This window comes from Cyprinodon tularosa, unplaced genomic scaffold (genome assembly GCF_016077235.1).
Source record: "Cyprinodon tularosa strain WSP-4 unplaced genomic scaffold, ASM1607723v1 ctg443, whole genome shotgun sequence".
Taxonomy (NCBI): Eukaryota; Metazoa; Chordata; class Actinopteri; order Cyprinodontiformes; family Cyprinodontidae; genus Cyprinodon; species Cyprinodon tularosa.
The window spans coordinates 1-72,089 of NW_024039167.1; the positions used below are offsets into that span (position 1 = coordinate 1).

Here is a 72,089-nt window from a genome sequence, read left to right on the forward strand (position 1 = left end):
TTTTGAGGATCTGTCAACTTTAGGTCAAATTTTGAAAAGCAAAACCTACAGATTTATCCACCTGTTTATTAATGCATCAAAACTAATACCACCATATCACTAATACCACACTTGTAAATCTGCTTTTCTCTCCAAAATCTTATGAAATAAATGTTCTGACATCACCTTATAAATTTTACAGCAAAAAAAAAAAAAAAAAGATCTTATCAATGTAACAGTGACTCAGATATTGCAGCAATGATTTGAAATTATGTTGGGTAATCTCATATTATGCTATGTGGTCTGTGCATGCTCCGGTTAATGAATATTAACTCACTCTGGCATGCAGGTTGCGTAAAATGGAAACTGTTACTGATAGCTGGACTAAAACTCTGATCAATTAATACTATGTGACTATTTTGAAGCATTTATAGAGGAGTGATTTTTCTTAGAGGGTCAGCTGATGACAGAAAAAGAAGTAAACTTAGTAAATTTCACTCCTTTGATGCCAATACATGTGGACAATTCAGAACAGTAGTGCTTCCAATGTGACTGACATACTTCAAAGATATGACAGGAATGTATGATAACAAATATTCCTCTCAGTTACACCAACATAAGACCTTTTTCAAAATGCCAGCACACATGGCAGCATAGGAAATAATGCAACTACACTGGGAGAACTACTACTATTTTTTTTGTCTATAATCAGATAGATCAACATCATATATTCATGCCGTAATGTTAGTTTTTTTTAACTTAATGAGGATTTTTCAAATTCCCATTAAGTAAAAAAAAATGTGATGTATAAATGGAGGTAATAGTCATTTTATTTTATTTTATTTTATATATGACTGAGAATGGTAGTCCTAAAAAAAGGGGGAAAAATTGGATCTTAAAGATAAAAACTGTCAATGGCCAGGCATTTCTAAGGAAAATGTATGTGTCCTTTCCAGTTTTCCCCCCCTATTTGCATCCATGTTTGTAGAGCCATCCGTTCCATGTCATACCGCTGATGATCTTTTCCGCTTTGCTGGCTAAACACCACACCAGGCGATGGAGAGCGAGTGTTCAGAAGTGCAGAACAGAGACACTGATGGGACCAGATTAATTAACACACAAACACAGAGACACAAACACATATAGAAGTTTAGATGTTTTCTTGATGCTACACACGACTGGACATCTCCCCACCCTGTTCAGGCTCTGGGTTATTTTTGAAGTCAGTCAACCATCATCTTAATCTGGTCTCTTCATTTCGCCCGGTGCTTCGGAGAGGAAAGCTGTGTGGGAGCCGTGTGCGCATATGAAATTGCTTACATTATATGCTGCAATGTTTTTCCAATGGGCTGGAACATATTAAGCTGAAAATGAATAGCGGGTCTTCTCGACACCATGTTGCGTGGTGCCTAAGCCTTCACTTCCTCTTCTTTGGGTGCTCCATCATGACGACAGCTGTCACTTTTATTGCGTGTGTATGTGTCTGCCTGTGTGTATGTACTGTGTTTGGACCATATGCTTGAGACTATCTGTATTTATGCCAGTGTTCCTGGCTGTCGTGTGCGACGGCCCTCTATAAAAGGTCATGTGTTGAGACAAAAGATCACATCTTTTTGACTCCTGCTGGAAGAGAAGTCATGCACATCTATTTGTTTTATTACATTCATACAAATCAAGAAGATGCATAAATGATGCTCATACAGCTGATTATCATAAATATGACATCTTTTATATAGCCCAGAAGGTGAAGTGTGTGTGTCCAAGTCGGCGTGTTCCTGTGCATATGTGTGTCCGTGTGCATGCTTGCATATAAATGTGCATGTGTGTCTGCACGCGTGTGTGTCAGACGGTGGCTCATTGGTATGCTGAGTGTCTCCCGTTCCCCTGTGGTGCTGGGTGGGATAGGAAGCATCTGTCACCTCTGCAGAGATCCAGTATGCTGCCGACTTAACCCTTAAAGTGCTGCATCACCTGAGGGGTGCTAAAAGAGAGAGAGAGAGAGAGAAAGTGAGAGAGAGCGAGAGAGAGAGAGAGAAAGTGAGAGAGAGAGTGCTATCTTTCCATTGGTAGACTGAGCCAGTGTGGGAGGGTCTACTGTCAGGATTTTTGGCTGTATTAATATATTTATGGGTGGAGCAGATTGAGGATTATGACCTGTCCCAGCTGGAGGTGGAGCCTTGTTGCCGCAGCAACCAAACACCTTGACAAGCAATTAAATGGTAAAGAATATTGCTGACAAACTGCTCTCTCTCCTTTGCTTTGTTTCTTTGCCTTTATTCATCTTTTTTTTCATGTGCACTGGTTTTTGTTGAGATAAAAAATCTAAAACATAACAGCGAAATAAGACTACCAATACATCACAAGTTTTAGGTTCTTCTTGTGGGCTTTGCTGAACACCAGGTTTGCATCAAGGATATGCTTTATGCCCAGACTCTAAAAGAATGTGCAAAAACACTACAGATAAAGAGCAAGTCCTAAAATCATTAGATGTCCCTTGCAATAGTTGTTTGTCCAACTTTAAAATTGTTTCAAGTAGAGGCCACTAATAAATTGATAAAATGCAAATAAAAAAAACATCCAGTAAACTCGAAGTCTGCCCTAAAGTCTCCACATAGTGAGATATTGCCTTAACAACCTCTAAAGAAGGTGCCCAGGAGGTTTTCCGGTCAGAAAGTCAAACTTCTTCATTGACTATGGGGTTGTGATGCGTAAGAGCATTTGTTCAACTTGTTGACCTGTCTCTAAAGGTGCAGTGATGAATCCCACTTCAGCACCTTGTATGCTGGATCAAGATTCTCATGGATTACCTCAGAAATTACCTTTTATTACATCAGATTAAGCCCCAATCTGTCCATGCAACTCCCATTCAAGTCCAATATACCTCAGGAATGAGACACTGCGGTCTCTAAAGTTTTTAAGATCCTCGCTTGCATTAAAAATGGTGAATATAAATGCATTCCATCATGCTTTATCCCAGCTGGGGTCATAAGGGGTGCTGGTGCCTATCTTCAGCTGTCTACAGGAAAGAGTTTGGGTACACAGGGAAAACAAGCAACCATTCACACACAGAGTCACACCTAAGGAGAATCTAGAGAATCCATTTAAAGGAATAGTACACCCAAAACATGATTAGCCTTCATTTTCTACTCACCCCCATGCTGAACAACACTCTGGAGTACTTTTTTGATATCTCAAATGCATCTGGAGATCTGGGAGGCTTCTTGCTGTCTGCTGACATTCAAATAATGGAGGTCTATGGTGACCGAGACAGAAAGGTCCATAAAAGTCCAGAAAAAACGTGTCAATATTCCTCCATACTGCTCGTCCAATGTATTCCAAGTGTCCTGAGTGGGTAGCATCCAGAATTTACTCGAAACAAAGTCATTTAGAATGTTTTTAGAGCATAAACAGTAGTGTATAGGATTTCCTGAAAGCGCGCGCCGGCGCGTTCATGACGCTACGGAAGCCGGCAGACCAAACCAGATGAAAGTGCGCATTCAGCATCTGCTCTTCCAATAATGCAAGTGTAGAAGAAGAAATGTGCCGTTTACCTGTGCAAAGAAAGAAACAAAGAAAGAAAAATGTCTGAGGACTTCAGTGTTGAGGAAGAGCATGAGTTCTTTGCCGAGCTGAATGCGCTGGTTTGGTCTGCCGGCTTCCGTAGCGTCGTGATCGCGCACGTGCGCGCTTTCAGGAAATCCTATACACTACTGTTTAGGCTCTAAAAACATTCTAAATGACTTTGTTTCGAGTAAATTCTGGATGCTACCCACTCAACACTTGGAATACATTGGACGAGCAGTATGGAGGAATATTGACACGTTTTTTCTGGACTTTTATGGACCTTTCTGTCTCGGGCTCAATAGACCTCCATTATTTGAATGTCAGCAGACAGCAAGAAGCCTCCCAGATCTCCAGATGCATTTGAGATATCAAAAAAGTACTCCAGAGTGTTGTTCAGCATGGGTGTGAGTAGAAAATGAAGGCTAATCATGTTTTGGGTGTACTATTCCTTTAACCTCATGTTTTTGGGCTGTGGGAGGAAGCTGGAGCACCGGAGTGAGACCATGCAAGCTTCATGCAGAAAGACTTTGGGCCGGGAATCAAACCCAAAACGTTCTTGTTGCAAGGCAGCAGTGCTACCCACTGCCTCATTCTCCTCTCAACAACCACTGTTGCTTCTGTCAATGAGCCCATCCAACAGGATCAGGAACAATCTAAACCCAGGCCTCTCACTAATCAAACAGCTCTTTATAGTGGAGTCCAACTCCAACTGACATCGAGCCCAAATGTGTCCCAGTAATATCGAAAGTGTTCTTGTGTTGTTTCTACAAGCTGCCTCTCTGCTTCTTACTTCTGCAGCATCCCCTGAGAAAACCAGCCTTAAGTCTTTTCCAGATGCAGAAAGCAAAGTAGAGCTGACAGCCAAGTTTACAACCTATAAGAACTTTAATCACAGCCATCCTTCAGAAAAATATTTATTAAAGCTATGCTGTAACGGGGAACATGTATGTTGACAATATCTTCCCAACAAATGAGTAGTTCAACAAACAATTCTAAGATCAAAATCTTTTTAAATAACTCACAAATTAATTGAATAATATCACACAAAAAACTTGATGGCCGTGATGTGTTGACGTCCGTATGTTGCGCTCAATGGTATTTCTTAATTTTGCAGGCCAACCTGGCTCTGGTGTACCCACACTATGCTAAACAGAGCCGAGGTGATTTTGACTTGCCTGGCGAGACTTTTGACCCGGGTCTACAGCGTCAGTGAGCTGTTCCCACTGGCACTAAAAGCCGACCTTTTCCCGGGTTTAAAAGGGTTTTTGGGCCAGAAAGGGATAATAGACACACAATCCTGCACACTCTCACCTAAGACAAATTAGAGATGCAGATTAACCTACCTTTTTACTGACTGTGGGAGGAAGCCAAGGTACCTGGAGAGAAACCAGGCATTCATAGGGGAGGCATGCAAACTCCATTCAGAAAGGGGCCAGGAATCAAACCCAGGCCTTGAGCCACCATGTACCTAAAGAATCGGAATTGAAAAACATGAGCTAGCATAAGAGCAAGCAGCTGTTATTTAGTTAAAGTTAATTAAACTAGAGGTTAGCTAACTTGTTTGTTTTTTCTGTATAAACCTTTGTAATGCACAAAAAAGTTGATTTAGATGCACCGTTATTAATCAAATGTAATGAGTTACTTGCAACAGTCCTTTATTCTTTGTACTCTGAAAAAAATCTAATCACATGATCCGTCTTGCTTAATATTGCTATTGACATGATATGATGCAATTCAGCAATATGACATAAAATGTTTTCTCAGCATGATAAATAAACCGCTATTATCTTACATTCAGCCTGATATTTTATCATCAGTAGAGTTTGGAGCATCCACTTTTAGATTGTTTGCTCTAAAATCAAATACAAGTTAAATAAACCTGGCAAACTATAGTTCCTGTTCACTAAGAAATGTCAAGACGTTGAGATGCTTGTCTAAACATATTTTTTTTAAATGTCTGGTTTATAACTGTTTATCTTTAAAGTTTTTGCTTTATTCAGCATCTGGATAATGTTAAAAGAATAGAAAAAAAAATGATGTATTGAGTTTTTATTCCTACAAGTGCATGTGTGTGTGTGAGAGAGTGTGATTCTGTCCTTTGGGTGTCATTGACGTCCAGTATAAATCAGCCGGCTGTATGAGCGTCGAGCTGCAGTAAATTAGCTAGATTTTAATTGTGTCTGTAATAGATGACTATAATTAGTCAAGGCTCTTCTTCAACCTTTACTGCCCTGATATAATCATCTTCCATCCAAACTATACATCTTTTTCACATCTCCATCTCTCCATTCTTCATCCTCACATTGCCTGAAGGGACAGAGGAGATCTTCTCAAAGGGTTCCCCCGACCAGAGAAAGTCCCCCTCATCTATTTCAGGATTGTTTGAAACCACAAAAAGAGTTGAGTCATCTTCAATTCATATTTAGGTTTGTTAACCTTCTACACAGAAGTTTGCACATAAGATTTGGATTTAGGACTTTTTTTTATTTTTATATAACCAAAAAACAAGCCAATTTTCATTTTAACCTCCACGAAGGAGGTTATGTTATTAGGAGAGTTTGAGTGTGTCTTTGGCTGGGACCGAATGCTCACCCTAACCCCTAGATCCCTCAATCACTATATAGAGTAAGGACTATTTAGTGACTTTATAGTGAAATCAGTTAGCTTACTGTCTGGATAGATGATCACTACTTTTCACTCTCAATTGGTCACGTGACTCTGCCTTCCCGAATGGTGCCTGCGCTATCTTTGTTATCTGCAGTTATCTCCTTTACTGACAGTCGGCCGCTGTGACAGCAAATCCCATAATGCTTTGCGAGGGGAGCTCTCCTCGTTAAGCATTCCAGGATATATCCGATCGTCTAGTGACCATGGGTGATCACTATTTTTCAAGGTGCATTGTGGGAAATTTCTAGTCCACTACTTTTTAATCCACTTGACGTTCAGACACTCATTTAAAATGGCGTAAGCACCATATAGTGCCCTATATAGTGATTAGGGTGGATATTTAGACACTGCCTTTGTTTGTTTTTCTGTCTGTCTGTCTGTCTGTCTGTCTGTCTGTGTACACTCAAAAAAAGGGATTCAAGCCCCTCTTTGAGGTGACACCATTTCTTACCATTCAAAATACCAAAAGTAATTGGTTTAATAATGATTTTGTAATATTTAATTGATGTAACACAATATGTATGAACATTTTATGGGTCATGCAATGTAACCTAAAATTCTTGAGTTCACTATAAGATAGAAAACTTTTAACCAGTCTGACTTAATGATCTGAATGAATTGTCTCTGTAAAGTGCCTTGAGATGAAATGGCGTTATATAAATTGAAATGTAATTGAATTATAAGGCAGCCTTGTGAACTTATAAGTAAAGTCTTTCAGAATAATTTTATTGTAAATTTGGTGTATGTAAACATTTCCTTTTAAATTATTATATATTTTTTAATGTGTTGAACAGAATCAATAAAATGATACCATGCAGATATACAGGTGCTGGTCATAAAATTAGAATATCATGAAAAAGTAGATTGATTTCAGTAATTCCATTTAAAAAGTGAAACTTGTATATTATATTCATACATTACATACAAACTCATATATTTCAGATGTTTATTTTGTTTAATTTTGATGATTACAAATGACAACAAATGAAAATCTCAAATTCATCATATCAGAAAATTAGAATATTGTGAAAAGGTTCAAAATTGATGGCCCCTGGTGCCACACTCTAATCAGCTAATTAACTCAAACCACCTGCAAAAGCCTTTAAATGGTCTTTCAGTCTAGTTCTATAGGCTACACAATCATGGGGAAGACTGCTGACTTGACAGTTGTCCAAAAGACGACCATCGACACCTTGCACAAGGAGGGCAAGACACAAAAGGTCATCGCTAAAGAGGCTGGCTGTTCACAGAGCTCAGTTTCCAAGCACATTAATAGAGAGGCGAAGGGAAGGAAAAGATGTGGTCGAAAAAAGTGTACAAGCAAGAGAGATAACCGCACCCTGGAGAGGATTGTGAAACAAAACCCCTTCAAAAATGTGGGGGAGATTCACAAAGAGTGGACTGCAGCTGGAGTGAGTGCTTCAAGAACCACCACACACAGACGTATGAAAGACATGGGTTTCTGCTGTCGCATTCCTTGTGTCAAGCCACTCTTGAACCACAGACAGCGTCAGAAGCGTCTAAAGAGAAACAGGACTGGACTGCTGGTGAGTGGTCCAAAGTCATGTTCTCTGATGAAAGTAAATTTTGCATTTCCTTTGGAAATCAAGGTCCCAGAGTCTGGAGGAAAAGAAGAGAGGCACTTCATCCACGTTGCTTGAAGTCCAGTGTAAAGTTTCCACAGTCAGTGATGGTTTGGGGTGCCATGTCATCTGCTGGTGTTGGTCCATTGTGTTTTCTGAGGTCCACGGTCAACGCAGCCACATACCAGGAAGTTTTAGAGCACTTCATGCTTCCTGCAGCTGACCAACTTTTTGGAGATGCAGATTTCATTTTCCAACAGGACTTGGCACCTGCACACAGTGCCAAAGCTACCAGTACCTGGTTGAAGGACCATGGTATCCCTGTTCTTAATTGGCCAGCAAACTCTCCTGACCTTAACCCCATAGAAAATCTATGGGGTATTGTGAAGAAGAAGATGCAATACACCAGACCCAACAATTCAGAAGAGCTAAAAGCCACTATTAGAGCAACCTGGGCTATCATAACACCTGAGCAGTGCCACAGACTGATCGACTCCATGCCACGCCGCATTGCTGCAGTAATACAGGCCAAAGGAGGCCCAACTAAATACTGAGTGCTGTACATGCTCATACTTTTCATGTTCATACTTTTCAGTTGGCCAACATTTCTATAAATCCTTTGTTTTTATTGGTCTTCAGTAATATTCTAATTTTCTGATATGATGAATTTGAGATTTTCATTTGTTGTCATTTGTAATCATCAAAATTAAACAAAATAAACATCTGAAATATATGAGTTTGTATGTAATGTATGAATATAATATACAAGTTTCACTTTTTAAATGGAATTACTGAAATCAATCTACTTTTTCATGATATTCTAATTTTATGACCAGCACCTGTATGTGGATTTGTTCAGCTAGCAAAAGTTCATTTTTTTCAGAGTCATTTTTATGAGTGTACAGGATAACTTAAGACAGATTTTAATGACATTTTTACCAAAGGTACAAATTTGCAAGGAACAATCCCTTAAATTTTGGTGATGATCCAGATCAACATCTGGATCCAGGATTTTTTTTTTTTTAAGATTCTGTGCATACAGGTATTAACTTATGGTGGAAGTCGAAATATGTAGGGGGAAAGGAGCTTCTTCGCAGAGGTCTGCACTCTTTGAGCATTTTCTAGATTTTAATGTAATTCGGAGATATATGTTAATTTTCTGAAATAAGAAATGTTTGACTCAATCTGACAACAGAGAATTGTTTTTATTCTCCTATCTTACCTCTTACAAAAAAGTAGTATTTGTTATAAAATTGTATTTCATCTTTAAAAATGTTGATTCTACACAGAATGTAACACATGTTATTTAGTAAGTTATTGACCTTGACTATATCAGCTAGCTACACTGAAAATAACCAACTCATAAGATTTACTTAAAAATATATTGTAAGTATTTGCAAACAAATGATTTAAGTAAAATTTTATGCTGTAATATAGTGTGTGGGATTGCATTCGAGTCAATGAGTCGATGCAATCAACTGGTTTTCCTTAGATAGAAAACTTTTGATCAATTTGACTGTATTATCTGGTTGAACTGTAAAGTGCCTTGAGATGACATGTGTTGTGAATTGGCGCTATAGAAATAAACTGAACTGAAATTGAATTGAATTGAATATCAAGCAGCAAAACACTCATTTGCCAGTATCAAGTGAATTTACTTTCCATAAGTTGCAGTTGTGAAGATATTAAGTAACATTTACTTAATTACATCCAAGTTGTAACTTAGATTTATTTAAACAAATTAAGTAAAGAGTACTTGTTTTTCATAGGCACAAACAGCGTTTTACAAAAAAATTCAAGGCAATAGAGAGACAAACAACCATGCATGCACACCTAAGGAAATTTAGAGAAGCCAATTAACAGTCATGTTTTTGGACTGTGGGAGAAAGCCAGAGTACCCAGAGAGAACCCATGCATGCACAGGGAGAAGATGCAAACTGCATGCAGAAAGACCCCAGGCCAGGAATTGAATCCAGAAACTTCTGGCTGCAAAGCAGCAGTGCTATCTACTCCACCCCTGAGCAGCCCTCTAAGTTGAATCGTACTTTTTAAATATCCAATAAAAAAAGTTTACCACCCTCTGAAACTGATATTTTCGACATTTGTTGCAGAAACATATTCATATGTAAGATCAAAAATATTTAACTTACACAAACATCCTCAAAACAACTTAGGGTGAGGGTCAGAACAGAAACAGCCACTTAAGCTTTGAGAAGGGGCATAAAGATTATGTATTCCTCTATTTAAATGGAAAAAGTAAGTGCAAATATGACATTAATAGTAATAGTGCATTATGTTGTACCGCATCGGAATTTGTACCGAAAAAAAGATAAGGTTGGTACGACTTGAAAACAACAAATACACAGTATTACGTATACACCACATCCACCACAGATCTGGTAATATAGTCACTACTCAAATATGCAATAAAAATCTTACAAACCTACACACTGGAACAGTGCAATTTCCACATTTAAGCCAGTCGTCCAGACTAGTGGACTTTTAAGAATGCAATTACAACATTCATGAAACAAAATCAATGCAATAAAAAAATGTACTGCAAAAACTATTTAACAATTAAAATCTCTACTAGATATTCGAATAAAGGTATCTGTTATTTTTTGCGAAATACCATATACCTTATTCGGCAAAAATTTTAAAAGATTCATGACAGGCAACCTTCCACTAAGATTAACTGGAGCCCATTGCTTATTCTTGGCATTTGATGCCACGTTTTCCTACACTTCGATGATAAAGCCATGAATGCATTTAGGAAATCAATTTCAACTTCAGGGTGTTTACTTTTTGGGACAATTTAAATCCATCCAACTCCAGGAAAAGTTTTTGGAAGACTTCAAAAGTGTAGCGCAAAGTGGGAGGGTATGCCAAGTTCAGGGCATACAGTATATCAGTCCCATGAGCAGCGTGCAAGCTTTTGCAGTACTGTTGCACCCTGCCAAAATAACTGTCATCGGGACTACCTCTTGCTCTTTGGGTGATTCTATAACGTCTGGACTCCGAGCAAAATCATTTCTGCTGTGAGCTACAGTGCGTATGCACCATGTGTGCGTTTCAAAACGGTACATTTTTAGAGTAAAGTTTATGTAGTATTTTTAGGTTTATGTACAAATGACTGTACTATTAAACAGTTATATAGTATAAGGAAGTCTAAGTAAAACGTACTCTTTCCCCAAAATTCATGTATTACATTAAAAAAAGGTTTCCTTTTACTTCAGAAACTCTAGTTTTTATTGAAGCTTGAAAATACAGAGAAGAAATTATGATGAATACTCTAAAAGAGGTTACTGCACCAGAAAGTCACTTTTTTCAGTGTATGCCGCTAATGCTAGACAATAATGACAGGTCATAATGGTACATGCAGTCATACCATAATCTATAGGTGCGACCATGGCATTGTTTTGCAAGTCTCAGGTAAATCTTTATCCTCCTGTCACACGCTAGAACTCTAAAAATTTTAGGTTATAAAGTTTTAACACGTAAGGTAGGTATCTGCACAAAGAAATGTAAGTATTTAAGAGAAAACTAGCTAAAGCCAGAAGAGCACTATCGGCATTGTACTACTAAGGCAAATCAGTGAATGGTGCAGAGATGATCCCACAGAGGTGAAGAGTTTGGATGGAGAGGGAAAAAGAGCAGGTTGTAAAGCATAAAAGCAGAAGAAAGAAAATTGGTGTTTATCTGTAGCACTAACAGAGGAGCTAAAAGGTTCTGGTTTAAAATCCACAATAAAATGAGCAACTTCTGAAACATAGATTTTAAACACAATCCCAACTTTAAAGTCCTCCGTTTTTCTCTTTTTTGTTTAGGTCAGCACATGCCTGCAAAGTAGGGAAAGGTCTCTGTTGAATCAAATGTGCAAACACAGCAGTCTTTAGTAGGTTTAGTGTTTAGGGGTATCAAGATGGATCCACTAAAAGTGAACAGCTTCAAACCTCCCTAATCTGGGTGCAGGTTTTAAATGTTGTCGGTTTTGTGGCCGCTTTGACTCCATAGGGCCTGCTAATCAAAAGAAATGTTGTCCCATTGACCCATTTAGCTCATTGTGACGTATTTCGTTTAGCTGAGCATAGCTGGAGGGATAATGATTCCCCTCAAACACTTTAACAACCGTATCTAGCAAATGTTGTTATCTTTTTAAAAAACAAAATACAGCTGTGGAAATTTTTATTTTATCTGACTATGTAGTGTAACGTTATTTAATACTTAGACAAACTTTATTGTCATTTTGTGTATACAGAGTGTATACAAAAACAAAATTCAACAGCGAATGAGTAGCTTTCAACAGTGAAATGAACATTTCCATTTATAAAGTGCAGCAACGAACAGAGTGTTAACAGTGTGGGCGAAAAGGAAAACCAATTTAAAGACATGGTGCAAAAGTCATTGATATGGAAAGGTTCAGTGCAGTGCAAAATAAACAAATATGGTGTGAAATGCAGGAAACATTGGGTTGTATTTAAAGGGATTATGAAAAAAATCACCCATGTAGTGCAAATATGATGTTTACAAGTATGATGCAGTGTTGTGATTAGAGTCTTCATTAGAGTTTAAAAAGCTCAACAGTGTTATGGGAGTGGGGAAAAGGCTGTTGCAGAACCTGCTGGTCCTGTAGCAAATGCTGTGAAGGTTCTTCCCAGAAACTAGCAGGGAGAACAGTCCATGTGAGGGCTCGCTGATGATGATTACTTTCTGGGGGAAGGATATTTAGTTAGAGAAATTAACTTTATATGACAGAATCAGCGCCATCGACCCATACCCACCAACTGCATGGATGGACAATCTCACCGTATTGCCTCTGGCTGAATGATGTTACATCCACGACAGGTAACTGAAAAACAGAGCGTGATCCAAGTCTTAGCTAGCTGCACCAAAGGCCAGTGGGGAAGTGGCGGCCTAGTGGTTAGGGCATAGGGCTTTGAATCCTGAGGTTGTGAGTTCCCCCCACTCCCACAGACTGCCACTCTGGGTATCTGAGCAAAGACCCTTAGCCCCACACTGCTCCACTGGCGCTGCACAATGGCAGCCCACTGCTCCCCAAGGGGATGGGTTAAATGCAGAGAATTCATTTTGTTGCTCTGTACTTGTGACAGTAGAATGACAATAAATTTGGATTCTATTCTAAAACAACCATGTAGCTGGCTTTGGTCATTATAAACAGAAGAAACAGTTGTTTCTTTATGGCAAATTGTATTTGCATAGCTGGGGGTGTAACGTTACTTAAGCCAACACTAATCAGTATTAATGAAAGACATTATTTAATTTGCATGGTAAGAAGTTAGACTTGCCCTTGTTTCTTTGCTTTTAACCAGAGCTGTTTAGGGTTCTGCTTTAAACCTCAGCTACCATCATTTTTTGTTTGCCAGTGTCAGCAGGTATGGCATAAAAATTCTAATTGTCTGTACTCTGTAGATTTTGCCAAATGACAACAAAACAATATGCTAATTCTTAAGCTCCATGTGTAGTGTCCTTTGCTGGCTTGTATTTATAGTCTCCAGTTGTCGGTTTGGTTTGCTTCCATCTAACTCTGACGTAACTGTGACTTGGACAGAAAAAGGGTGTATACACCCAAGCCGGTTTCATATGGACGTGACCTAAATGCTACCCTATTAACAGAAATAAGGCTTTACAACACATTTACATCATGTGCTACAAACTGTTTCATAGTTTTGAGAAATTCTGTGTGCAATTCTTCTGTCAATTGTTCTTCTAACATGATTAAAAAACATGGAGTCCTCTGATCAAATTATTAAAAAAGAGAGTTAAATATGATAAGGATGTCAAGTTTGTTTTAGAATTAGTTGTTAAGACTTAGACCTGTAAGTGCATGCATGGTTTGAGTATCAGGGCCTTCCTCTGATACTCTATAATGCACCTAATCACTAACAAGTGTGAGTGACAGAGGGGCTGGAACAATAGAATCTGACATACCTGATGGCCTTCACCTGATAAGGCAGGACAAAACTGAAAAATGTTGCTGCAGGGAGATCCATGCACTGATTAGGCCTGCATTCGATTCCTCCGACCGCCGATTCATCAGTGTCCACCAGCACCCGTTTAGAGGGTTCTCCGGTGTCAGCATGGTCACATTGCTGCCGGGACCTCGCCAATCTCTGTCGTGCAGCATCAGTGTCCAAGGGAGCAGCAGCTCACCCTTGGCCCTTTCAAAACACAAACATACACAGCAGAAATGTTCAGCAGAGACATGCCCCCAATCACAGCAACAAATCTGATAGAGTGTGTATACTAACCCTTCCTGATGTTCGGACCACACGTAGGTTCAAATGAGACTAAACACATACACATAACCCAACTCTAGTCCATTCTGAGATATGACCCCCACATGGAGTTCCTTGGTCACCAATCAGGACCACTTTGTCAAAGCACAGGTAACCGTGACGACTCTAATCCCTCGGCAATCGGCCGATCATTCATCACCGCCTTGGGAAGGAGAACAGGAGGAGGGGTAGAGCAGGAGAAGCGGGGAAAGGAGGGGCGGGGAGGGGGTTGACACAGACAGGGGTAGTGGTGCAGACAAATGGCCACCAAAATTCCGTATTAATCAGCAACTGATTTGCTGCCCCTTTAAAGCCAATACCACTTAAAGACTTGAGATAGAAGATAGGGAGGAGCGCAGAGGATGGGAGAATAGTAGAAAGTAGGATCTAAAGATTAAACAACCCCAGAGAAGAAACGGTATGAAAAACAAATAAAGGAGGGAACAAGAAATGGAAGAAAATAAAAGTGGGAAAGTACCCTATTGGAGTCTAGTGTTGCAATAGGGGTTCATGTTGTGACATAGTAAAACGCTGGCTTTGATTCTCTACACATACACAGAAACACACACTAGTAACCCCCCTGTTGATTTGTCACTGGAGTTGATCAATAGCTGTGATGGAAACAGAATCAGCTCAGATGGATTAAACGTCCCAGTGGCTCTGACGTTATTTTCCCATTAAGAGAAGGCTAATCATTACCTCGCACGCACACAACAACAAACACTCACAAACACACACAAGTTACATACATTCATACAAATCCATAGAGCAATGCACACATCCCTGCTTTGCAATGCACTCTCATATCAGTCCAAGCAGCCTTATCAACATGAAAATGACTTTGCACACATAACGGTCCTTGTGTCTGACAACACACAAACACGCACAGATACACACTACGGATCCCCAATTAAGAAAAGCCAAATCCAAACGGCTAACAGTGTGACTGTATCGATCTGAGCCGGCTTCCCTCTACAACAACACAGTGTGCTCTGAAAGAAAACACCACACTTATCACATAAACTGACAAGAAAGTAGGACTTAACACACGGTTCCCTTTTCACCAGGCTGCTGCTATAATCCTGATCAGTGATCAGTCTGAATAATGCAGGTCCTTGTATTGCATAATTTATTGATTAAGAACACATGTAAATCTGCTTTGTTGGTAATTAATTTACATTATAAAACATATAACCCAAATATACGGTAATTAACATCAGGTTATCCTGTCAATTTCATTGCTGCATGCATTCTTCTACTACAAATATTTGTGGAATGATGGGCCACTCTTAGGTGCTCATCATATGACACAGTACCATGCTGGATGTACAGTAAGACACCAATGGACTCTAGAGCAATAAATATATGTTATTTTGAGTGACTGATCATGCCTGTCTGTATGGCAATCCAGTGGACAATTTTGGCTTTTCTGCTGCCTGAATAACATCTCTTTCTTGATAATTTTAGGTCTAAAGTATGGTGCCATATTTTTTGAATTACAGCTGTTTGTCAAAGGTTAGACTCTGTATCCTTAAGTCAGTGAAAAAAGTTTTTATGCCTCAACATACCACAACATTTGGATAGTTTCATTAAAAAAAAGAAAATAAATGTGAGATTTTAAGAGAAGAGAATCTGTGAAAAACACATTGGTGTGAATTTCTACAGCACAAATCAAAGAGGGGCAACAGTGGCAGGGGAGGCAGGGCAATGGCGTGACTATTGGTTGCTTAGGGGCCCTGACTTCTTAGGGGCCCCATCACTGACACCTGGGTGTCCCCCTATGCTAATGTGGACTAGGATGTCTCTTTGCAGATGTAACACATGGCAGATTTCAGCATCATGGTGAGCCGTTTAAACACGACATCAATAGCAAAGCAGACAGGGGTACTTTAAATCACTATGTTAATAACTGTCTATAGTTCATTAGATGGTTGGTAAAAAATACACTCATATAATATGTTTCAATGTGTTTCTATGGGTATTGTACTTCATATGGGGCCCACTCAGATAATATTGTTTACGGTCACTACGCCATTGAGGCAGGGGTTTGTCCTTGCCACCAGAGGGTCTTTGGTTTGAACCCCAGCTCTGTTTGTCTCAGTCTTTCTGACCATGACAATTTTACTATCGGAACATGTTGGACTCTTCTGAATTGGAAAGGCACTACATAAGTGCAGGCTATTTACCATAGGAGTTCAGTGGGGTTCATGTCGAGATGAGTCAGGGTGGTATTAGATTTATGCTTAATCTTTACAAAAAAAAAAGACTGAACTGGAACACTGGAAGGCTAATAAATTAACCTTTTATTCCTAATAGTTAGAGAACCACTGGATGATAACTGAATTATGGTGCAGCATCAACAAGGGGTGAGATATGAGTCCAGAACATTACAGGTACAAAATCATGTTCAAACGCTCATGGTAAATGGAGCTCTATACTACAAAAATACTGAACACAGTAATAAAATCATAACAAATAATAATTGAAGATCCTATAAATGATCTATTATAACTTTTATGGTTTTCAAGTACATCATTGATCAAAGACACTGTGGAGGATGTAAAAACAATTTCTGCAGGCAAAACTGTTTTAGTTTTTTTAATGGATATTATATATATTTTTTAACCTAAGGCATCCTTCCTGTACCAATTAACCATAAACCTCTGTGCCAGAAGGCTGTTTAGCAATGTGTTAAGCACAAGACAGTAAATACTGTGCGTGACCAAGGACGCCAAGGTGAAATGATACATTATACGACGTGTGATGAAGGAAACGACACAAGCCAGAAGAGCAGAGAGAAAGAGAAGGAGAGTGATAGCTCTGCAGGGAGGAAGCGTGAGACCATCTGCTGTTGGCTACCTGCTGCCACCCCCTCCACCCCGCTCCTTCTCTCTGCACCTACCTTCCTTTTTTTTCTCCTCATTTCTCCTGCAGTCTATAAAGATACTGAGTCAGTTAGAGGCAGAGAACCCGTGTATCCACACTAGGGACTCCACAAACACACACATGCCCATACACACAATAGAGCGAACAAGCAAGACGTTTCCAGTTAATTTGCGCCTTTAAATTTCATATTTATTTTTTCCGTCAACCGGGTTTGGTCCATTTCTTCTGTTATCTCTCAAGATACTTGCCGCTTTTCACCCGCATCTCTTTGTCACTAAACACGCAGACATGCAACATACACAAAGACTCAACATCCACACAAAAAACATACACACCTACTGTGAGAGGGCCTCTCTAATGGATTCTGAAGATTCCAATTTCCCCTCTGCCACCAAAGACAGAAAACCCTCTGAGCTCAATTACCCCTGTCTCCCACTCACCAGACGAGACCAGACACGAAGACACACACACACACACACACAAATCTTGGATGCTTCATAGGTTGTAATCATGGATACACACACACACTGGTTCTTGCACACCTTAAACCGCTGTGACATGTCGGGAATCACACAATCAGAGACCCATAGTTGGACTGAGAGGAGTATTAGTCTAAGGTAGATTTCACATGATAGAAGCTAACTGGGGAAGGGAGGGGAAGAAAAATTGACGTGGAGGTCAGGGTACAAAAAAGAAAGGAACAGAAGGTTGAACAAAGAAAGAAGGTAAGACAGGAGGATAGGACAAGGTAGAGAAATATGAGAGCAAACGAGGCTGGAGTGGTGAAAGAAGATGTGAAGGAGATACGAGGGCGAAGCGGTGAGGAGGTGCAGGCCTTGGGCTTTTACACAATCCACTCTTCCAGAAACCTTATTAAATTCTACAATTAGCTGAACGTCTTAGGCTATAAATAGGCTCACTTTTCCCATTCCGTTGTGTCAGTCAGGGAGCCAGACTTCGACTGCAGGGGGAAACAAAACAATTTAAATTATAGCGAGGCTCCCTTTTTGTCTGGCCACCCTTTTAACGGGATAATTACTAGACTATTCATTCGCGCTCGGCCAGGGCGATATATCACCTCAGCGCACCGCGGCCCGGCTCTCAGTGATAAACGTCTTTTACCGGAGAGGAGGAGGAGGAGGGTAGATACTGAGGGCTAACGTGTGCCCGTTGATATCAGTTTACTGTCTGCTGCTGGCGTACACCAAAAGCCCTGTCTGCGTTATTGAATAGCCTCCTGCCAGATTCTGGAGAGCACGAGTCCATGCAAACTTGGTTTTCAGAGTGACACAGGCTCTTTCCCCAGGGCCCCAGCTAAGGAGAAATGAACGAAAAGGAAAGATAGGGAGATTGGAGGGGGGAGTGAAAAGGAACTATAGGAAGCGAAAGACATCTATTATTCAGCACAGCCCCGATCCCTGCATACGCGCGCCATTAAAAATAGGAAATCCATAGCGGAGACAAATGGCTTCTAAATGAAGCTCTACAGGAGGAGAACGGAGATAGGGACCCCTGTCACATGCGTTTTAATTGTCTCCCGAGGCGATAAGGGGATTTATCGAATTCATCGTGCCAGTATAAGGGCTTTTAGGAACTATGACGATGAGTGGCTGCAGAAATAACACAGCACGTGTTTGTTTGTTTTTAAAAAACGTTGAGCAAGATGGGAATGGAGAGCAATTAGACAAACACAAAGCTTGAAGAAGCAAGGGCTCAATATGATATAATTAAAGGGAACATTTATATTTTTTAACATGAGCTAGGATTGAAGTTCGTAATAAATCAATGACGATGTTTTGCCGATTATTTTGATATTTGGTTTTTCTTTTAGCTTAATTTGGCCTGTTGCTTATTTGGAAGCTTCATAGGTCATGTTTTCAAAAACAGAAGTCCAACAGTTTTGGAGCTCTTCCTGGCATTAGTGTTCATTAGTTATTCATTTGACTAGCAAAGGTAAAATCCCCCAGCCTGCTGAGGAACACAGAATATTTGCTAAAAAATTTTGGGGGTATTTTGAAAATGTACAAAAAGGACATGAGAGGGAGAAAAAGCATTTCTCAAGAAGAAAGCACTGAGGGTGAAAAGGCCTTAGAACGGTTTGGCTGATGAGAGATGTCATCAGTCACATACTCGGTTTTGATAAAGGGCATGCCCTAATGATCTCTAAAAATGTTGGCATAAGATATGACAGAAAGCTTGTGCAAAGTATTGTCTAGTTTCAATAAAGAGTCTCAGAACTAGTTGTAGGCAAAGAATAATTCTTGAAATTCCCAATTCAGTGGCTTGTGTCAGCAAAATGCAACGGCTGATCATTATTGTCTGCAGCTGGTTAGAATTGATCATTATTTGCTTTGAGTTAATAAAAGCAAACTTTAAATCTAGCCATTAGTGTAACCGTGTACTGTACTGTAGATGCCTGGAAGTGGCGTCCACCATCAAATCAAGGGGTATGTTGTCGTTTTCATTAGATGCGTTACACTTTATCAGTGATTCTGCTGTGAAGGAAAAGGAACTTGTTATGTTTTTCCAAAGCAGGGAACTTAAGAAATCTAAGAACTTAGTAGACTTTCACTATTCTGATCTACAGGAAGATTCCTACAACCATGTTTTAGAGTCTGGTTGAAGCAAATTTATTCTCCTACGCTGACAACAATACTAACTCAGATGCTTGATTAAAATTTTAAAGGAGGAAAAATATGTTCACATAAAAATATTTTTATTTTAATTTAAATTTTGACTCTGGTTTATCTGCACAGAAAAAGGTCCCAACAAGTATAATCTCAAGGCACCAGGAGGCATACAGGTTTAATTTATATAAAGTGACCTATAGTTAGTTCACTGCAGTCATATAAACTGATTTAAAGTCAGTCTCATATGTCCGAAATCAATCATTGCTTCAAAACTTTGCAGTCCAGTTTTGTGCATTAGGGTAATTTTTTGTCAATAAATGGAAAGACCAGACAATTTAATTGACTCGCTGAGTTTGCAGAACCCAAACTCTGAGTAAAAGGTAAAGGTAAAACAGAAAAACCATCAGCAATGCATTTAGAAAACCATAAGCTCTATATACACTACCCTTTTAAAACTGTGCCAAGATCGGTCCAAAAATGGTAACAGAGATAACTGTTGAGTGTAAATGGCACGCACCACTGAACCGGACCGCGCCGGACACAACTGAATCCGTGCTAAACTGGTACTAGTTCATCAGTAGGGCTCAGAGGGGTTCAGTTCTGGCTCAGGTATCAGGTAAAAAGAGTGCATGAGCAAACCGTGGCATATCCTTACAGTCAGCCTCCGTAATCATGAAATTTCAGACATTCATAAAAATGCAAGCTTCCCTACGGTGCCACACAACTTACGTCTGTCGTTGTTTTCTGCATCTGTAACCCCTGATTAGACTATTGTTTGTCGTATCCACTTTCCAAAAGCCAACACTGTCAAGTAAATTCACCAAAGGCTGCCTACTTCACCTGACTCTCTGCAAACTTCCTGAATGTTACGGGCACCACCATGTTGATTTGCTTGTTTAACTCTAGAGAGCAGTAGTACCGCAGATCCTCACTAGAAAGCGTGCTAGCGTGGTGTGTAAATGGTAGTAAGAAACCAAGCTCAGCACTGTTAATAAAACCAAGCTTGGTCTGATCTTGGCACAGATCAGTTTTCATAGGGTAGTGTAAATGGGGCTATTGACAGATGTAAACAGATGATCAGATCCTGAGTTTCCATGACTTAAAAATGACAAGAGGTGTAAAACTATTCAAACTGTGAGCATAGTTAGTTAATTAAACCCTCCTACAGAGCAGCAGAGTGCTAAGTCAATTTCCTGTAAATTGTGGATAATGTTTCAGACCTATTTTTATTTGAAAGTCAGATAAGTATTTAAATGATTATGCAGATTTTTTTCAATTAGATAACAAAACCTTGCTACAATACCAACTGCGTGACACAGGCATTGTAAAAGCAGAAGAGATTAGCAACCCATTCATTTCGATTTATTTTACCAGAAAACACAGCTGTCAGAATGCAGTGACTCCACGGTTCTACAGTTTATTTGAAGAGGTTTATGATAGCAAGGACGAGTTAATAGAAGATGTTCTACAATACCTCTTGTAGCCAAACTTTATTAGCTGTTTATGTTTTGTTCATAATTTTCTGGTTGTTAGCTGTTGACGTTAATGTAGTTTGGTTTCGAGACACGGACCATAACTTCTGTACAGCAAGGATTTTATCTATGATGTTTCTCAATGCTATATCCCACAGGGCTATAGATATATACCATTAATAAATGAACAGAATCTCAGGGTAGACAGGTTTATTCACCTGTATTTATATTCTAGAGTAAAAGCTGTTTGTAGATATCGGGAAATATTCAAGCTATGTTGAAATCCTACTGTTTGGTAATTCCAGTTTTTTTTTCTCTCTATCTCTTCGTCATTCCTTCATTTAGACGTGAAAAGTCATACCCAGTGGTGCAGAGTTGCATTTCTTCAAGCAAGAAAGGAAAACCCTTCAAACATGATGGAAGAATGGATGGAGAGGGAAAGAGAGGTTTTCCTGGAGGCAAACCTGTTAGAGGCTGTAAAGCAGTTTTTAGAGGTGAGACTTCCTCTTCCAGCCACTCTTAAAAGAACAAACAAAAAACAGCCAGAGTACAATTTTTGTTAACCCAGAAAACAAAATGTTTTACAGGCTTTTTCTAAAATGTACTGTAGCAATCTCTCTTTGAAAATGGTTTAAAGGGGATCTAAAATGCAGGCATATTTCTAAATAAAGCCAGTCTCTGGTAAGTCTTTGGTGCCATTCCATGCTTCTATAGAGACTCTATTTAGATAAATTGGCATTTCCCCTGCCGCCACATTTAAAGGATACACCAGTTACCCACAATTCTAATTTGAGTCATGCTGTTTTTATTTGCGCTGTGGAAAAATACACACAAACGCGCACATCACGTGTGCTCTGTTCTTCCAAAGCTCACAGAGGCATGTAGTACGCGTGCTTTTGTTGTTAAGACATTACAAATGACCCCATTAAAGTTGATGACAAAAGTAATTAGCGTTTAATTAGAAAATGAGCACTTTTTATTATTGTTATAATTAACCTCCACTGATGCTACAACTGACCCTCGTTGAGAAGCAGATTACAGCAATGTTAAAAAAAAGAGTGCGTCAGAAAACATCTCAGTTTTACTCTGATTTAATGCAAGATGCCTCAAGTCAGACAGGCCTGATATATTGGGGGTCAGTTCAAAACAGACTCATGGTCTTACATTTGGCAGCTAATAGCTTTCTTTAATCACCAGAGTACCGCAGTGAATATGCACTGTTTTAGGTGACTTATGAGTAACACAATCATTGATGTTTGCTAAATACTAGAATAGAAAGTAAGAGAGGATTTTTAGAGACTTTATTTTACACAGTCCAACATTTACAAACAGTAAGATTACCTTTTATGGAAGCATCAAATTAATTGAGGTACCTGGAGTTACACCTGTAAATGTATCACCTGAAACACTCTGCTTTCCTCTGTGATATTATACGTCATGAAAAGAATTACTGACATTAAGGGATTAATGATTTTTCCAAACAAAATTAAGATATTTTTCAAACCAATGTTATGATTTTAATTAGATTTTCTTTTTAGACTAATCAAAAGCATATAGATGTTTTACCCCAGGATTTCATTTTTTTCTATTAGTTTGAAAGCCTGTTTGTCCAGAGTTCATTATGGCAGGACTGTTATTGTTGTGTGGGAAAAAGCGCTTACTTCTTCATAAATGCATGGATCTTATTTTAAGCCAAAACCTAAAGGGTTGAAGCGTTGCAAAGTCAGTGTCTTATTCTTAAATGTAATGTGACCAAAATGGAGTGCCTCTCTGATTTTTTTGTACAACTGTGGTTAGAATTCAAATGCAACTAAATGCCGGTTTCAGAGACAAGAGAGTCAATAAGTCTGTGTCAGGCTTTGAAAAATTTTCAGATACTCCAAATTTCTAGATTTATCTGTTCAAGCCATTAGATGCAGACTGCCCAGCTATCATACCGCTTAGCTGGAAGTTGCACTTTTTTCTAAAGAAAATATATTGGTACAAAAAAAAAGCACCTAAACAACAGAACAATAGTATAAAGAAAAAGAAAAAAAATGCAAGAAGCTAACAATTCTGAGACAGTGGCGTCGGCTGAAGGAGTTTTTCCTAAAGGAGGGTTGTTGGTTCAAGCCCAGGCTCCGGCTTTCAGTGTCGTTGTATCCTTGGACAAGACACTTCACCAGCATTCCCTGCTGATGGTGGTCAGAGGGCCCCGTGGCATCAGTGTACGGCAGCCTGCCTTCTGTCAGTGAGCCCCAGGGTAGCTGTGGCTACAATGTAGCTTGCCACCATCAGTGTTTGAGTGTGTGCCTGAATGGGTGTTTGACTCAATGTAGTGTAAAGCATTTTGGTGAAGTCCTCTGACTTGAAAAAAGGGCTATCTAAGTACAGGCATATGCCATTTATTTAAAGTAAAACCCTACCAGAAGGCTGTCCACAGGAAAAGAAGCCATTCCGACCAAGGAAATACAAAGATTAGTCATATCTTATAGTCTGATTAAACTATTACTCGGAAAAAGGACCATTGTTAGATTCACTAAAGGGTGGAGCTTATAAGCGTCAGAACACCATCCCAATTTTACAGTCAGGGGTGGCAGGAGGATGTTTATGGCTGTTTCAAAAGCAACTAGTTTATTAACTTAACGAAAAGAAATGCCATTATGAGGAAAGAGAATCTTCTGAAAAAGATAAAACAACATCTAAAGACATAATCCAAGAATATCAAGCTATTTTAGGTGAACAATGACCAAAATGAGTTAAAAATGGAGGACAACAAAGCCATTACTACACTTTGTTTTTTTTTTTTAAAGGTAGGATTTCTGTCTAGAGCTAAAATGAGCAGAGCTTAAGAGGTATCTGTGAACAAGGTGGACTACAAATGGGTGAGGAATAGGCCAAAATTCCAGCAAACTGTTGTTAGAAGCTTAAGTAATGATGATTAAAAATGTTTGACCCACCATGAAAGAGTAAGGAAATCTGTACTCTGCAAACAAATTTTCTGGTCATTCTAGCAGGCCAGTTTACTTTAATTAATTAACTGACTTAATCTAAAACAGGAAAAAAACAAAAAACTTTTTTTTTTATGTTACATTTAAACTTTTGGTTTGGTCTAAGCATTGTTTGTATTCAGATATTGTGCCCATTGTGGCTTGGTTTAGTCTGTGGCAACGCCCCTGCTAAAAGCCTTTTTTGCCCATTAGGGGCATGGATTTAGGCAAATTAGTCATTAAGAGTGAAAAATGTATCTGCAGAGACCAAAAAGGATGTTTTGCCTAAGTGGAAATGTAGATGAGGGCAAAATAAGTGGCTTTGTTTTCTAGAAAGAATGTGTGAGTGTGTAAGCATGCGTGTGAGCCTATAAGTGTGTGAGTGTATGTGTGTGCTGTCCTTTGTGATGGATGAACGACAGTCGGCATGGCAGCTCATCTCCTCTCAGGCGGCTGGGTGACAGAGAGAGATGTTACAGCGTACAGACAGTACAACTGCCACACAGCCAGGCAAGCAGGTGTCTCACAAACACGCACACATAAAAACACACATTTATCCCCAAAGCATGCACCTGTGTGCACCATTAAGACACTCCAGCCTCACCTCCACTTCCAGGGCTTCTTTGTCTCTCTCCTGCCCCCCATTTCACAACCCTTCCACCTCTGTCCACCCTTTCTGTCTACCTGTCTCTCGTCCCCCACCCCATCTTGACTCAGCCCATGTTCCCTGTAAGTGAGCTGTCTCTTTGTGGGCGGTGGCCTCCTCGTCTAGTTCGACGTCTCAGACCTGAGCCTTTCAAATGATCACCACCCCAACCCCCCCCAAAACACTTTTTTCACCACCTCAAAATATTTCCCATCCCAATCAATAGGAATTCTATGAATATTTCACGCACCTTAGGCAGAAACTGGGGAACCGAGGGTAGGAGGTGTGTCCTGGTTCCTGGGGTGTAGTGTGTGTGTGTGTTGGGGAGTGAAGAATGGGTGGAGGGGGAACGAAAGGGGGGGATTATCGCTGTCAGGGCGCCAGTGGTGGAAAGATTGGGGCTTCTCTTCCTGAGTCCGACAGGGCCAATAACTCATTAGAAGGAGAGAAATGTAGAGGTTAGGATGTGACAGGGGTGAGGGAGATGTGAGGAGAGCCTCCCTCGTCTATTCCTAATTTCTGCCTCGCTTTCCCCTTCTCTCTGTCTTCTTTTTCTTTTCCCTATCCTCCTCATATCTCTTTTTTAATAACAAACCACCCCTCGCGCACACACCGATACACCCCCTCTCTTCCCTCTTTCCCTCAGCAGCTCCCTCTAACCCTCTTCTCCTCCTCTCCTCCCTCCTTCCATCTGTCTTTCTTGCTGCAGTGCCCATGCTGCCAGCCAGTATAAATCACATCTCCGGGCTTGGCTGCAATGGGCCTGAAAATAAAAAGGCATAAAAGTGTCGGGATGAGCTACGGGCTGGAGGGGGGGAGAATTCCTTTATGATGGGTCTAAATCCTCCTCCCACACTGCTTCTTGCAAACACACAGAGGCACACAAGCACACGCACATTGCTTGCAGACACATGCACAGTGTGAAGCCTCCCCCCCAACCCTCCAAACAGCAGTACTTTGGATGGCCCTCTTTTTCCCCTACGGACACCTGTACAATCCCCCTAACAAACACCCCCTCTCAGCCACATATCATATTAAGCTCTTTGTTGGCTGTGATCAGAATTGAGACGTCTCCTTGCAGTGGAGCCTGACTAAAACTCTATCCCTGTTTCTTTTATCTATGTCAACCTTCTTTTGTAATTTTTGCAAGCTGAAAGATTGAAAAACTTATTGTGCTTCAAAGGGTATCCATACTCCTTTAATTGTGTGACATAAAACATCATTTTATTTAGATTTATGATTAAAAAAAATCAGACAACTGTGGTATGCATTTGTACTGAGTCTCCCAAGTCAATACTTTTAGCTCTTTGAAATATTGCTCAAGCACAGCCCAACAAGACCAGCTGCTAAATATCACCACAGAGTCTGAATTGCATCAGACTCTGGACTTTGACTAGGCCATTCCCTCATATATCCCTACTAAATTATTCTGCATCCACCATCATTCAAAATTGGGTTGGTGTGTTTACAGTGATGTGAAGTGTTAATTTTCTGTTACACATAGCATACACATAGTACAACATTTGGGTACCCAAAAATTGTACTCAAGTAAGAGTAGAACTACTGCATCATATTTTTACTCACGTAAAAGTAAAAAGTAGCCATCCAACATTACTCAATATTACACCAGAGTAAAAAAAGTACTAACTGATCATGACATTATCTGATTTAATGTTTTAAAAATTATGTAAATCTGCAAGACATGTCATCTGCAAATTTTGAAAATGAGATAAAAAAAAAAAATATATATATATATATATATTGAACACCCAGTAATTAAACAGTAATAAGTGGAAGAAACAACAGATATTTTCCTATAAAATGTCTGATGTCATTATGGATAGTATGAAATGTTTGCAGATTAGAATATGGCAAGATATTTTCTTTTACATGATTCAGTGAACTGTTTGCTGTATTTGCTTTTGACCTCCAAATGACACGGCAGGATCAGCAAATAAAAAATAAAATTTAATCAAAGAATCTGGAGTGCAAAACAGAGGTTTATTAACTATAGCTGTAGTTCTGTATAAGTTTTTGTTTTTGTTTTAAGTAACTTTTATTGATAAAAGTTACTTAAAATAGAGTAGCCAGACATTTTACCCAAGAAAGAGTAGTGATACGTCATATTTTTACTCAAGGAAAAGTAAAAAGATAAACTCCTTAAAGTATGTTTTTCTCCAAAACTTCCTTGAGTAAGTGTAGCTTTCAACATATCATTGCTACTACAGATAGTTTTGGTCTCACATGACAAGAGTGCCTTCCTCCATATATTTTCTATGTCCTGCACATTCCTTTTAGCAAAATTTAAAAAACGACTTTAAGGTTTGTTTATCCATAATGGTATTCTTTTTACCCATGACCATAGATGTTCCCACCTGAGCTGTGGATCTCCACTGCTGCTCCTATGCAATTGATGCTGTCCCAACCAGGCCTGACTCTTTAGGTGGATGGTTGTGTTTGGTTAATTTGCAGAAATACTATTCATTCATAGTAAGGTTTCAGTAATTTTTTTACAACAAAATCCTTCAAACTTCTGCACATTTCAACCCCTGACGTCTGTTTGTCCTTACATTTCATCCCTAATAAGAGGTTCACTAATTTTCTATTAAAACCTCAGCCTAAACAGGATTTCTCCATTTATAATCAGATGACGCACAGTTGGCCTCTGCTTACTAATTAGGTGACTTTGGAGGGCGTTTTTTTGACCTGATTTTCATTTAGGGGTATAAAAGTATAGCTGGCTAAAGTGGCAGCTATACCAATATTATTTGTAAATATATACAGCACATATGTTTCAAAACTTTAATCCTTTTTTGACATTTAACAAGTTTGTGCTACTTTGTGTTGATCTACGATTGATTACATGTGATCTCAAAAGAATATACCACACAGCAGTTCTTTTTGAACTTCTTCATGTAAGAAAATACAAAAAAGTTCCTGGTTACGAACCCGTTTGCAGGGAGCTATACAGCATAATTGAAATGTCACGTGCAACCTTGTACCACTTCATTATATCTTGGTTTAATGTTCGTAAGTAGCATGGAAAAAAGAATAACCAAGGCAGTAGATATTGTTATCCCTGATAGATTTATTGTGGGGATAAAGATCAAAAATGGAACATCAGTCTTAGAGGTAGCCTTCACCAAGTACCTAAAAGCTTTCTTTACTGTCTAAGATGGATTTTACAAAGGTCTTAACCCCAGATCGTAGCACAAAGGAGAGCCACTTCTGTGAGCATAATGGCAATTGAGGGCAATTTATGATCACTCTAGCGCCCATCCATGCATCGTTCTGAGTAAATAAACCAATAAAAAATGATTGAGACGGCCTACAACATATTGAAATGAGCAACATACTGGCAGAGATACATTGTTAAAGTTGTTCCAAATGATTATGGGGGAACATAGATGAAGGTGAGCGATGTGAATGGGAAAGCTCCATCACCTGCTAAAATTAACCTATAGCTCCGAGTTTTACTTTAATCTACGTCCTGATGCGCACTTTGTCAACTCTATTAGATCACACTGAGCGGGGAGCACAGCAAATGTGCACACAGAGGCATGCGCATCCACAGGGCGGTGATGATAATGTTGAGCGCCTCCCTAGGTGGAGCCCATTCAGTCACGGCGGGAGCCATCTCAGACCTAATTATGCTAGCTTTGGCGTTTTAACTGTATTGATCAAAAACATGAAACAAACAAGAAATGCTTATCAAGCTGGAAAAGAAGAGCGATCCTGAGTTGTGTGTTTGTTCACCTATTGTGTGTTGTTCTCCACAGGAGTTAGTGAGAGTGATGGTGGAGGACTGAGAGGTTGTGAGATATTGGCGGCTGTTAAAAAAAAGTGCAATTCTGGGATTTTGAGTTATTAATTACCGCCAGCTTTGCCTCTTCTTCCTTTTTAACAGCCATTAGAAATACAGCCACACAAAGTACTTTGCACATAAACTAACGTGCATGCCTTGGGGTATAGACAAACACACACTTTTTTTTTGCAGAAATTAGCTCACCCATACCAACACTGAGCTTACAAAACCCTGCTCTGATGAGCAAGCTCCCGTCGACCTTGGAACTCTCTGGAAAGACAATGCAAGGGGAGCCATGCTGCGCAAGGGAGGAGGCCGGGGGTGGTGGTGGGAGTTGATAAGATGAAAGGGAAGGGAGGGAGACAATAGATGAGAAGAGAAGGGGATGAAGAGAGAAAAGGTAAGAGGAGCCTTTCGGTGTGGGGTAGGAGGGCCAGCACTCCCTCCCCTTCTTTCCATCTCTGCTCATCTCGAATGCAAATGTGGTTTTCTATACGGTTCCTTTGTGTCTCTTCTAACTGCTCCAGAGAGAAGCAATTACAACTGCTCCATTCACTCAGAGAGAGAAAGACACGCATGGCTAGAGAGGGGTAATTAATAAAGAGATGGAGGGGAGGGAGCAGAGGAGGCCGATCACGTACCTGTGGAGGATCTTCAAGTAGGGTTGGAGAGGGGAATATTGATTTTAAAGGAACCTTTGCCACTGACTCAGTCAGCAACAATAAAGTCGACCCGGCTCATAATTACTGTGTGAAAAGTCAAAGGGGAGAGGTTAGTAGGATTACATCAAGAGGTTTATATGGAAAGCGTGTAATACAACAGAAAGTAAATATGTCACATCCATCTCCCAATCACAGAGCCGAACCTACACAATTTATGGAATCAAAAGATCCCTAAATGAGATCACCCTCCACTCTGAACAGACCGATGCTCTATCTGACTGCTGCCGTCACAGTGGCCAGGCACAGCCGCAAGGTATGGAGGGAGGTTTTTTTATGGCAGTCATTTGGGCCGCTAATATGTCATCTCCATTAGCTGACTTTTAACACTCTCAGATAGATGGCCCGCTGACATTTATCTGTGCACGGGTCATATTTTAGCTGCTAAACGGTGGGTGATGTGTGGAGTAAGTGCTAAACCTCGGTATGTGTACGTTTTAGGCATGCAGTAGCAGTGTTTGGGGAGAGAGATGCATTAACTTTTAATGATAGCATGTGCAATTACACCTTTAGAGGTAATTATCAAAAAGACAGTGGAGTTTTGACCCCAGATCTGCAGACACTTTCACACCACACACAGGCAGTGAGGGCTGCCTTTCGTGGATTTATAGTATGCTTCATTAAAACTTCTTTTTTTTTTTATATATGCCTGGAAAATTACATGTCAAGTCAAAACAAAGCATTCCTGCAAGGCATCCTGGAATATCTGAAATATTAGAAACACGTTACCTTGCTTTTATACATAAAAAATTTGATCTGAGGACTGTTCAAAATGTATTATAGAGCTTAATGATCATATTTTGGAAATCTATAGATTGCTTTAAGGTAATTAATGATTAAATGTAGCTTTAGGTGATTAAATTTAATATATCGATCCTTGAATGTTATTTTTTTAAAGAGAAACATTCTGTCATGACTAATATTTTTTCTGATATGTTTCTACATTTCTCTGGCCTCCTGTCATGGCTAAGGTTAGGGTTAATTCCTACTCTGATTGGTTGAATGGCTCCTCTTGCTGACTCCTTCCCTGGAAGCAATGGCTCCCAGAGAGCTGAGGCAACCAGAGTTGGGTACTAGCATACATCAGTAGTTCTACTCTTACTTGAGTACAATTTATTAGGTACTCTACCCACCTCTAAAGGCAACCAAGGAAGTGGATTGAGGTTTGGTCTGATTTTGTTGTGCTAAACCTTTCCGTTTTTATCAGCCACTGTATTACAGTAGTCAGCTTTTGTATATACAAAAAACAATAAAATAATAAATAATAAAATCTAATATTTAAAGATTTTTCTTAGCAACACACAAATGTGTGATTAAAAACCAGGACCAAAGCTAGAGGGGGGTTAGGGAGGGATCCCACCCCAAAATAACATAAGTTATGTTTTTATGGAATAACATAACTTTATCTTGATCTTAATCGGATCACAGGTTTAATGTGTTAATTTTTTAGTCAGAAAACATCCTCTTAGTTATTCCTATGGTAAGATATATGTGTTTTGGGAAGTAGATTAGCTCTAAAAATGGCAATTTAAAAATATGTATTTAGTAAAATGCATTTATTCTCATAAAATAAAAATGTCAAATGTATAATCATACATTAATGTGTGAAAAATTATCATCCTGAAAATTAGGAAAAATTGATTTAGCTCAGAATCACAACATTGGCGGTTCTATTAAAATTTAATGATTACTTTTAAAACCAATCAGAGACAATAATCAAATTAGTATCCATATTTTATCGGTAACATCCATCCATCTATCCATCTTCTCTCGCTCAGAGTGCCGGTGGGGCCGGAGCCCATATCAGGCAATTCATGGGCAAGAGGCTGGGTACATGACAGGTCGCTGTCTGTCGCAGGTATTGTCAACATGTTTTACTTAAAAAGAATGAAAACATTAAAACTAAAGGTCTGTTTATATTTCTAGGTTAATAATAACCAATTTGGGTCCTAAAAGTTTGGTAGAGAAACAAACAGAGGGACACCTCAGTAGGTATGGTTCCCCAGACTTTGACAATATCTTTCTGCCCAGCTGTTGTAGGCTGGGAAAGTTGTTCTTAAACTTGTGAGTTGCTTCCTGGGAATTGGTTTTGGATTTCTTGGTCTGTTTCATAAAGCAAAGGATTAAATTCTAAACGGGGGAAAACACAATTTTGGATCTTTAAAAAGAAAAAAAAACTAGATATAAACACTTGTAGGACACAGCAACCCACTAATGAGGTTATTTGGGCTTGATAAATCCGATTGATCGGTTTTACACAGACATTAAATAACGTTTCTGAATAGGAGCAGCATATTTTAGAGTCTAAAAATGGAAAAAAGGTTTTGTATTAACATGAGCTCATTTTAATAACAAGTTTAAGGAGACAATCCTTGCATTTGAACAACATACTAATCATAATGCACAGAAAAATATGTTTTATATCAACCGAAAATCACCTGTATAGGTCTTGGTCATATAGAGTGAAATCTAATCTGAGTGGTTCACTATATCTGTATTTTTGTTTGACTCGTACTTATGAATAGATTTTATTTACTACAAATATATATGAATCTTAGGAAATGTTAAAAAATCTCCAAATGCTTCATTTCTATGATAGAGATCACTCTGTGGGAAGAAAATGTTCATTCTTTTGATTGTTTTATATCATGTGTGGATCTCATCTGGTTGAATATTACTATTTTTTATAACAGGTTCAGAGAAAGCTGCAAGCTCCAGACAGAGGCCTACTTTTCTGAGAACTCACCTGAGGCATGAAAGTCAGGCTCTGCAGCATCAGCTGGAAAAAAAACATACTACCAACTACAAAAGAGGCAAGTAATTATCTTACAAAATATAGAGAGACAACAGGAACATAGGAAAAATGTATGAAAAGTAGAATGTGTGGGGAGTCATGCACAGGGCAGGGTGAGAGCTGTGCAGGCTAATTGCTGATATGGATTTTAACTGTTGGCTTCTGTAGGGTCAAGGAGGTGATCCATCCCCATGTGGTGGCATCAGGTGAAAGACTAAATGAGCTAATAATTTACACTTATAAACTTTAACCAATATTGATGATCATCCACGTATATTGAAAAGCATTAGGACGATTCTGACCATAAAGCAGCTGTAAATATGATATACCCTCCTGTCAGTTAGCTCATCGTTACCTCTCCTCCTACACACTGAAGTACCTCCCATTAAAAAGCAGCCAGTGTGTTCTGTACAAGGCTCTTGGTCACCTGTCCAAAAGCACTGAAGTTGACTAATGTGATAGAAAATTAACAATTAAAAATATCACACAGGCCTGGAGCCATCGCAACGTGGACCGTTCACAACCCAGTGGACACCCTAATTGCTTTCAAATACAATTGGGTTTGGGCTTTGTTTGGTGTTTTTGAGGTATGAAGCGCATCAATGCACACTGGAAATTGAGTTATAAATTACCAAGCTGAAATAGACATGTACCGTGAATACTCAATATCCAAATGTTGGTTGGTTTCACTCCCCATTTCTAAACTGCAGATGTGCGCACACACACTCACACACACCAGATGCAAACCCTAGCAGTTGCATTCCATTTTCACTGAAAATTCGAGCCGCTCTGAACCAAAGCATGTGTGTCATAACTGTATGCTTGTAATGGGTTGTACACTGATAAGGTCAGCCTTAACAGCAAACAGATTGAGAGCTCCAAACACAAACCGGTGGGACTGGGAGGAAAATGACAACAGGATGAGCAGAAGAGAGAAAAGGTTCATTCATGCATGGCTTTCACTTGTGGGCTTTCACAACTGTCAGCGTTGCGCGTACATACGCATCAGTGTTTGTCGTGTGAAAAACAGCTCGGCGGCTGGCGTGTGAAGTCTCTGACAGCTTCATTATGGCCTGTGAGCATTGGGAGATGGTGTGCTCCAGGAGAAAGGAGACCAGAGACAGGACAGACAGGGTTTACTGGTGGGCCGTCCTGCAATTGCTTTATTCAGTTTACAAAGGGTGGCAAACACTGTTTTATCTTAGCATAATTTGGAGCTGAAGAGGCATCTTTAAACCGTCTTATACTTAATATCTAAAATGCAACAGTTATATTTCTCTTTTATGCTAAAAAGGAAAAAAAAAACATACTTTTTTGGAAAGAAAATCCATATTAAATTAAGTTAAAGATTTTAAGTACAGATACAGACAACTCTTAAGTCACTAGAAAACATTTGCAGACATTTTTCTTTTTAATAGTAGATCATGCTAAAATAAGGTAAAGTTCAATTAAAAAGAAAAAAATAAACCAGACAAATAGCCCAAGCATGTCTCACATTCAACTTTTCCTCAATCAGATATAATGTGCAAAACAATTATAATTTTTTTCAAAAACTGTTAATACTTACTGCAGTTTAAACGACAGCAGTTTCTCCTCACTACTGGGAAAAGGTCTGGACATAAATTTATAATTATCTCCCACATGGGAGGATGTAAAGGGAACATCTCAGTGTATATATATATATATATATATATATATATATATATATATATATATATATATATATATATATATATATAGCACATTGGGGTCAAAGTCTTTAGAATTAGAGTGCATATTAATCTCAAATTATAGTCCCTTTAGTATTTTCTAAATGCTATTTTACAAGATTGCTATATGGTCTATTTGGCAGTATACATTTCACGCCCTATGCATGCATGTCTTAAATGCCACTACTGTCCGTGCATGTGATCCTTGAGTGATAGAGATGTTGGAGCCGTTTGTAATGCATTTTGTTTTCCTGAAATTTTTTCTGCATTAAATATACAATTGGATTTTGGAAAGGTAAAAAAAAAGGAAAACATATGGTCAAAGATCTGTGATGTGTTCAGCTTGTCTTCCAAAATGTCCTGGGGATGCAAGTGTGTGGCATAAGCTTTTGACACTCAAGTACAATTGTTAAATCAAAATTTGGTGTACTGGAAAATAAATCTAAATAGCTTCCAAGACATTTTCTCAAAAACACATTGAAAAAGAAAAGTTCTGGCTTAAAAAAAAAAAAAAAATCCAGTAGAAAATCTGAGGAGAGATGAAAAGAGGGCATAAAGATTCTGTATGATGTAAAGAGAAAGGAGAAGAGTTCCCTCTGCATGCTGTAACAGAAGGTGATATTAAAGGTTAATTTTCTACGGCAGAAAAAGGGTTTTCAGAATTTTACACCATTAGGTTTGTCAGTAAATATGATTGAGGGTAAATACAGAACAGTCATTTATAGCTAGTTTAACTTTTCCACTCAATTTAAAAAAATGTTAATAAAGTTGATGAGTACCACAGCATATTCCCATTTCCCCACACTGGCCTGAGTGAGTGGGCTTTAATGCTCTTTACAGTACATGGTTCTCATTTCTGACCAGCCCTCTGTACCTCACTTTGTGATGCTGTCTACACTCCCTCTACTGGAGTGTTAGCACAATGCAAAAATATGTCAATGCTGAAGTCTTGACAAGAGAAATTCTCAAAACTGCATGAAAATATTTTTAAAAAAGACATTTATTTATCCTTTGGCAGATCATAAACAAAGAAGTGAATATAAAAAAAAAATTCAAAATGTGCTTGCCAAAACAGGGCAACATTGAGCACAAATAAAATGTATCAGAAATATTTAAGATTTCTCCATGACATTCATTATACATTTTTTTTAAATATAATCAATCCCCCCCGACAAATATAGCACTTCAATAAGTGAGGTCTTTACATCATAGTACAATGAGGCACATTATAAAAAATGATGGCCTAAGCAGGATATTAGAAATAAAATCTATGCACCTTTTGGTGGATACAAAGAGCTGGAAGGTGCATCACAAACAGCAAACAATGATTTATACTCAGAAGGAAGACGTTATGGTTTCAATACAAATTCTAAGAGACCACACCATTATGGATCTCTTTCAGATGAATGATGGAAGAGGACAGGACTTTCTTGAGCCTTGGAGTCTATGCTTAATCCCAGACCCGAAGATGCAGAGCTACACAAAGAGAAAACAGATTAAACATCCAAATGTTAAAATATTGGAAAGGCATTTTAAATAAACACTTGATGGTTGCAGACACGATCTAATTAGTAAAAATGCAATTGAATACCTAGTATAAAAAGAACTGCTCTGACAGTTCTTAAAGCTTGCCTAAAAATAAAAAAAAACTGAACCAAAAGTATAATGAAGGTGGTATAAAATGATAGAAAGTTAGAGCTGTTTAAAGCAGAGCACCATATAAAAACTAACAGGAAATCTGCATCTCCACCCATGTTTTCATGAGCATACATATCCACAGAAGAAAACCATGGTTTAAGAAGATTACCAGCTTTGTAATGTCCCTTGAATGTCATTAAATTTCAGCCAGCTGTGATAGATTAAAAGGTATAGTGGAGGATGTTCTTTTTTCAAGTGGATCATCAAAATAAGTTCTCTTCCTAATTGTCAATCATTGTGGCTATGCGTTTCCTCTTCTAAACATGGCGTGCACGAGGAGAAATTGGTTGCGGTTGTGCATGTTCTAAATGCATTTGATGGGTGTTCCCTCTCGGGAGTGGGTGCAAGGTTGTGAATGTGCTTTTTTTTTTTTTTTTTTTTTTTTTTTTTTTAAGGTGGAGAGGGCAGGTCTTTAAAAAAAATCATCAAAATCTTGCACTGTACCTTAAATCTGCTTTAGTATACATTGCCCTGATAAAAATAAAGCCAAAAATTTTACTTTGTGGGACAACATGTAATGCTTTATGGCAGATCCCTGATGTCCATCGTATAAGTAAGCCATTTGAATAATGGCAGCATCACAATGTAGGCTCCTTTCAACTTCTTGAGTGGAACTTCCTAAATATACAATCAGAGCTACAATGGATGGTTTCATAACAAAGTACATTTATGAACAAAATTCAATTGTGAATCTGGATTAAAATGCATATATACAAATTAATCCAAGCGGTGAGTGTTCGATTTTTTTTTTTTTTTTTTTTTTTTTTTTTTTTTAATTGGACAAAATAAAGTTGTAAGATGTTGTTTAAGTTTCTGGATGTGAAAATCTGTTGAGGAAAAACCAAAACCATACTTTTAACTGCAACAAAGCATAAAATAAGGAAGCTGAATAAAAATGCATAACATTTCATACGTTTAAAGAAAAACCTACATTTCTTTTCCATATTGTATTATTCCTTCTTGTGGAATTGCAAGTACTCTGTTCGATCCCCACAGCTTCCACCCTGGGGCTCTAAACAAAACACTTAACCCCACACTGCTCTGCAGGCGCCACACAATGGCAGCCCACTGCTCCCCAAGGGGGTGGGTTAAGATGCAGAGATGTAATTTCCCCATTGTGTGACAAAGAGATTTAAATTATAAATCCAGGGGGAGTGGTAGTACAACAAATTGTGACAATGTCAAAGTTCAAGGAATTACACCACTTTTACAAGCGAGCACTATAACTCACCTTTCACAATCCGAGTCACAAGAATTCTTGTCATCTGAACCGCTATAAAATCCACCTCTGGACTGTTGAATAGCCTCAGCTACCGTGTACCTGGTCTTACCAAGCGCACACCTTTCAATCTTTGTGATGCTGAGATCCGACTGCAGGAAGAGATGGAGCCGACTGTCTGATAACAGTAGGGGATTCTGAAGTACTCTGAAAAAAAAAAAACACTATTAAAAGAAGTTCGGCTGACATTAAAACCTATGACAGAAGTTTAATGAAACAACTAACTTTTCTAAAAACTCCTGTAGGCCGTTCATTCTCTTGGATACCTGCTCTTTGTTCTTCAAACTAAAAAAGGGGTTCCAAGGTGGCAGTTTGGGCAATTCTCTGCACAAGACATTCAAATAGAAATTCTACATTAATAAATGTAGCAAATATTTTGTACAATAATCCAGAATTTCAACTTACATTATCAGAGCATTTCTCTGCAGACAATTGCGCAGCCAAACAAAGTCACTGTAACGCCTCCTTACACAAGAAGCCTTTTTTCGAAAACACATGCTGTTGGTCTGAAAGACAAATGTTAAATTACTCTGATCAAACATGTTTACAGACAGACGTACAAGATCAATATCCAAGATCACTTACATGTAAACAGATCTCGTAGTCGACATAAGTGTGCCAAAGGTCATCTTTGTGAAGTCTTGGTTCTTGAACACAAATGCTTACAAATTCCTGGAAGAGAAAAATAATCCATCACCTCAAAGCTGAAGATAAAGTTAAAACAAGGGTTTATTTTGTTGACCTTATTGGCCAGTTCAATCCAATATTCCAGGAAAGCCAAAGAAAACTGAAGAATGAAATGGTAAATGTTATATTTGAATACTTACAGATTTTGAGAGATTATCCAGGAAACTGTCCATAACTGGTACAGATTCTGTACAGAATATCAAAGAAATAACATATTATATATGTCAGAGATATTAACTTTGCCTTAAAAAAAAAAAAAAAAAAAAAGACCTTTGCTTTCTGGGCATGAAATCTCTGGAGTCTTAGCTAGCAATAAATGAGGACTCAATGGTGTAAAAAAAAAAAAAAAAAATGGACATAATTCAGGCAAGGGATAAGGGGAACAAAATGTTACTTTAAAGCTGACAAATTACTTGGTAAACCTACTTTAAGGGATAGGGCAGTGTCCAAGTAAACTAAAAAATGTAAGCAGTTAAGATTTCCAACATATGTAATATACATTATTCCTGAGTGAGAAGATCAATGCCTTCATTTTGTTCAAATACAGATTCCTTATCCAAGCTAGGGTGGCCCTTAACCAAGGTAGGCCTCTGACTCAAAGTAAATTGAATTATACCAGAATATATCAAGGCAGGTCAGGTTTAAAATGACCATCAAATTCTCATCATCTAATCATTTTCATAACAAGGGTTTGGAAGGAGTAGAGAGCTATTGATAACCCTCCAAAACAGCTACTAGTAATGGACATATCAAAGCATTCAGTAAGTCAACAACATCCAAGTCAACAATGCAACAGTTATAAATAAATCCAATAATCATGCTTACCCAAACCACTTATACCAATTTCCTCCTAGTACAATTTTTGCACAGTAACACCCATTATCCATTGCCTCTCACCTCAATTTCCAGTACAAACAAATACTGACTTCAGTTTCAATTACTTTAAGCAAAACTGAAAAATTACATTTAAACTGCTGCAAGGTTGCAGACAGGAGTATTCAGATGATAGAAATCTATGTTAAAGTCATCTCACCTTGGTCTAGCCTTTCGTTTCAGCCTGAAAAAACAAAAACAAAACTAAAAGTCATCAAGAGGACAGCGATTAAAAATGTCAACAGTTTATTATTTTAAGAGAGACTCATATAGATTGCACAACGTCTCCCCTCATATGGTCAAGCAGAGTTAGGAAAGGGGATATGGTCAGGCAAATCTAGAGATTTCTGCAAGTTATTGACATGTGTCCTTTGACACATTACATGAGAGATGCCTCCAGCAGAGTTCATCAATAGGACCAAACATTCTAAGTCCATATCTAATCTGTAGATGCACTATGCAAAATGTCACATGAAATTACCTTCCTCTGAGGAAGCAAGACCGTCTACTCATGTCCATGACTCCTAATTGACAAGTCATGGCACATTTCTTGGCGTCAAAGAAGAATAGACCTTTTATTGGACGGTCAATTGTTTTTACAAAAGCATGTCTGGTGAGATGGTTGTCACACATTGGCTGCAGAGAATGTGATTCTCATACCTTCCTTGAATTACTAGCCGACACAAAGATTGCAGTTAAACAGTTTTGCATAAGTGTTTAGCAGGAAATAAAATATTGATTGGCATCAATTTGGGGTCACTTAAAATGAAATTAAAAATATATCACCACATCAACCAGAAGTTTCATTTTGATGCACTTTGAATGGTAATTTACTGACATAACCTTATAATATTAACAACTAAAACCTACTAAACCTAAAATAAAAGACAAATTTTCTCTGTTATGTTCTATGGTAAAGTAAAAGATTACAACTGGAGTTGATAAAGGCCAAATTGGTGCATTTTAAATCTCAGACCGGAAGCTTTTTCATGCTTTTTGGGTAATGTTTGCCTAGTGGTTCGAGCAGTGCATTTTTGCTCTGAGAAGTTTGCAAGTACCCGGTTCGATCCCCACAGCCTGCACCCTGGGTCTCTGGGCAAGACCCTTAACCCCATACGGCTCACCGGGCACCACACAATGGCAGCCCACTGCTCCCCAAGGGCATGGGTTAAGCACGGAGGTAAATTTCTCCCATGTGAAATCAATAAAGTGCAATCATTTCATTCTATGGATTTTAGTACACAGATTTAGTGGAAAATCTAATGGATACTATAGAATCTGTTAAACCAAAGTGCATTCTTCTTGTTTATTAATGGTTCAGTCAAAGTTTAGAATCACATCCAATGATGAATATGAATAAAAACTTGAAAAATCCACCCCAACAGAAATTAAAGGGGGTGCCAGATTAAAACGAAAAGGTTCTGGTAATACAATTTATGTTCCTTTAAAGCAAGAACTTTGATCTGAGGAGAGCATCACACCTCAGCCATGTTACAACAGTAGGTTGGAGAACCAGTGGAGTTTACAAATTACTTTGCACTCTTACCAAGCTACTATTATTAGCAACACAAGCCTTTAACAATCAATTCCTCAGCCAAGAGGACATGCCTCTTGACTTTGAGGTTGATGAGAATGTCTGCTGAAGAGGTCTAAACAGGTTTAAATTTAATGGCAGAGAGAAATGGCAGAGACATTAGGAAGTACATTTACTTAAAATCTGTAGGAGAAATGACACTTGTGAAAAAGTGCTGATATTTATGTCATAATTTAGAACAAGGTAGATCGTTTTATAATAAATTCTACACTTAACTATACTTTAGCACTGATTTCACGACTTGTTTAATGAAAATGCAGTCTAGTTAGGATTTCTGGTCTTTGACACCATTTTTTATGCAATTACTAGTGGTGGGCTATCTGAAGCCAGGCTTCGAGGCTTGTACCGAGTAATAAGGGGGCGTGTCAATGAAGCCCCGCTTCGAGGCCTGTGTTTTCTTGTTGAAAACCACGTGACTGGCAACAAACAAGGCCTCGCATTACATTGGTCACGTGACTGCTTCAGTTTGCGTGTCGGTTTTCAAAATAAAAGCGCGATGAATCCTGTTGCTTTGTGGGTTGTAGTAGGTGGTTTGGTATCAGCAGAACAGTTTTCATCAGCAGTGGTTGTAATGGAGCCGTCAAAAAAGAGAAAAACCTCTCATATGTGGGAGTATTATGAGATGACAGATCACAACCTGAAACTGTGAAAAAAGTCCTATTCCTAAATAAAAACAATTAAACCTAAAATCCAGAAATTTCTATATTTTCTTTTGTTTAATCAGGAGATGCATCAGAATCACACATCAAAACCAGACTAAAAGCCATTAGAAGAGGCAAACTCTATGTGTAACTTAATATTAAGAATCAGAACTAGAACTCCTAGGAAGAGAGGATTTTAAACAAATTCTGTCTTTAAGTAAGCAAGTTTCAAGCTCAAAGTACACAGAGTCTGCAGCAACAGTCACTCAGTTCTCAATACATTAAAGTAACACATATCTTCATTGTCTAATAAGTCCATGACATAAAAGAAAACCTAACACCACCACTGATGGTCAAGGATTAGATTGGCTACAAATCATTTTAATCATTAAAACATGACAATTGAATAGGATTCTCCTCTTACTAAACATGAGTTTGATGAAAACTTTGTGACAATATTGCATTTCCTAATATTTGGAAGTATGATCCAACTGAGTAACAAGGCTGTTACAGTTTCACCAGCAGATGTCACTAGTGAGTGATGAATGAAGCATCGAGTAATGAACTTTTTTCAACACTTTGCGTTGGAAAGCTTCATTGCTTCATGAGGCTTCACTTGCCCATCACTAGCAATTACCACTGCACAAGTCAGAAACCTCAGCTGCTCAATCAGAATTATCTGAAATAAATTCGATAAAGTAATAACCTAAACTCCACAGAGATTATGCATTTATTTAGTAGGTTCCTACCTTTCTTTTCTCTTCAATTACAGAGACTTACTCCGATGTTTGTGAACAGAGAGTGACCGGTTGAGGGCTCTGGCTGGAAGCTCAGCCCCTCCTAGTGTGAAGCTCGACTAATAACCACTAAAAGCTCAGTGGGACCTCCTTCTGTGGGCTAAACATACAGCAACAAAAAATGCTTTCTTTTATTATGCTTTTTTCCCCCCTTTGTTTATTTGCTTTCTAAAACACAGGCATATAGGAGAAATTAGTGAAAACCTCTGCTGAAGGGAGAGGATCACTTGTAGTTTTGCATCCCACCTGTTTGTCCCCCTAATCAGCCGGCTAAGTGGTATCAGCTGGTGGGAGGAACCTGCTTGCTTGGACATTGACCCTACAGAGCTCAGGCAGAAATTTAATACATGTTAATCCGACATGTTTGATTGTTATTAAACCTTTTTTTTTTTTAGAATCAATTAGGTTTTTTTTTTATGATTCTTTCATCACTCTCCAAAATTATTTGTTTTCCTGTCAAGAATGTTTGAAAAACAAAAATCATCCACTACATTTTTATAGCCTGGGTGCCAGTCCGAACTTAGTCCCGCCCACAAGGTTTGAGTTCGGGGAAGTTCGGTCTGGCTCTGCTCCATAGTAGCACGAGTATTAAAGCCCACTGTCAGGCGATCCAATCAAATTGTCAGGGCGGGCTTTATACGATGATGGACAGATGATCAAGAGTAACGTTATCAACCACGTGACCAAAGCGCGCTTGGGTGACAACAATAATGGCTGCCGCTGGAGAGTTTGGGTGAGTAGATTCTGCTATTAGGTCTGTTCTAGAAGATATCGACAGCAAATTAATTTTAAAAGAGGAACAGAGAAACGCGATCAAGGCTCATCTTCTTATTCTAGGCGTGCAACTGCACGCTTTGATTTTTGTGGACAACAACTATGCCTCGCTTTGACATACGTCACGCACTCCGTTGCTCTTATTGGTTGTAGGTCTATCCAATTGAGTACAGAGGCATTTTTTTCCTGGTTCGTTCAAAACACGCCCCATAATCACAGCTCTATGGAGCAGTATCAGACTCATATTCTGACTAGAATTGAGTCGGACTACGTCAGGCTAACATTTTTATATCTGAAAGCAGTAATAAATAAAAATAGAGCAAATACAGCAAATCAAGACGTAAGATATATAACTCTATGTAATGGATCTATAAGAGTTTCACATTCTGAAATCAGTAACAAAAATACTTTTTTTTTTTAAGATATTGTAATGCGTTTAAATGCCCCTTTAAATTAGCAAATACTTGAAATAGACCTTTTGACATTTATGTGCATTCGCTTTTTATTCCAAGACAACCAAAGAGTTTCCGTGGTGGATTTCATACTGGGTTCACTATAGGATCTTGAATTGATTTCATTGTCAGAATTTAGGTAATTGAATTTGAAAATAGGGGTTATGATGCATTAAAAACAAGGTTTTATGCTCAGTCATACTTTTCTTTTAGTTTCAGATGTCTGCACCATATTTGCAAGTCATACCTACAGAGATATTTATAATTTTTCACATGCACCTTGCTAGTACTGTACTTTTTGCCCCTTTGAGTATAGAATTGCTTACATCTGCTTAATTCTTTGTGGAAGATTCAGCATAGAATCAAAAGTATTTACGAGATCCTGGGCATCTTGCTCTAGCAGCTTTATGTAATCACTGCAAAATTTTCTAGTTTGACCACACTCCGTATTTCACTGTTGGGGCTGGTTGGTCTAAAAGCCTTTGGAAGACTATAAACGAAGAAACTTGTTTTCATAATATTTGAGCTTTGTAATGTAAGAGTGTGGTCATAAAGGGATGGGCAGAAACACTGCTCAGATGAGCTGTGATGTTAAATAGAAAATCTTCAGTTTCAGTACCACTAAAGCAAGAAAAAGATTGAAAAATCCAAATTTTTGTGATCTACCATCCAAACGTTGCAGGATAAATATCAAGAATCTTTTTTTCAGATCTGAATTGTCATTTTAATGATCCTATGTAGACGTTGCTCCAGGTTCCTGCGTGGGACTTGTGCTGCTGTAGCCTATCCCAGCACCTTCAAGGTTACGTTTTCTGCATTTGTCCCTCACACTAGCCACTGTCATTTATTCACTCTACCATCTCCCTTATGCAAATTTTCAAGATTTTTTTAAGCCTCTTTAGATCCTATTGGGTGAGTAGATTCTGAAATACTGGGACCAATACTTCCAACACAACCATTTTACCAACCTTTTCATCAGGTCCAGATTAACTTTCTAAATCTTCATAAAGTGGAGGAAGTTATGACCCGTCTAAAAGTTGCTTCAGTTCCAGCATGCTGCCACATTTTAATGGGCCCTTGGGCAAGGTCATCCAATTGCCAATGCATTTGAACATATACACGTTTATGGGATTCCAGCAAATATGGCTTTAGAGTAAATTGTCTTAAGTGGTCAGCAGGACTATTGAAGTAGCATAAATTTTGTTGATTTAAATGCATTTTTTTTCTTCAAATAAAACGTAAAAGTAATTTTGTAGAATTGCTTAGGAACTCTAAACACAACCCCACAAAAACCATATATTAACTCCAAATTCCTTTAATTGACCTTAATGCAACACTAAACAATAGGCATAGCCTTGGAAACCATCAACAACATGCTTAAAGGTCCAAAGTTCAACTCTTAATGCCAGTTAAGATCTCTATAAATAAGATCTACATTTTTTTTTCTGATTCCCTTATTCTTAGGTAGGTAGTAAAAAAAAAAAAGAAAAAAAAAGCTTAAGCTATAAAAATGTACATGAAACATTTGATTTTTATGCAACTTCATATTTACACCCCGTAAACGAAATGTACTTTCATAAACACATTAAGCATTTGCATAAGCACAAACCCAACATCTAGACTTGAACAGGATAGAAAAAAGAAAAAAAAAAGACAGCTTAATATCTTCAAGTAGTCACTCAGAATTAAAACACAGAAGGAGGCATGTAGCTCTATTGAAGACCGTTATTACATCACTGAAAGAATTCTGTCACAGACATTAGCCGCTTCAACAGTTCTCCACCACTGTCTAAATACAAAAGTAGAAAAATGTCCAAAGATGGCTAAAACTAAGAGGCAGGCCAGGGGGAGGATTCCAGGCTTGAGGAACAAAACAAATAAAGGTGGTGCAAATAACAGCAGAGACCAGAGAATCACTGAGCTTCATCCTCTGGACAGGAATGCCATGTCAGTCGCTCCTCATAAAAAGATATGACCACCTGAGGGCACCGTTTGTTAGCCTCGCGTGCCGGGACCAAATCAGCTTCATCTGATCCTTTCCTGAAAGAAATACAAAGGTGTGAAGAGGGGGATAAATAAATAACATTAATATAGCCAACAATGAACGTTGGGACAGACGACTTCATCCTACAGTTAATAAGTCACTATGAAGATGAGCATCATCATGTCAGGGCTCTGGGTTCATGACAATTGACTATTTATCAAAGCCTGTGAGTTCTTTCCAGAAGCTGAAAGTTTTTATCACCACATGAGAATTAATCTGAAATATTCAGTACCCTTTATGGATTAGACTTAGACATCCTTTATTGTCATTGCACAAAAAAACACAGGGTGAATCCTAACGACGAAATGTCGATTACTTGGCTACCAGTGTAACAGAGCTAAAAGCTTATTCCTGCAGAATAAATGTGTTTTCTATGAGCAAGAGCTAGCTATATATTAAGGAGACTTATTTAAGGAGAAAAGGTGTATATGAAGCGTATAAGAAAAGGCCTCAGGAATGCAGATATATCCTGAAATGCTTTACATAGAGAGCTCTCCTCGCAAAGCATTATTGAATTTGCTGTTACAGTGGCCCGCTCCCACTAATAAAGATGGTGCAGGCCCCGCGCAGTGGTGAATTTACGTGACCAAGGGAGCAAAAAGCAGCGATCATCTGTGCAAACAGTAAGTTAACCGAGTTTGTTACAAAGCCAACTATACAGTTCCTGCTCTATATAGTGATTGAGGGATTTAGGGCAGATGTTAGGGGACAGTAAGCTTGTATGAGCAATGGGAACACCAACTTTTAAACAGAGCGTGCACGGGGAGAAATTAGCTTCACCATGCCCTGCATGCGCATTTTTGATCTTTAAAAAAAATAACGAAAATCCTCCACAATAAGCTTTGCCTTGATTTGAAACAGACAACACCTAAATGTATTTCAGCCCCTATTTTTTGTAAAATAACCCAAACATTTACTCTATCTGAAAAACAAAATTAACTTACCATTTCATCAGGAACATCAACTCCCCACTACTATCTGTTGCACCAATTATTCTCTCTGGGTCCAGATTTCTGGCAAAGCCACGCGGGCTTTCAGCCTACAATGAGAGGGAAAATACTTGTAAGAAACTAAGCATTCTCTTTCTACTCCCAAACCTGGAAGAAATCTTTGATAATTTAACATTAAACTGTACTGATTAAATCAGCTAATATCAAATAATTACATCAGTTTTCTTGGAAGAATCTGTCTCTGGCTCTTCTGTGGAGGCCTTTCTCTTTACAGCTGCAGGCTTCTCCTTGATGTTTTTCTGAGCTTCCAGAAAGGCTGAAATGAGTTCAGGGCAGTCCAGGTTCTCTTCGGGCTCCCAGGTGTTATCAGCACTAAGTGAGCAAATAGAGAGGAACATGATATTTTCCTAAACAGGTAGCTAAATATCAGCAAAATTACATGTATCCAAGCTAAGCAAATAAATACAGCAAGACTAGCACATCCTCAAGGAGTGCATTCAAATGTACAGCACAACCCCCATCCCAGGGAAGCACTTCCAGCGAGAGGAGAAGGGGAACTCACTCTGTAAATCCTTTCCACTTCAGATAAAACTCCACTTTCCCATTGACGATGCGCTGGTCGATCACTTTTTCCACAACAAACTCCTCCGGCTCTTCCTGGGTCTGATTTTCCTTCCTAGGTTTGGTGTTCTGCTTTTTGCCCATTTTCTATTCTGAAACACAACAGGCGGGGAATAAAACACATTAGTATAAAACTGGTTAAAACTACAAGGAGCGTGGGTTTTAACTCCAGCCGTTGCTGTAAAATGCGGACAAACAACCTTTTATGAAAGCTGCTATGAACTTAGTTATGCATTAGCTCCTTAGCTATCCAAATCCGTTAGCCTCCATGCTAATATGGCTAAGCTACAAGTTTCCTCCTTCAGCGTTTCTTTGTTTATCCTAAAGTTTAATGTGCATTACCCGGTTTATACATCTGAGCAATGCAAAACTATAATATATAATACGGTAAAATGTTGCAAAAGCTGACGGTATCGTGTATCCGCCAGGAAAGAACTACTACCGAACATATAACAATAGAGACGAGAACGTTGCTAGGTAGTAAACTCTGAAAGGTTTATTTAAAGGCTTACGGATAAATACTGTCCACGTACATCCCATAAGTTTGGTTTAGTAAAGCGACGAAGTTGCGACCTTTTAGGAGAAAGTAAAGCTTGCATACGTACCGCTGAAGATGGTGTCCCTCTTTTGAAATGTTTCCTGCGCACGCGGTCAGATAGCGTAGGATCCCTAACTTATAGCGCGAAAAGCCAGCTGTAGGTGGGCTACGGCAACCCGGAAGGAAACACTTCTGAGCCCCTCCAACAAAGAGCAACGTGCGTTTCAACGGTATATTAGTTGAATAAATAACTGCATATTTAAAACACATCTAAATGTCACGGATTAAAGTAAAATACTTTAATCTTTGGTGGTTTTTAATTTTTTGTAATGTTTTTTTTTTTTTTTTTACTTTTCTATGTTTTAACTCATGCTCCATGAGGGTGAAGATGAAAGAAAACGTACAGAAAACATTACATATTTAGTTACCTTTTAACTAAAACATTCATTCATTACTGTAATTAAATAATATTTATATTTTAAAATGTCATTATTATAAATTATTTTGTTTATTTTTATAAATAAATAAAACTCTAATATATGTGCCATAGATTTGTTTCTCCGCTGCCTTAAGTCAACATGGACAGCAGATAAAAAAATAAATAAAATAAAATAAAGGGAAAATGGGCGGCTTAGTGGACATAGAGCTTGGAATCTAAAGGTTCTGAGTTCCGGCCCCACTCTGGCTCCCTGAGCAAAGACCCTTAACCCCACACTGCTCTTTAGGCACCACATAATGGCAGCCACTGCAGAGAGTTCATTTTGTTGCTCTGTACTTGTGACAGTGTAATGACATTAAAAGCTGGAGAAAAAAAAACCCCATAAAGATAACAATAATTAAGGATATGTCTCTACCAGCTTGCAATTTAAGAGCCTGTATTTATTTCCCATTTTCCTTTCCCTAATTTCTTAAGCTCAGCCAGGCTTAAAACTTAATCAGGAAATATCTGAGTATTTAACACTGATTTTTCTCTAGACCCCACTTTATTGGCTATTCTATTTAGGGGGATTGTTTTTTTTTTGTTTTTTTTTTTTTGCTGGAACGTAAATCATCACTAAACTTCAGAAGTCTGAACAGTTTTTATGCAAGGATTACCTTCCATCTAGCTCAGTTTATCTTATCAATTTTTTACCAGCTTTCCTATCCATATGAAAGAGAAGTTTTATCCATCACTACTGTGTTTATTTCCTGTTTTTACCAGCTCTGTGATTGGATGCCCTCTGGACTCAGTGCAGGAGGTGGGAAACAAAAGATTCCTAACTAAATTAACATCTCTGTTGGATAATATCTCCCAATCCATGCATGAAGCTGTTGCAGAACAGGAGAGCTCCTTCAGTGCTGCACCCTAAATGCACCAGGGAGTGTTATCACAGATCCTTCCTCCCAGCAGCTGGAAGACTTTCCACTTAACAACAACCTCAATAAGTTGTTACATTCATGCACATTTTCTACCTTATTCAGTTAAATCACATGCTGCTGTAATTTTGCACATCTCTGATGTTGCTGCTATTTTCTATCTTATAGCTCTTCACTATTATGTTATTCTTATAACTTTTTCTAAGGCCGACATTTGTGCAACCATTTTTTCTATAATATTTTTTTGCTGCTGTAATAACCAGAATTTTCCCATTGTGGGACAAAAAGGGCATTTTTCTATACTATTTCTATTCTATTTTTCATTTGCTGAAAGTGACATTGGTGTCATCTGATCTGAGCAAATTCTTTAACATATCTAAATGTATTCCTAACAAGGTTAGATGTAAACAGGCTATAGTATTGCTATTTTCTTACTGCTCTTCCATAAAAAGATTTGCGGATTGCACAACCTGACCTTTAGATCTCTGCATCTCCTTATAGGTTACCATGGACTTCAAGGCTTTTCTTCTACATAATGCTCTCCTTGTCTTTCAGTTAAGGTATATTGCCATATATATATATGTATACATGTCAAATTTACACTACATCATGAATCTTCAAATCTCTTTAAATTGAACTCAATTCAGTGTTTCTACTGCATTTTGCACCATATTTATTTATTTTTGCACTGTTCTGAACCATCCACGTGAATGCCTTTTCCACCATGTCTCTCCTGCACTGTTTACATTTTGATCACTGGTGCACTTGATAAATGGAAATGTTCATTTCACTGCTAAGCTGCTCTTTCTCTGTTGAAAAAACTCTATCCATCGAAATTTTGCTTTGTTTGCACTCTGTGTATATAAAATATCAATAAAGTTTGTCTAAGTCAAGAGTAAAAACTACTCTGTGTTAGTGTATCAGAAAGAAGCCTCAAAGAAAAAAAAAAACAGGAAATTGTAAGACTGAAATCCTATGGGCTTCCATCTAACAGTGTATCTTCATTTGGCTTTTATGATAGTTTCTCAAACAGCTAACTGGTTTCAGATATCTATGCATCTAGGGAGCATCGTTACCCATAAATAAGTAGTGTGATTTTTTTTTTTTTATATTAATAAATACTGATTACCATTCTCTTTCATTTGATCTTGGGGTCAAGAGGCAAAGAAGCTGGTCACACAGACTTAGTACTCAACTGCTACGGAGCTACAAGTAGCACAAAAGCACAACTAAGGCCATTAAAAACTAACGTCTAAACTACAAAATGAAAAAAGGAAGAGCTGATAGAGATGTTTAAGGGAAATACATGTTAAATCTAGCTATTTTTCTTTTAGAAAAGGTTCCTAATCCCCCGTACCGGTTCATAAGAGGCAGAACAGATCTACTCAAAAGTTACTTGTGGTGATAAAACCCTGTATACAGACTGTAGGAAAATCTTTTTAAATGACAGGTAAAACCCAAAGTTAAGGTTGTCAGCAGTGTTGTTGCTTCACACAGAGGTCCAGTCTCTTTCTGAAGAGTTAGCATATTCACCCTGTGCATGCATATTATGTTGGCTCACAATTGCCATTTGCAATTTTTCCTTCTCTTGGCAAAAAAAAAGAATAAAAAAACAAAAGCTACTGAAAAATGTTGTGATGCTGAATTTGAAAAAAATCACTACTGTGGCTGTGATTCTTTCAACAGAACAATCAGAAGAATCAAATTAGTTTTATCTTTTTTAATCACAACTTATTTTCAACAATCACTCTGAAGTCAATCAAAATATGATTTCAGAAAAATAATTCATAATTTTAAAAAAGCATACACACAGCCAAACAAACTAAAAACAAATGATTACAATATGCACTCCAACTTGTTATTAGACAGCCATAGAAAAAAAATAAAACTTGCAGGAAATGAATGGTAATCAAAGAAAACTTAGTTCTTTGATAATCTCAAAAGCAACACCCATAAAAAGTAGCAAATAGAGAGCAGGACTTTAGGGACTTAACCTTTTGTTGATTGTTTTATGGAACAAGGATTGTGTTCAGTACTGAGGTACAAAGTCATTTTATTACCTGTAAGCAGTACTTATGAGCACATAAGATTCCTGACAGATTGAGCACTAATATAGAAAATAAAGCCTAATTTTTGGAGAACCCTCCAAACATGGATCAGTGTAAAGTACAAACAGGACCATTTCTTCATTAATAATTAAAATAAGCTGACCAGTAGAATGGAGAGAATTGCAGCCTTATTGACCGTAATGGATAACTGGCCAAAGTGCTTTTGGGTGTGGAGCTGTTACCGACTAGAGGCCCACAGTTAAACCATTTGATGATTTAAGGAAGTGTTTATAAAGTGTAGATGAAACACAATGAAGAAACTTTAAAACCGAGGGAATTTTCAATAAAATAATAATTCAGGTCTGAATTTCAGTGGTGCGAAAGAGAGCAAGGCTGCTTCTTGGTAAGGACAAATTGAATGTGTGTCAGTGTTCGCCATGTTAAGAGCTGCCTGAATAGAGCTGGCAGTAAGGAAGAAGCCTGACTGCCCCCCATTTCACAGGTTCCCTCTCTGGAGCTGTGAAGGGCTGGTTATACTCCCACAGCAGTGTGTTGCAGTGAGCTTGTCGCAGGTAGCACGCAGACTTTTTTGATTTATGCTCAATATTGAAGCATGGTCGGCGCTATGTTCAGGAACTAGCTGTGGGTCTAGATATGGCTGAGACGGTGAGGAAGTGGGGGGCAAATTTGTGCGACAACAGAGGGACATGAGGGCCGAAAAGAGCGGGTATCTAGGTGGAAAAGGTCCCAGCGTTGTCGCACGCCTCGCTCTTCTAGCTGGTCCAATTTCCCAAGTCGTTTCCCCCAATCGCAGTAATACAAACAAAACAAGCTGGCAAGGTACCAAACAGGAGATGCATAGTGAAGAGCAGATGTAGATTTGACCAATCAAAGGCCTCCTGTCTGCAGCACTGTCAGCGGTCACCTACAATTTGGGAGAGGTGCAGCAGAGTGTCTGCAGTAGGGGTTGGGGACGTCTCTGCGTTCACCGCGACACCTACGTGGATTACCTACTTTCGAAGTATAAATCAGCCTTAAGGAATCATACAATCGTTTGTGTGACAGGACTTACAAGCTCATACCACCTTACAGAAATTCACATAAGCCCCATTTACCCTAGCCTCTGAAAACCAATCTGTGCCAAGACTGAATCAGTTAACTGTGCCGAGCTTGGTTCCATACGACCATTTACACACTATGCTAGCACAGTTCCTCGCCTCCTAGTGACGATCTACAGTACTACTGCTCTCTAGAGCTAAACAAGCAAACCAACATGGCAGCGCCTGTAACATTCAGGACGTTTGCGGAGAGTCCGGCAAAGAAGGCAGCCTTTGGTGTATTCACTTGACAGAGTCGGCTTTTGGGAATTGGATACGACAAACGATAGTCTAATCAGGGCTTACAGACGCAGGAAACAATGACAGGAGATGACAATCATCACACTGCTAAGCAGAATCATCACTGGAAATCTTGTGGCATGGTAGGGAAACTTGTATTTTTATGGGTCTGACATTTCATGATTACGGAGACTGGCTGTAAGCAGATGACGCAGTCTGCTCATGCGTTTGTTATCTTTGTCTTTGTTATCTGAGAACTGAGCCAGAACTGAACCGCTTCGAGCCCGACTGATGAACTAGTACCACGTTGGTGCGGTTTGGTTGTGACTGGTGCAGTTCGGTTAAGTTTTGCGTGCCATTTACACTCAACAGTCATCGCGGTTACAAAAGGGTAGTGTAAAAGGGGCTATAGTTGTCTCGAGAAAATACGCACCAGTACTGTTTACACAAACTTATCGTGTGGCACAGGGAGATGTAGACACCTTAATGTTTAATTTTGTTTAATGGGAAGCTTTAGCCATTCGCTACATTTCTGTAGTTTGTGTTTTTCTGTATTAGAAGACTGTAGTCCCAATTTGACAAGCATCTATAATGACGTACGAGTTAAAGGCTGTCTGGAAATGGCACAGCAGTCCAGACTACCTTTTCTTACCACAATAAAGTTTCTACTGTGGATAAAGGTGAAGGATCTGGATCTAGAGGAGATATTTAGACCATTTTGGAAGCAGCCAGGGACTTCCAGAATGAACACGAAGGTTAAACAGAACAGCAACATTGATGTGTCCCATACTTTAACACATTTGTCATTGAACTCTAAACGTTTTTTCTTCTTAAAGCCAAGCTGAGGACAAACTGTAATGTTGTGTCTGCTTGCGATATGATAGATGGCCAATTATTCAGGGGTAGGGGTTGCAGTGAATAGTGTTCTCGCATTGCCCATTCTTACAGGTCTTAAAGAACTTAAAATCAGCGACATTCTGTATAAGCAGGTCCAAGTTAGTAAAAAACCGAAAGGTATACCGCTATACTTTGATAGATGCACGCCCTTATATTTACTATTTCTGTATATTACGAATATTTCCTAACATCCAACCAATAGTTGATTCAATTTTTTTGATTTCCTTTGATCTAAAAGAAACATTGATATGAATTATGTAGGAAACTCCAGACCATTAAATTGAACTGAAGCATGAGGTAGAATATATTTTTTCTAAAACTAACAACTAATCCAAGTAAGAGGTTAATTCTAACTGTGGTCATGTCCAATAGATGAAGATTCTCCATTTCTTCCAGTAACCTTTAAGACTCTGAGGATCATTTTCTCCCAAAAGAACCTAAATCATCCTTCCCTAAATGTAAATAAGGCCTCTTTGATCATTGGTCTGCTTTGGATCTGTCATATTCTGCATGAAGATGCAAAAAAGGTAAATAAAGTTTTATTTATTTTTCAATTTCAGATCAAAGGTTAACCTTACCTGCCGTCTGATCTATTGACTGTAAACATTTGGTGAAGCTTTCACTTTCTTATCAGTTAAATTTTAAGTTATAAAAAAAGTATCATGGTGCATATCAGAACCTGAAGTTCAAGAGCCTTAAGCGATTTATAAATACAATCTTCACCCTCCTACCTCTAATAGACATAATACAGGGCAAAATACCAGTAACTGCTCTAAAATCTTATTTAGCAATAAATGTTCTACTTCATATCTTAACAGGCACAAAGAGAGATTGATACTTTTTCCAGCAGCTAAGCTGTTCCCTTAAACCCTGTATGCTTTGCCCATCATCAATAAGCAAAAAGTCCAGTGTGTAAGCTACTTTTTTCCATATGTACAGATATCTTTTTAATTAACTTATGCTCCGAGTCTTTTGTTTTTTGCAGCTTTTGGAAAATTCGGCTCCCAATGCAATCTTTAGAAAAGTAAAACCCCAAACCTGGGGTGAGTAAAGTTCAGCAATATCCCAAAGAAAGCTTAAAATTCAAGTCTTTGTGAGCATCACTGCTTCTTTTCCTTCTTTCTCTTGTCTGTCTTCTTGCCAGATGATGTGGTGACGGCAGGTTGTCTGATGGGTTGAACTACAACCCTCCCGTTAGCCCCGCACTGCAGGGTGAACCTCTCAGGGTTCAGGGGCCGTCCCGAAGCATCCCTCAGCCGAGACAGTATGTCCCGGCTCAGCTGTTTAAACTGGTGGGCCACAGCGCCCATTGTCTTGGCTGTAAGCCGCTTCTCCCTCAACAGTCTATCCCTCTGGGCTTGCAGCCTGTCCACCTCCTCTTGGAGGCCTGTGATGGCATCCAGCTTGCGCTTGCGGCAGTTTTGCGCTGCCAATTTGTTCTTGCCACGCCTGCGAATGTCCCTCAGGAGGGTCACTTGTTCCGGGGAGAAGCTGTGGCTGTCCAGAACCTCCATAAACTCTTCCACGGGCATGTTGACGATCTGAAGGACAGAAAAGGGGATGCACATGGCACGGGCGCGCAGCTCGTCACGGCTCAGCTCCCGTTCATCCAGCTGAAGTCCGCTGTCCTCCTCCGGCTCCTCAGTCTTACAGGGCAGCCTTAGAGATGGCTTGGTGAGGAGAGGAGAAGACGAGTAACTGTGATTGTGCCACACACTTTCACCAAGATCCACAGATGGCCACAATGTGCTGTGGTCCATTATGCCTTTAGGAGGTTTGGAGTCTAACTCGCTGCTGTAGCCTGTGGCTCCGCCTTCTTCTTCATAATAGGAGCTGGAGGATGACATCTCAGATGAACCTGAAAGAGACAAGAGCAAATGACTGTGTTGGTACATACATACATTAGTAATATATGTGTAAGCTAAATGTATTTTTTAGGATTTTCACAAACCTGGAGATGCTGGACATCCATAGCTGCTCTCCAGCGAGAGTCCTGAATCGGAGTCCAAGTCCTCAAAGGCTTGAGAGTCCAAACACTCAAGGAAGTTCAGGTGATTGTCAATGGTTCCCAAGCTCTCCAAACCCAGCTGATTGATTTGGTCAAACACCGCCTCATCAAGACAGTCACCCAGTTCACTCTGTGATGTCATATTTCCAGTTAAATTACACACTGAGGCAAAGGGGAGAGCGGCGAGGCCAACGGCCATCCCTGGCAAAGAGTCTGAGAGCGAGGAGTTTGTGGACTCCAGCTGTAGCAGGGATCTTTGCTGCTGATTGGCTGTCCTGGACTCCGCTGCAGCAGGTGCCGGACCGAAAGACCCAGAGTTGGTTACCATGGCGTCATGCAAACTGACATCCTGGCTGATAGCACTGTTGATGTCTGAGTCGAGCTCTGACAGACGTTCAGCAATAAGAGTGTCGAAATCCTGAAAATAAAAGATGTATTTTTTAAAAACCAACATATTCTTTCTACAACAATCCTGCATCTTTTTTACATCAAAAATCCATCATTTTCAAGACATGACTCAAAAAATGTAAGATGAGGAAATAAAATGATGCATGGATGCACTGAGAGATGATATATGATGAAAAAAAGAGACAATTTGATGAATAACAGATGGATGAATGAATGCGCAGTTGGATTCAGACAATAGGAGATGGAATAAAAATAATGTATTTGTCTTAATATTAAATAAGCACAGAGATCTTAAAAATACTTTAGTCATATTCCAATATTTCTGGACTGAATAAGGACCCAGTTAATTAGCTTTAGATGTATTCCCCTATTAAACCCCTAACCTAACAACTCTGTTCGCTTGTTTCTCTTTATGCAACGTTAGAAAGCTTACATTTAGATCAGTAACAGAGAGCAAATTATTCCAGTCGATATCAGTTGCAGGAGGAACATCATGAAGCGCCGGCTCAGACAGTGAGGGGATGCCTTCAAGCAGATTCTGGGAAAAAATTAAGATAAAAAAAATTAAGACATTAGAGACTGAACAAGAAACCTAATTTAACAAACAGGCTATAATTTATCTCAGTGGTTGTAAAATTCCTTAAAATGCATTTTCTTTCTGATAAAGTAGATTTATCAAACAAAGAAAGTTTTGGAAAATCAAACTTGAAATTTAAGTACACTTACTGCTTCAATCAATTTTAAAGATTAAATTTTCTAACATAAAACTCCTTCTGTCTGTAGCTATAGGACCTTTCTTCTCCCCTAAAGGACGCCAGTCTTCTTTATCTGACAAGGGTAACATACAAAGAAGGTGCTCTTGGGGGAAAAACCCGTCATACTCAATATTAGGCATGAGTTTATTTTCAACCCATTCCCCCATAATCCTCCTTTCAGCTGACCAAAGCATGCTGCTCCAGTTACCTCACACGATTTTTAATCGACAGAAAGTAAGTTTCCCTGATCTGCTTCTATAACTAGAGGCTGCTGTTTGATTTAATCAGCTTTGTATTTTTCAGATTAGTCTTTTTTATTTCCCTTGCCATCTCAGTCTGAAAGCAAGATAAACTTAAATCCTCTTCTACTCTTGTTTGAGACTGCTGAACATATTGAAAAGTCATCGCCAATAAATCTGACTTATTCATCTTAAAAAGTATCATTGGCTCCAGCTAAAACCTACAAACTGCAGACAAGTCAAAAGCAGAAGTAGAAATTCAAACATGCTTGATTGCTTTATTTACAACAATTTTTCATTCCGCTGGATGTACCCAAAGTAAAGTTAGGAATTTCTAAAGATAATAAAACACCTTTACCAGGGGAGCCAATAAGGACAACAGTGCCATAGCACTGCTTTTGTTCAGAATCATTACACTGAAGTTTTGGCTTATGTAAAAACAGTTTTCAGGTTTCAGAGGAGTCTTAAAACATATAACTATTTAAAGCAGAAGTGAGCCGACTCTTCAGAGCAGATGACTCAGGCAGGAAGCACAGGAACAGCAGCAAAAACTGGTCCATTTTCCTAACTGAAACTCTCGAGGCAAACTCCCACACCTATCTTACATAACCAGCACTAATAGGAAAAATGGGTGAGGCATATTTGCCAAAAGCCGAGTTTTCTGTTATCTAGTGGCTCCTGTTTATGAATCATAGTAAAGCACAAAATTGCCTAGCAAAACAAAAACAAAAAAACCGGAATAACAACTTTGTGAACTTCTTTGAATGAAAAAAAATATATTAAAAAATACTTGAATCTGAATCAATCATATCTAGGATGACAAAGCTGCAAAAACTAAAACAATGACACAGAATGTCGTTATCATGGGAGTATATGAATCTCCTTACCTCCTGTTCTAGTGTTGAGCTGTGAGCCAGCTGGGTGAGAGGAACCGCCTCCTCCTCTTCTTTAACTTTAACTTCATCCTCCTGGGCGGCAGAACACAGGTGGATAGAGGGAATCGGAAGGTGAAGTTTGGGACGATTTCATGACATAGAAGAGGAAAACAAACACCTTGTTAGCTGCAAACCAAAAAGCCACCAGGGTTCACCAAGGTTCAGGTTCACCGGTCTTGTGTTAGCCATAGAATCCAATTCTATATTTTACAAAACATTGCTTATAATAGTCTCAAGGTCTGTTTTTATTAAGCAGTTGTAAAAGTTAGATCAAAGATGACATGATACACCTCCAGTGATGTGGGTCACCAGCTGTAAAAAACAAACAACTATTGTGTTGTTTTTGTGTCGTGCACAATATGACTGCATGTACAAAGGTTATAATTACTTTATTTTTACCAGCCTGTAAAAAAAAAAGGAAAGCTCTCCACACCAGCCTGTTTCTGCCCTGCTCTGCCTGGACTTGAAACTCCTTACTCGGCCGCTTCTTTAGCTTTAATTAAAACTGTTAAGGTTGACAACTTCTGATTTTAACACTTGAAAAAAATCACAGCTGAAGCACTGTTCCTCAAAAAGAATAGAAAGGAGGTCATCTAAAGGGGTTTAGGGTGTAAAACATAAGACACACATCACCGTCACATCATGCATGTTGAACTGAACTCTGAAGGAGGGACAATGTTCAAGTGTGGGCCGCTGCTTTTACAAGTAAACAGGGTGTGGACCTGATCCTCACTCCTTTACCTCTCAAGGTCCACAGCTGGTGGCTGAGTCCAAAGAAAGCTGATACGGTAACACAGTTTGTGGCGACAGCTGTTGCCAGGACATAATATACACATAGCAGCTGGTTCTACTAGAAAGGGTTTGAAAGTTTTACCTCAAAATGTATGAGAAACTCCAAGAAATGGCCCTGACCGGTCATCGGCTATTAGGAAACTCAAATCAGATTTTTTTTAGCTAAGAAACTAAATTTAAGCAGCTTTAGAAATGCTAGCTGTGCTAATCACTTACATAAATGCTAAAAATGTAAAATCTATATTTCAGGGTTGTTTTAAAATATCAGAGTAACTGTTTTACAGCGACTGTTTTCTCAGACAAAACGTGACATCACATCTGCTCCAAGGCATAAACACGTAACGTCCACTCACTACAAAAAGCTCAAAAAGCATACTTTAGCATACTGTTCTAGTATGATTGTATATCCTTGCTCTCAAAGACAACTCCACTAGTAAAGAAGGAAACTAAAACCAAGGTATTTTATCTTTGAGTTATTTAGAGGCTTCAAATTCCAGCTAAGGGTGACATGATAGCAAAGACTGACAGGTGCAGCCGACAGTTAACTGAATACTTTTGATGCTTGACTGTCATGTTTATTTAACTAACCAGTTTGGTGAAATGTATTAACCAAGTTTCTAAAGACACTTGGTAATCATTTTATGAGCAGACTGACACCTCAGTATTTCAGCACCGTTGCATCTATAAGCTTGTAGCCTGTTTTCATGAATTTGCTTCAGGTCGGAAGTTTTTGCGTTTTTCTACAGATGTGACGTCAAAGTTGTCCGTGTTAAATGAGCCAAACCTACTAAATAATCAAAGCGTTATATTCAAGATGGATTTTGTGGATACTTGGAACCGGTATCCTGCTCAACTCAGACCACGATGGCAACTCCATGTAAAAAAAACAAAACAACGTAAAAATGTATCAAGCTACGTGAATGAGCAGAAGAGTGTTGCAGTTCTGTGTTTTGGCCACAGGTGGCAGTATCATTAGAAAACTCTGTAACGCCTCTTTTAGACTACCTTTATTAAAATAACCACTTCACATTGCAAAGTATCCCTAATATATACAGTGCCAGTAAGACGTTTTCATACATTCCACAGAATGGGTGCCCTTAAGTGAATGTAGAAAAATAACTAAAAGACAAATAAACTTTGGCTGGGTATTCGTTTATTTTGTGTTTTCTTTTATTCAAATTAGGTCAAAATGATGCTAAACTATAATCACTCCAACCTGTTCTTATGTTAAATCCACACTGCAGATAAACCATTTCTTTTTGGCATCCATTTTATGAAGTGGAGTTCAGTTCTTGCTAATATTTCCCCGCTCCTTGAAACAAAAACGTTATATTTTTTTTTTAACTGTTGAGGTGTTAAGTAACAGACTCAACTTTTCAATGCGGGCGAAGAATTTTTAGGGAGGGCTAAAGATAGTGTCTTTCTATGGGTTTAATATTGAGCTGTATCCTTGCAAAATAACAGTTTTCTCTACGTTTTAAACTGAAGTATTCTGCCTCCTCCTTGTTCCCTACCCATTTAGGCAGAGCAGACCTTAAATATAAAAAAATATAACCGTGGATGTCTGGGGGATAGTGATTCACTTACATGTTATGAATGCTGGCGTACCATAAATGATAAATTATGAACAGTTTAGTTTCTGCCTTCAAATCATTGCCCATAGGAAGACGTTACTTGGATATAACCTAACGGAATATCTTCAGAACAGCTCTTAATGAAACAAAACTCATATGGGTGAGTAGAACATGATTTAATAATGTAAAATCAAGGACCCAATGTAAAAAAAAACCCTGGTGTTTCCCTTTAAGGATGCGGCTGCTACCACCATGCTTGACAATCGCTGAAGTGCTCTCAGGTTTAAAAGCCTCAAATAAGACTCCTTTCACTTTTGACTATGAAAGTGAAAGGCCAGTATTTTCCAATTTATTATAAGCTTCATTCTTGGTGATTTTCTGGATTGTGCCGTAGACAGCTACTGTTTGGCTCAGATGGTTGTACTATGAGACTTTTGAATGATGTAAGATATACAAATCCAAAACAGTCATTAACATGTAATTAGTAATAAATAAAAGTATAAACCAGGATTGAATTTGTAGATTGATCCCACCCTTGTTGACGATCAATATGCGCTTCCTGCTAAAGAACATGTTCATATATTAGCAGGAGGTATGTCAACCTTTCTGTGTTTTGCAACACATTTTCAACTGACACTGACAACAGCAGATGTGCAAGGAATTTTCAGTTTGCACAAATGTTTTCAAATGTATGAATGCCATGAATGCATTATTAAAACCACGGAATCAAAGCATTACTGCAAAAACATAGAAAGGAATGTACTTTCTTTTTTTGGGCCAACGGTTTATAACGTTATTGGTTCCTTCCTGGTTTACAAGGAAACATGATTCCCAAGCTGGGTGGATTTCCCCCTTTGTGTTGCACTAGTTAGTCACAGTTTTTAACTCCATGTTGATCCGTCTGTTTGTTTTCAACTGTTCAACATTTTTTCCAATCATGCTGTTAGATATGGAACAAATAATGTGACTGAACTCCTATAAGATGATTATACTCACACTTGGAAAGGCTCCTGCAACACAGGGCCCCTGCACCAGCTCAGTGTTAGTTTGGCCCCTGACAGACAGGGGATCATTGGTCCCTCCGGCTTCATTCTCGGTGTTTTCCAACCCAGGGTTGGTGTCAGGGCTGTTGCTGGTAGAAGGCCCCGTTGACGACACTTGGTGCACCAGCCACGCGCTCAGCTGCGTGGGAAACCGAGGTGACCCAAGTGTCCTCACCTCATCCAGCAGGCGACGACTGGCGAAGAAGGAGTCCAGCTCGGGGCATTTCGGATGCACCCCGTATCCGTCGAGCGTGTCTCTTAAAATGTGGAAAGGTGTTTGAGTGTAAGCTGAGCTAGGACCCAAGTTAATCTCAGCTAGGGGTGGATAGACGCCGGTTAGGTAGCTATCTATGTCTACTCGAACTCCCACCAAACTGAGCAAGATAGTCAACTGAATCAGGCTTTCTGTAAAGTCTTTTTTCGCGAGCTGCATTTTCTAAAAAAAAAAAAAAAAAATCCCAGAATAAGGGTGACTGTGAAATCCTGGCCCGACAGTTACTCTTTCCTGAGCGGACCAAAAGGGAAAAGCTAACAAAAGAGCACGCCTTTCCCTGTCAGACAAAGAGGTCCGCCTGTACCGGTGAACGTCTAAGCTAGCTGTTAGCCGTTAGCTTCAAGCCTGAACTCCCGGCTACAAGAAACTTCCCGTTATTAACACAGAGCAGATTCGAACGAGTAATACGTTACAGTGTAAATGTTTCTCCTCCAACGAGTCCAAGATATAACAATCTCCACTGCGTTTAGATTAAAGTGAAAATGAAACATGTAAATAGCCCAAACGCTGTCACAGCAAACTGGCTTCAACTCTTTTCGTAATTTGCATAGTCGCTCGCTGATTGGGTGAATGTTTCACTCATAACAGCAGATGATTGGTTAATCTAAGTATCCATCAATTCTAACCAAACAGAGCGAGGAAATGCCGCTTATTTAAACCACAAGATTTTAAGCTGATGTAATTGTTTATTACACAAATTATTTAAATGATTTGTAGAAAATGGCAGTCTCTGATTACTTTGATGATATATTACTTTATATTTTTAAATTGAGTTTAAATTGAATCATTCAAGACAATATTGATGTTTAGGGATTTAAATGATTATACTTTGTACATACAGCATTCTAAGTCCTAACAGAATTCCTTTTATAACTTTAATTCTGGGAAGCAGATAAGTGTATGTGAATAAGTATTAACCATGTGTCGTTCTAGACAGGGACCAGTGCCCCTCTACGTAGATCACTTCCTGGCCTCCTATTATAGCCCATGTACTGAAGACATCTTCAGACATCTTCATCTCAGAAAGAAATTGTAATGATGATATGCGCTGGAACAGACATGGTTACTGATAGGTCTTTTTGGTCTATTTCTTTTTTTATCCCTTTTACAAATCCTGTTTTCAGTGTTGGGAAAGTTCTCTTTCTACGTGAACTAGTTCAAAGTTCAGTTCACACATTTTAAAATGAACTAGTTCAGTTCATAGTTCATAATTCAAAACCAAAAAATGAACTAGTTCATAGTTCTTTTTTTTCATATATTGCTCAATTACACCATAGCCTACTGTAGAACCACAGACAGCAATTATTTTATCAGTTGTAACTCTGAAACTGTGCGTCAGATTTCATCTTCATATCCAGTTTTGAATCCTTATCCAACCAGGGTTTACATTAGCATTGAGGGGACAGCATTTCCCCATTGTTGCTTTAACGCTTTGTTGCTGTCCATTCACTTCACACTAATAGCAGCTGCAGCTTTCACCCCTACAGTATATTCTCAAAAACATCAGGAAAAATGTGCTGCTTGAATGGTCTTTTTTATGAGGAATTATTAAAAGAAAAATAGGAAAGTAGTGCACAAGTTTATTTTGACAGTGATCTTACCTCATAGCAAATGTTTTTTTTTGGTTTTTTTTTATAATTTTTTCCATTTGAAATTCCATTTCAATACATACTAAAAAGGAATACTGGAATCCTGGAAAATTATACCAGGCAGGTTTAACAAACAAGTTACATGGATAGTAAAACCCTCAAGAACAGGGGTCTTCTATGTTTTCCAGACCAAGGACCACCAAACTGATGGCGAGATGGAGCGGGGACCCCCTAACTATATATATTGTATGAAATTGTGTCCTATAGTCACTCTATTACAGATGGAGTAATGTAAAGAAATTAATTTCTCCCTGGGATTATTAAAGTTTTTCTGATTCTGATTCCTGGTTGTTGTGAAGGAAACGGTGCCCAGCTTGAAAGAGCTCCTGTGTGTCGCTGAATGTGTGCATTGATGACTGAAAGACATCTTTTGTCTCCATTTATCTGTTTACTACAGTGTGTTGATTTCATGTTAATGAGTATTTAAAGACATTTCAATTAGTGGGGGAAAAAATTGCAGGGGGGGAATATAAAAATATCAACTAACCATGCAGACCCTCATGCAGTACCTCCGTAGACCCCCTAGGGGTCGCGGATTCCCTGTTGAAGACCTCCGCTCAAGAAGATTTTACTAACACAAACGGAGGGACCAGGCTGAGGTAGGAATTTAAGGTTACTGAAGTGCAGATTTTTTTACTGAAAGCCGGCGGGCAAACTTGTTGCCATCATCCTCACCGACCACCTGGTCATAAAACTGTTTTAAGTGATCATACTGCTGCTTTGTCGCCTCCACGGTCTCCTCCATGCTGCTGTGGCTTCAACGCTGCATTTTTTTTTGATGACGCACGCGGCTGTAGGCTACGACGCTGGTAGCTGGTGTTGCCAGATTGGGTGTTTTTCCTGCTACATATTAAGGCTTGTTTACGGTGTGATTTAGCCGGGGTTTCGCCTGGAGGACTCTATAGAAATCTGGCAACCTATTGAACGGAGTTGAACTGAGAGAGCGTGCCGTTCACAGACGCCAGAATGAACGAGTTCACAATAACGTTCATCAGGCAGTAATACAGTACGTTCAGTTCACGTTCGCCCAAAATATGAACGAGTTCATGAACTTTCGTTCAATGAACGCGTTTAGGCACAACACTGCCTGTTTTACTAATTATTAAAAATAAATAACATGATAGCTTCAGTGGTATTGAGATAGGATCCCAGTTTTCTTCTGCTAAATGTTTTTTTTTTTTTTTTTAAAGAAATTGCTCTAATTTTTATGGCTGAATTCATCAGTTTTTCTTGAGTTCTAATTCACATTTAGTAGAAAATGGTAATTCTAGCTTAAATTTATTTAAAAATATGTTAAATTCCTAAATTATGAATGTATATTGACCTAGTAAGACATATACATTTAAATAAACCTAATTGAATAGAAATTTCACTTCATAAAGCTCTCTTAATATATTTAAATCTCTTGCCCTGTTTTTTATTTCATGCTTTTCTGTGCCCCCATGAAAACACGCTGGCCCCCTCCTGGCCCCCTGGTACATTTGGTCTAGAACCGCCACACTGTATAATATTCTTGTATTTTTAGTTTGTTTTTTCCAAGCACACACTTCCTTGTTTAATCATTAAATAACTGCAACTACACCTATATTTTGGAGGTGATTTATATTTTGATAGCCACACTCTGACCTGATTAATACCTTCCTTCAGAATCAAAGACAACACAAAAAGGCAAAATATTTCAAAAAGCAGCACATGATGCACCAATCTCAGCAAATTTAAAGAATGCAATAACAATTGATCTCTCTTTAAGGTTTAGGGAACGTAGTGAACCATACCCATCATTCAAAAATTAAATGTTTTAGATTAGACTGGCCTCACAAAATAATTTCGAGTGTATCAATATGTCTTAAAAGAGGTTAGAAAACGCAATTTAAATCACCACAGGCCCAAACTTATTTAGTTTATTTCAGTGTTGACAAAGACAGGGAGCAAGACCAGCATCCACATGAGAGTCCTAAATCAAAAGAATGACTCTACTTATCTCTACCAAAGCAACACATTTTTTATTTTATTTTTTTTCTCAGAAAAGGAACATCATAAAAACAGTCAGTCATGGTGGTAGGAGTGTGATGGTGTGGGCTGTTTTGACACTTCAAATACCTGACAACCTTCTATTATTGATGCAGTCAGTGATATTAATTCTCTTCATCGTGTAAAAGAAACATTTTAAATCTGCATTTTTAATCGGTCCCAAATAGTCTTAAAATAATAAAACGTATTTAAACTGTGTGCTGCACGGTGGGGCCGTTTCTAGCACTGGTGCATAGCAGCAGGAAGGTTGTGGTTTGATTCCTGGGCCCGGGGTCTGTCTGCATGGATTTTGCATTTTCTTCCTGTGCATGCGTGGGTTTTCTCTGGGTACTCCAGCTTCATTCCACGGTCCAAAGTCATGACTGTTAGGTTAATTGGCTTCTCTAAATTGTTCTTAGGTATGAATTTGTGTGTGCATGTCTCTGTGTTGCCCCTGCGAGAGACTGGCGACCTGACCTGTTCAAGATGTACCCCTCACTCTATGACTGCCACATATACCCACTGGCCACTGTGACCCTGGCGTAATAAGTGGAAGAAGATGGAGGGATTTAAATTGTAGTTAAACTGTTAGTTTTATTTAATCTTAGTGAGGTTATTAACAAAATATGTTCTGTATTACCCCTAACAGATTATTATTTTGCATTCCCGTTGCTGCAGGCATTTACTTTTTGCTCTTTCTGCAGTTGTATCATTTATTTATTAAAAAAATAAATAAATTCTGGATGGAGTAAGTGAGGAGTATGTTGTCGCTATCTGGGGCAGTGGTATCAAAAGTACACACATTTGTTACTGAAGTATAAGTATAGATACTGCAGTTTAAAAACACTCTGGTAAAAGTTAAAGTATCAACTTGACCTCTTTACTCAAGTAGAAGTGAATCAGTATGAGCTCCAAAAACTACTTAAAGTATAAAGTAACCTTAAGAAATAACATCCAGATGCCACTATATGAATTGAAAGTTCAATTTTTCGACTATTTCTGATGATTTCCTTTAGCTAACCAATGAGTGTTTGCGTTAAATGACTCATCAATTACACTAGTTTTCACTAGATGTGGATGGCGCCTATGATCTGCATTGGATGACGCACATGACGTGAAATAAATATTTATAAACATTAAACCAAAGCCAAGTGTAATGAATAAAGTTTTTTTTTTTAAATGTAAGGAATAGAAAGTACAGATACTTGTTTGAAAATATAATGAGTAGAAGTCAGAAGTAGGAAGAAAAATAAGTAATGGAGTAAAGTATAGATACCTAAAAAGTGTACTTAAGTACATTAATGAAGTATTTGTACTTTGTTACTTGACACCTCTGATCAGGGGGATTGGCAGCCTAGCGCTAAGGGCATAAGGCTTGGAATCCTGAGGTTGTGAGTTTGAAACCCACTCCCACAGACTGCCACTATGGCTCCCCGAGCACAAAAGACCCTTAACCCCACATTGCTTCCATGCCACTGCACGATGGCAGCCCACTGCTCCCAAGGGGGATGGGTTACTGTAAATGCAGAGAGTTAACTTTATTGCTCTGGACTTGTGACAGTGTAAAGAAAATACCACACTCAAAAAAAAAAAAAAAATGGAAATATCAATTATCTTTGCTTTCCCTATTTGGCTCTCCCATAGAAAGGACTCCTCTGCTTTAGGTTACTGTTTTTTCTGGACGAAGACTGTGAATTTGTGCTGCCATAAATGTTGTATCCAATCCCAGCTTATTTGTTGTTGTTGTTTTTGTATTTTTCTCTAGAAAGTACAGACATCTCTCTGCTTCTGCACTCAACTGCGTCATTTTTCTGGAGAAAAAAGTTCTTCCTGCCATTAACCTCCTAACTCAGTGCTTGTGTGTAACAGTTTACCATGAGGGATTCCTGCAAACTCACAATGGAAAAAAACAACCTAGAAATAAGTTAAAAAAAATTCTTAAATTAAGTGTATTTACCCTAAATTTGAGTAGGTAAATGAGATGATTTGCCACTGGAAATAGTATTTTAACTTAAAATTGAATATTAAAATATCTTATTACACTAAGATATTCAGATGAAATGCACTTGAAATAAGACAATGCAATTGTGTTTTCTTATTTTAAATGTTAATTGTCTTGTTCCATTGGCCAAATGTCTCTTTTACCTCCTCAATTCAAAAACAAATTCACTTATTTTAAGAAAAAATGACTTATCTAGATTTTGATTTTTTTCCATTGCAGCAACTGGTGCAATCAGCTGGACTTCATTAAACAGACCACATGGCAGATAAAAATACAGATTGTATTCTATAACAGGATTCAAATGGATTTTATATTGAATGGATCTGAATTTTACTTTGTATTTGTACTGTATCTGAAAAGAAAAAAACAGGAAGGATTTTAATTAAATATACAATACATTTGATTCTATGTAACTAAATATAAATTGGAGCTATTTTATTAAGCTTCTATACATGATGTTGATATGAACTGTTTGCATTGAAAAAAATTAAAATGAACATATTAGCTAAAACTTTTCTTTACATTCTTCACATTCAGTATGAATAAGAATAACAATATGAACTATATTATAACAATAGACCAAAAGATTTCAAAAAGAAGCACACCCTACATCAATCTCAGCAAATTTGAAGAAGAACGAGAAACATAGACATGACATTATCTCTTTTTACAGGTTAACAACATTTAGTGACTCCAGTGAACTGTATATATTATTCAAAACCTTGAAAAGTTTTGACTCTTTTCTCGAGTCCCCCTATCAAAATTATTTTAAGAATGCATCAACATGTCTTACAGGAGGTCACAACAAGAACACTCTGACTTTAAGATTGTATTGGATCTAGAAAACTAAGAGACAAGGAAACAAAAAAAGACAGTATGGATTTCAATAAAGTTTCTTTTAAAGTTAACTCAGTATGATTAAGTTATTAGTTTTGTAAAACTCTTTAACCTGCCATTGGATCTGAAGTAGTTGCGCATAAAAAAATGAATTTTTTTTTTTTTTTTTTACAAATTCTATGATTGTTTTCTTTACATTTTGCTAAGAGCTTCATCTTTAAACTGTGTCTCAATAGCAAGCTTACAGACATTCTAAAGTTGTCTTTGGATTAAATCTTTTTGGCTCAGAGGTGAAACGTCTTCATGAAATAAAAGAAGTCCAGTTGCCTTCTTTTAGGAACTCAGACAGCTACTGTTTTCCAAAATCTATGTAAGCTTATGCCAGCCTTACATGTTGAACCAAAGTAGCTGTCCAAGGTATAAACTCTCAATGTTAAACTTAATCTATCCACATTTTATCTTGAAACAACTTTAGTAAAGGCTGCAGCACAGTGTCTACAAAGCCTCAATCAAGAGGTTGCAACAAGTGTATCAACAGTGATGCTTAGAATAAAAACAGTATTAAAAAGTTTTTCATCATTCTTTTTGTTTTTTAAATACCCTATCTTAGGTCCGACTGATTGTCTTGCACAAATCAAACAATAATCATTGAGGTTAAAAAGGGCTGATGGCATTAGTCCAGAGAGCAGAGCTGATAATGCGTCTCCAGTCAGAATAACATTTTGCACAGTCTTATTCAAGGCCTCTGCAGGCTTTTGGTATGTATAGCCTTGACTAATGTCACAGAAAGAAGTAAACACTTAAATATTAAGTGATTGCATGCCTTACAAAATATAAAATCCTTTCTTAATGGGCTTCTTTTTATTAGGAGTTAAATTTTGATATTCTTAAGAGCTTTGTGAAAATATATAGTAAATTATGTGTTTTTGTTTGAACGTTTGGTGTCAAAATGACCAGAGGCAAGAAGATGCTGGATTAAGGAGAGATTGATTTATCATTTACTTTTCATTGTCCTAATCTTTCATTTTTATAATATTATTATATTTATATTTGTCATTTTGTTTTAAAGGGCAATTATTTTGGAAATGTACAACATGTTAATGTGATAATAATAATAATAATAATAATAAGTTTTTAGGTGGCTTTTTCTATTCATATGCATTTTTAAATTAATGATAATAAAAAAAAAAATAAAAAAAAATGACATTACATCTGTAAAATATGTTCAAAGCTGTTCTACCGAATGATTACTTAGTGATCCACTGCGACCCCTGCTGTCAAATTCTGGTAATTGTTAAACTCCTATTTCTTTTTTTTAAACTGCTTTTAGGTAGAGGTGGGAATGCTAATAAACAATATTGTAAAAAATAAATAAAACATTTCAATCAAAAAGAAAAAGGTTACATCAAACCATCCCGAAAGAATGAAATAAAAACATAATGCAATAAAACTGACAGAGCAGCAGATGCTGCTGCTGATGACAGATGATTGGTCAAATAGCCTACTAACAGCCCATGACTGAACTGTAACATTGAATTTCATGCAACTAGCATTCCTGTATTACATCAAAAAGGGGGGATACACAGCTACCAACAACAGATATCATCTTAAACATAAAAAAAGATTCAAAACTGGAGGGAAGTAGAAATTGAAAGAAGATTATCCTTGACAGCATGTGACTCCTGCGTTTCGCCTCATGAAAGCGTCACTGATCGACTTTGAGCGCCTCAAAAACCATCCTGTTCAGGCTCGCTTCGCATCGCGTCTCTTTCAGGGAGCTTCAAACATTGGAGTCCAGCTGATCTGAAGTCAGCGCGCCCTTACTTTATTGATCCGAGACTAAAAAGTGAAACACGCATATTCAGATTAACTTTATGAAGTTCAGACTGATTTATTGAAGGAGGACTCCACAAACCAACACTTTTATGTAGTGCTCTCAAAGCACATCTGATTGGAGGAGCCGCACGTGACGTATGACAGACTAATGCGCATGCGCAGCTATATCAAAAAGTAGCAGGCTGTAATGTGGTTACGGTAAGTTAAAAGGAGCAATTATGGGGTAAATTCATTGTTCATATTCAGATAAATCTATCTATCTATCTATCTATCTATCTATCTATCTATCTATCTATCTATCTATCTATCTATCTATCTATCTATCTATCTAGTTTTCTATGTTGTCTGACAGTCTGACTTAAAAAGTATTAGGTACATGTTGGGCATTTAATGAAAATGTCATCATAATTAATTTTTTTTTCACAAGGATATCGGTCTTTGCGTGCATTATTTAGATAAATAAAAAAAAACAAAGTTTAGAAATGAGCAAATAAAATAATAATCAGAACAAGAATAATAAAAAAAGTAAGTTTTATTTTAAAAGATTTTGCTGTAAAATTAAAATAAATTCAAAATGCATACATTTTACATTTGTGTACACAGGTATTTAGATTTTGCATATAAGGAAATATAAAATTTCGGAAACAAAAAAAAATATTTAAAATATTTAACAAGCACAATGACCCCCAAATAAAAAAATAATACATAAATAAATAAATGAATGAATGAATGAATGAATAATAATAATAATAATAATAATAATAATAATTGTAGCCAATATGTTAGTGAAATATAAATTCATAGCAGCAGTCCTCAGATCGCTGATCAGCACTGAGTGTGTGTGTGTCTCCAACTCTCTGCTACAGAGCTCCGTCCTCCAGAGAGCAAAACAACAGACTGGCCCGATATCCTCCTCCAGACCCTAGTCGCTGTTTGATTGACAGCTACTTTTAGCCAATCAGCTTGGAGACTCAACATCCGGGCTTATTATTGGTCCTTCTCTCCACATAAGTGTAGTGGTCCTCAGCCAATCACAGGGAAGAATATTTGTTGAAATTCTATAGAGGACGCTTTGGCGCCCCCTGGCGGTAACATATGGTAGACATTTCACATCAGGACTGTTGCTTGCCAGTTTGCTCACATTGATGAAAACTGTGTTCCTCCGTACAAATGATAGAATTCTTCCATTTAAATGCTAACGAACTATACAGACTTTATATTATATTTCCTTCTTGTCTTTAGGAAACATGTGTTCCAGTTAGTAATAGTTCTGCTATATCCCACAAATAAAAGTCATTTTGACAGTATTACAAGCCTGCTGTCGCAAATTATAACTCCTAAATCTTCCCCTTTTTATGAATGTTTCACTCTCTGACATTTATTTTAGTTTTAAAGCTATCCAATATATAATTTCTTTATGTAAAGAAATGTAGTGATAAACACAGCAGGGTAATAATGCAAGCATACCCTGGTTGGAATGTACAAAATGCCATTTATTTATTTTTATTTTTTGCTGACTATGCTATTTAGTAAACAATTTGGTAGATTATCCAACTTATGATAGATTTCCACATTTCAAAAACCCTCTTCAGAAATCGCTTTCATGCATTTTATTTTGCATTTAATCTTCTAAAATCTGTGGAACACAACTTAACATATATAAAAGGCGATTTTAAGACAAACTAAAAAAGAAGACGATAAAACATGACAATATAATGAATAACATATAACCTATATGAGATTTTTAATCATTGATTTCGTTAATGTTTTATGGATATCCCATCATGTCTCTAGAAATGCTTATTTATTTATTTATGACTCAAGTTAAAAAAAGAAAATATGAAAATATATATATAATCAACACAAGTGAAAAAAGAACATATTTATTTTGTCTAGATGAAGATATCTAAACTTATTTTTTGTAATTCAACAGAGAAGTTTGTAGTGCAGAATTAAATCTATCAAACGTGCTCAAATTTAATAGCCACAAGTGGGCGCTGTTGCACAAGTAGTCCACAACCAAATTTCTTGCTGTAATTTTGGTAACTTTTCGTCTTAGAAAATTATGCTTATTTAATGAAAACCTGCCGCTAGATATACATTTCTGCTATTTTAATTAAATAAAAACTTTAGTGTGTGCTCTGGTACCTTATTCAAATTTTAAAGTTATAATAAAAAAGTTATAATAAAAATGGTTTTAACCACTTTGAATTCCTCTCTGCTTTACTTCCCTCTCACAATCTCAAGAGGGACCAGAGGCTGAGAGAGAGGGGCCAGGAAAGGGGCGAGGCGCTGACAGCTTTCTTTTTCATGTCTTTTCAGCATGAAACGTAACTGCGGACTCGATGTCAGCGTCTGAGATGGTTGCTTTGATAAAGTTAGTCTGGCTCGCTGAGATTGGCATCCTTCTGGCTGGAAAAGAAAACAGAAAGGCCCTTATACATAAACAGAAGAAAATGGCCCTAGCTCAGTGAGAAAACTTGCCCTCTGGAAACTCTGGGGTGCTGTGCAGGCTTAAGAAAATTCCACATGCATCATGAGAAAGTAAAGTTAGAAATGATCATGCTTCAAGCTTGGAATATATTTTGTTCAAATAAAAGCGTGCAAGCATATTTAAACAAGCATTTTCATGTCTTATTATTCATCTTCCCCTTCTTTCAGTGCTTGAAGGGACCCTCCATGTGTCAGGTTTGTTTCTGCAGCTATTGTGTCAGCTTCACTAATGGACTCCTCTCACCCTGTCCTCTTTTCCTAGCTCTCTTTCGCTTCCATATCATATCCATGTATTCCCCTGGGGGCTGATTAAAAGGCTCTCTGGTAGTGGGTGCAGGGATATGGGATGAGCAGCAGTGGAGAAGAGCGGCCCTTATTACCCCATATGTCTGAGCAGGGAGCCGAATGGAGTGGAGGTCCTTTTTTTTTTCGAGCTAATCAATAGAGATACCGTCCCTATCCAGGCTCTGTGTCTCCTTCTTTCCCTCCACCCTCTGGCTCTCCCATTAGCAATAATGTGTCTGATATTGATACTGTTGGCTCTGGGATCCACGACAGAAATACAGCTGTGCTCCACATCATGGCTGTGTGCTCAACCAAGCGACCCAAGCCATCGACATGCTGTTTAACCTGCCTGAATGTGTAATACATCTTTATAGACTGCTAGCCTTTCACTGTGAAATTTACCACCAAATCAGTGAAAATCTCCTCCTTCTTTAATATCTTTGGTTGATTAGTGATCAATTTAAAGAGATTTATAGAATGGAAGCGCTGCTGCAGGAGGCATAAATTTGGGGCTGTTAAGATGTCTGTTTTTTACTCACTTAAAAATTGATGTAAAAACATTATTTTGATTTTATCAACGTTATCTTTCAGTGAGATGTCAAATAAATGGAGGTATTTCTAAAATGCACATGTATAAAGCTGTG

At 38.2% G+C, this 72,089-nt stretch overlaps 3 protein-coding genes and 1 long non-coding RNA gene across 4 annotated transcripts; all 4 read right to left on the reverse strand.

Moving 5' to 3' along the window:
- Positions 1–1,124: 1,124 nt before the first annotated feature.
- On the reverse strand, positions 1,125–15,140 carry LOC119793200. Its single transcript, XR_005282074.1, has 4 exons — positions 14,063–15,140; positions 13,743–13,972; positions 4,887–5,011; positions 1,125–1,960 (listed from the first exon to the last, which is right to left on the reverse strand). It is a non-coding gene; the product is annotated as an uncharacterized LOC119793200 (long non-coding RNA).
- A 19,580-nt stretch (positions 15,141–34,720) lies between these two features.
- snx10a (sorting nexin 10a) lies at positions 34,721–41,733 on the reverse strand. Its single transcript, XM_038300237.1, has 8 exons — positions 41,241–41,733; positions 38,417–38,440; positions 37,524–37,570; positions 37,282–37,368; positions 37,102–37,202; positions 36,922–37,020; positions 36,649–36,843; positions 34,721–35,195 (listed from the first exon to the last, which is right to left on the reverse strand). Exons 3-8 carry the CDS (start codon positions 37,554–37,556, stop codon positions 35,105–35,107), a joined length of 606 nt encoding a protein of 201 aa, XP_038156165.1. The 5' UTR covers positions 37,557–37,570; positions 38,417–38,440; positions 41,241–41,733; the 3' UTR covers positions 34,721–35,104.
- A 2,075-nt stretch (positions 41,734–43,808) lies between these two features.
- Positions 43,809–46,886, reverse strand: cbx3a (chromobox homolog 3a (HP1 gamma homolog, Drosophila)). Its single transcript, XM_038300229.1, has 5 exons — positions 46,735–46,886; positions 46,071–46,221; positions 45,724–45,880; positions 45,503–45,597; positions 43,809–44,554 (listed from the first exon to the last, which is right to left on the reverse strand). Exons 2-5 carry the CDS (start codon positions 46,211–46,213, stop codon positions 44,428–44,430), a joined length of 522 nt encoding a protein of 173 aa, XP_038156157.1. The 5' UTR covers positions 46,214–46,221; positions 46,735–46,886; the 3' UTR covers positions 43,809–44,427.
- A 2,842-nt stretch (positions 46,887–49,728) lies between these two features.
- On the reverse strand, positions 49,729–60,895 carry nfe2l3 (nuclear factor, erythroid 2-like 3). The gene is made up of 5 exons (XM_038300239.1): positions 60,013–60,895; positions 56,603–56,683; positions 55,155–55,259; positions 54,257–54,731; positions 49,729–54,163 (listed from the first exon to the last, which is right to left on the reverse strand). Exons 1-5 carry the CDS (start codon positions 60,490–60,492, stop codon positions 53,406–53,408), a joined length of 1,899 nt encoding a protein of 632 aa, XP_038156167.1. The 5' UTR covers positions 60,493–60,895; the 3' UTR covers positions 49,729–53,405.
- Positions 60,896–72,089: the final 11,194 nt, after the last annotated feature.

What these genes read in the sequence shown, in the direction of transcription:
- cbx3a (XM_038300229.1), bottom strand. Translation starts at nt 46,213, where the DNA reads ATGGGCAAAAAGCAGAACACCAAACCTAGGAAGGAAAATCAGACCCAG. An exon ending in AAGTGGAAAGGATTTACAGA is followed by an intron (nt 45,881 to 46,070) that starts GTGAGTTCCCCT and finishes TTGCTCACTTAG; the next exon opens with TGCTGATAACACCTGGGAGC. An exon ending in ATTCTTCCAAGAAAACTGAT is followed by an intron (nt 45,598 to 45,723) that starts GTAATTATTTGA and finishes CTCTCATTGTAG; the next exon opens with GCTGAAAGCCCGCGTGGCTT.
- nfe2l3 (XM_038300239.1), bottom strand. Translation starts at nt 60,492, where the DNA reads ATGCAGCTCGCGAAAAAAGACTTTACAGAAAGCCTGATTCAGTTGACT. An exon ending in GCTCAACACTAGAACAGGAG is followed by an intron (nt 55,260 to 56,602) that starts GTAAGGAGATTC and finishes ATTTTTTCCCAG; the next exon opens with AATCTGCTTGAAGGCATCCC. An exon ending in TGGATGTCCAGCATCTCCAG is followed by an intron (nt 54,164 to 54,256) that starts GTTTGTGAAAAT and finishes TGTCTCTTTCAG; the next exon opens with GTTCATCTGAGATGTCATCC.
- snx10a (XM_038300237.1), bottom strand. Translation starts at nt 37,556, where the DNA reads ATGGACAGTTTCCTGGATAATCTCTCAAAATCT. An exon ending in TGGATAATCTCTCAAAATCT is followed by an intron (nt 37,369 to 37,523) that starts GTAAGTATTCAA and finishes TTTCTCTTCCAG; the next exon opens with GAATTTGTAAGCATTTGTGT. An exon ending in CAGAGAAATGCTCTGATAAT is followed by an intron (nt 37,021 to 37,101) that starts GTAAGTTGAAAT and finishes TGTCTTGTGCAG; the next exon opens with AGAATTGCCCAAACTGCCAC.